At 41.3% G+C, this 57198-nt stretch overlaps 4 protein-coding genes and 1 non-coding gene across 6 annotated transcripts; all 5 read right to left on the bottom strand.

The window, feature by feature from the left end:
• Window positions 1-207: 207 nt before the first annotated feature.
• Window positions 208-2491, bottom strand: LOC115588389 (CAVP-target protein). The gene is made up of 5 exons (XM_030429001.1): window positions 2192-2491; window positions 1742-1848; window positions 821-1128; window positions 517-658; window positions 208-431 (listed from the first exon to the last, which is right to left on the bottom strand). Exons 2-5 carry the CDS (start codon window positions 1846-1848, stop codon window positions 293-295), a joined length of 696 nt encoding a protein of 231 aa, XP_030284861.1. The 5' UTR covers window positions 2192-2491; the 3' UTR covers window positions 208-292.
• Window positions 2492-5923: 3432 nt separating this feature from the next.
• On the bottom strand, window positions 5924-43602 carry spegb (striated muscle enriched protein kinase b). Of its 2 annotated transcripts, none has more exons than XM_030428477.1 (41): window positions 43185-43602; window positions 33300-33386; window positions 32616-32682; window positions 30948-32500; window positions 30622-30765; window positions 30337-30519; window positions 29512-29678; window positions 29176-29264; window positions 27685-27860; window positions 26019-26279; window positions 25756-25914; window positions 25445-25634; window positions 25124-25353; window positions 24621-24740; window positions 24110-24214; window positions 23806-24012; window positions 23594-23717; window positions 22913-23085; window positions 22716-22828; window positions 22439-22607; window positions 22221-22317; window positions 21869-22069; window positions 21598-21655; window positions 21396-21473; window positions 21067-21239; window positions 20958-20984; window positions 20651-20803; window positions 18564-18606; window positions 18382-18450; window positions 15512-18257; window positions 15242-15391; window positions 14511-14627; window positions 14014-14181; window positions 13709-13831; window positions 12363-12527; window positions 11366-12170; window positions 10875-11114; window positions 10554-10777; window positions 9234-9309; window positions 8794-8943; window positions 5924-8431 (listed from the first exon to the last, which is right to left on the bottom strand). In XM_030428477.1, exons 1-41 carry the CDS (start codon window positions 43600-43602, stop codon window positions 8176-8178), a joined length of 10854 nt encoding a protein of 3617 aa, XP_030284337.1. In that variant the 3' UTR covers window positions 5924-8175. The 2 variants fall into 2 exon arrangements, with proteins under 2 accessions (XP_030284337.1, XP_030284338.1); XM_030428478.1 differs by lacking the exon at window positions 43185-43602 and adding an exon at window positions 36338-37042.
• A 2683-nt stretch (window positions 43603-46285) lies between these two features.
• LOC115588102 (C-X-C chemokine receptor type 2-like) lies at window positions 46286-49756 on the bottom strand. Its single transcript, XM_030428479.1, has 2 exons — window positions 49658-49756; window positions 46286-48428 (listed from the first exon to the last, which is right to left on the bottom strand). The coding sequence occupies exons 1-2, from the start codon at window positions 49662-49664 to the stop codon at window positions 47347-47349; spliced, it is 1089 nt and encodes a 362-aa protein (XP_030284339.1). The 5' UTR covers window positions 49665-49756; the 3' UTR covers window positions 46286-47346.
• Window positions 49757-51758: 2002 nt separating this feature from the next.
• On the bottom strand, window positions 51759-55986 carry nabp1a (nucleic acid binding protein 1a). Its single transcript, XM_030428359.1, has 6 exons — window positions 54828-55986; window positions 54514-54652; window positions 54347-54418; window positions 53674-53758; window positions 53343-53412; window positions 51759-52793 (listed from the first exon to the last, which is right to left on the bottom strand). The coding sequence occupies exons 1-6, from the start codon at window positions 54976-54978 to the stop codon at window positions 52582-52584; spliced, it is 729 nt and encodes a 242-aa protein (XP_030284219.1). The 5' UTR covers window positions 54979-55986; the 3' UTR covers window positions 51759-52581.
• Window positions 55987-56558: 572 nt separating this feature from the next.
• On the bottom strand, window positions 56559-56640 carry trnas-cga (transfer RNA serine (anticodon CGA)). The gene has a single exon. It is a non-coding gene; the product is annotated as a tRNA-Ser (tRNA).
• Between the last annotated feature and the right edge of the window lie 558 nt (window positions 56641-57198).

The following is a 57198-nucleotide window of genomic DNA, read 5'->3' as shown; positions in this document are numbered from 1 at the left end:
TTAGCTGACTCTAGCTAGACAAGTGAGATCGAACAATAAGAAACAAGAGTATATTATGTTAACGCATCTCTCACATGCACCTTTTAGAAATAAACCTCTCATCCAAATGTTAAATGTAAAGATGGTTGATATCACAATATACAATGGTTTCCTCATCAACCGTTGTGACTAAAAAAGACACAAAGCACTTAAAAAAGGTGCCAGAAAAAAAGTCTACTTTTTATTATGAGCTTGATTAAAGTTATATACAGGTTGGCACACAGCATTAATACAGAGTATTGTCAGCTGGACTTCAGAGGATGTCGACCCGAGCGAAGGACTGATCCGTGCCCAGGTTGTTCTCCACAAACACCTCGTACTTCCCGGCGTCGGACAGCTTTGCATTTTTGATGGTCAGGATCGTGTTGGTGTCGCCGATATCGAAGAATACCCTGAAAGAAATTTGTAGCACCTTCATCAGCACAATTTATTACAAATGTTTTTTTCTTAGAACTATTAAGTAAAACAGCATTCCACCTGTCGTCTTCCTCAATGTCGTCTCCATCTTTGAGCCAGGCGACGTCAGGAGGAGGCTCCCCGCTGATTTCAGCCTTCAGCACCGCCGTTGTTCCTCTCTTGGCCTTGAGGTTGTCTGGGCCTTTGGAAACCTTAGCAGGGACTGTGAGAACATGATGCAAACACTCCATCAACCTGTCAAGCAATACTGGATATTGGCTCAAAGATAGAGATCTATGAGACAGACACTTAAAACCAGAGCAGACATTAGTGTGAAGTCATTTCTAGTGTCCACAGGTGAAGTATAGAAACAAGAGCTGCACACCTTCCACTAGAATACAAGCAGATCCTCGCGTTTCTCCAAATGGGTTTTTAATGGTAACGCTGTATTTTCCCAGATCGGCCAGAACCCCGTCTCGAACCACAAGCGCCACGAAATCTGGGTCCTCGAACACGTAGCGGTACTTGGGGCCGTCCTTCAGCTCTTTGCCGTCCTTGTACCAGACGATGAAAGGGTCGGGGAAGGCGCTGACTCTGCACTCCAGCTTTGCGGCGCTGCCCTCGACGAGAACCACGTCTTTGAGATCCTGCAGGATCTTCGGAGGGCCTTTCTCCCTCAGCTCTGTTCGCGACCTAAATGAGAAACACAAGAGTGTATGAACTCACTAGATAGGCATTTTATACAGAAACACACTCAGAATGCTTCAAATAATCAAGATTATCAAAAGTCAAAACAAATATAATTCAGAAGGTGATTCAGAAGGCTACCAAGGCAGTGATGGCCTTTCAGAATTTGTTTGAAACTACTGGAGGTTTTTGATGAGTTTCCATGGCACTTTGTAACACCTGCAGATATTTTCAGTTTTGCTACAGGACAATTTCCAGCTGTGTTTGTGATGACAAAAAGGTTCAGCATGTCCGTGACACGCTGGACCAGAGACACACATTGACAACATTTATTGTGCCGACTGGGTTGGTTTAAAAGCCTTCTGTCATCAAGAGGGATGAAGTTTTGTTTTAGTTTAGAGATTCTAATGCAGAAAAATATGCTCAGATTAATTTATAATCATCAAATTTCCAGCGAACTTTACTGTTTTAGTGCACTGATGTCACTTTTGAAATATTCTGCCTGCGTTTCATTAACTGCATTAGAGGGACTCTTGCAGGGTTATGCTGGAAGTTATTATTCCCTCTACTCCTCTCAAAAGGCAACTGAATCATAAGAACACGCTGGACATTTTGGTACCTGTGGCCTCGATATGATGCTTGGATTCGGATGGCAGCCTCTTGGACCTGAGGATCACTGATGTTCAGAGAGCACCCAGGAGGGGGTGCAGCCTTCGCTTTGGACATCTGCAGTGGTCAGAACAGTTTAGTTAAAGAAGGAACCTGGAAATAAGCTAAAATGCTAAATGTTAGCTAAATGTTTTTTTAATGTCCAGAAGGCCCTTTTCACCGCAGACACTTTGACTTGCAATAGAAGGAAAAGCACAGGTGTTGCTTGCTCTATTCTAACGCCCCAATAAGACGTGACAGTGTGAAAGTGAGACAGCATGAATGGTACCAGGACCCTGAAATGGAATCAGTAACATAAAATCTAGTAATTGAATTAGTAATTGTCACCTGTACTTTTTCTACTGTGAAATGTAAACATTTCCCCGGTGGAAAAAGTCCATATTAATGTTTTATTTCTTACCTCGGAGATCCTCTTGAAGCTGCACCCTTCAGATCCACTCCAGAGTCAGCAAATGTTAAAGAGTTCATGCTTTATATGTGGAGGTCAGGAGGAGTCTTGTAGGTCCTCCGGGATCAGGGTGGAAAAACCAGACATTCCCTTCCCATTTTGGATATTAGGAAACATCCAACATGACAAGACTGATTGAAGATGTGCAACAAATGTTACAGAGATCCTCTCCGTCCTTATAAAGCCTTCGCATCAAATACTCCTGTGATCTCTCGGAGCAGTTAATAGTCGTGTTCGTGGTTGAAATGTGAGTCATCCCCGGTGAAAATACACGCATAATTATTGGTCGTAGGGGACATTTGGAAGGGAGTGGCCTCAGACTGAACTCAGAACTGTCTCTGTGTGTGTGTTTACATTTGATCTAGTGTCTCATCAAGTCTAATCTTTTGTGTTAATCCGCTTCCAGCGCCTGAGTGAAATTAATCACTTTTAAAACACTGCAAATTCAGAGCAATGTTATAAAAAAGTACACAGAAGTAATTTTGCAATATATAAGAATCAACCACTTGGAAAATTCATGCTCCCAACAAATAGGGGCACAGAAAATCACCAGATAAACCGCTAATTGTAGCAGCTGTTAGCCAGTTAGCTCAGTTAGTAGTGCAGCTAGCTGTCTGGATTAGGAGTTAGGAGCACTCGGGGAGTGTTGGCCTTGTTTACACTTGCTGGTTAGCATGCTAACAACATCAAAACGGTTTCTGTTACTACTAATAACTGCTAATAACTAACAACTACTGCTATTACACTTAAAGTAATACATTTTATATATTTCCCCTTTAAGTATCAGACATTAAAATATAAAAAGTAAGCATCAAAAGTGCATTTAAATGTAAACTCTAAAATGTAAAAATATATGTAAATTCAATATTCACATGAATGCATAAACATTTGTATGATTATTTGAATCACTGTTTAATTAATTTGATTCCTGATAAAAATAAATATATTTTTAAACAGCATCATGTTGGCTCTGATGCAACAGAAATTTGACCTTTATTATTTATTTGGCAACTTTAGTTACTAGTTACTTTAAAGTTACTAGTAACTAAAGTTGCCAAATAAATATAGCGGAGTAAAAAAGAACAAGATTGCTTCCAAAATGTGGAAAATGCACTGTGATGGGGCCAAAATTTAAAATGTTTCCACCAGAAAGTGTTAATGAGCCATTTCAAGTTGATTGGTAAGTGTCAGTGCCAAAACTGTTCCTCCAGAAAAGGTTTAGGAGCAATTCCTTCACAGGTGAGCTCATCATTGTCTTTCCATCTTCAACTTCGTGTCTTATTCTATCTCTGGTACAAATTAAGTTACATTTTACTGCAGCAATGTGGAGAAATCTCACCTCAAAATCAACTCCAAAGTGAGTAAACTCTATTATTCTGGACTTTGACAAAGTGTCAGGGCCAAAATTGTTACTCCAGAAAATGTTTAGGAGCATGTTTCGGAGTGAATGGGATGGATCAGAGGTAGAATTTGAAAGTGCCAGGGCCAAAATTGATACTGATACCTCAAAATGTACAGAACTTGAGTAAATATACTTAGTTACATTCCATCACTGGTTATGTAACTAACAATACGTAACCCTGGCAACAAGTTTTCATCCACTGTAAAAACAAACTGCTTCACTGCGTTCATATCTTTGTCATATTTCCTTTATTTGTTCATAGCCTTAACAGCTGTCATGCCTTTTTCCATGCCAGATTCAGAAATTTCACAAAATTAAAAAGCAGAAGCTATAACAAATACAGTCACTCAATAAATAAACATTTTTTTTGCGCAAACACACACACACACACACACACACGAAGCCGTCACATTCATATAATCAAAATAAAGAAGCTTGTCATTTCGTTGAACAAACTTTTTTCTCTGCGTGTCTAATATCCATCACGAGGCACTGCAACACATGCCACAAAATACGGCGTAGGATTTTTTTTTTTTAATACAAAATGCGGAGCGTTCAACCTCTTCTTCAAAACCCTGTTTGTTTTTCATCTCGTACGACTAAAGAACAAAAATATATTGCACAGACGTTGTAGAATTGAATGTTGCATTCTCATGCTGATCTTGCATGTTTTTCATTCAGATTTTTAAAAAAAACAGCTCCCTTCTGTGATCGACTCTGTAAGGAAACTGAGTGAGTCAGAGACGCAGAGCTGCAGGAGAGGGCAGTATTTTAATCTAGCAGTAGCATTAGAATATATAGAAGTAGTAAAATAATTTCATAGAATTACCGACAATCTCTGTCAGTCAATGCACAGGTTGATTTGATGATGATCTTTCTGAGTATCATCTCATCAGCGTCTGATAATGACCTCTTGATGCTTTCTTTTAAAAAATAAATCAGAAACGACACTCGATGTGTGTTAAGTGTGAAAATCCGTACTCGGTATCAACACACGTGACAGTAAAAATGATCAAAACCTGATCAAAAATAATCTGACATTTGTGCAAATGTTTCACATGCTGGTCTTAAAAGTGAAAGAAACAAAGAAGTACAAACTTTTATCTACTGTAAAATAAAGAGGAGAGATCAAACCATCGATGTTAAAGCAAATGTACCAGGAGTGACTCTGAGGATAAACTTCTATATATATCTCATATATAATAAATATATCTGGAAACAGACTAAACTAAATAGTTCTTTATTCATTGTATTAATCTTTTGCATATGAGACCGTGAATAACTTTTCAACACCGTTAAGCCGCTGAGTCGTGTTCTACTTTCAACCAAGGGACAATTTTCAGTATGTGTCCAACCGCAGTCTTCAATCGTGTCATCTAAAAGGAAAGTTAAGAGTTTTATGGGACTTAAAGGAGAACTTCGGTCGATTTAAACATGCAGCTTCATTGCTCAAGCTACCCTTGATTTGCCAGTACCGAAGACGCGAACAAATTTGGTCCAACCATTACAGAGCTCCGTGAACGCAGATTTAGCATTGAACGCTAAAAGCATGGGGTCAGAACTTTACACTGTGTTTTAAGCATCTTAACATGCTCCACATCTCACACCAAAAGTTATGCAACATCAGCAGACACCTTAGCACACAGCACTGTAGCGTCTATGACACAAACTGAATAAAAAAGTAGTTAAAACAGTGTGTTTGTGCAAGGAGCTACTTCCCTGTTTGTTGACATCGGCGTCTTCCGGTAGCTAGACCAAACTAGTCAATCCGTCGTGTGTGTACTTACTCCCTCACTGGCGGAGACGGAAACGTAATCCAGCATTTTCGTGTTTATGTTCATAATGTACATGTCCATGTTACAGCCTGTCATGAGCCATGAGCCTTACAATAGCCTGTTAAGCCTGTTAAGTGCACACTCGATGGATATGCTAGTTTGGTCTAGCTACCGGAACACACGGATGTCAACAAACAGGTAAGTAGCTGCTTGCACAAACACACTGTTTTAACTACTTTTTTATTCATTTTGAGTCATACACGCTACAGTGCTGTGTGCTAAGGTGTCTGCTGATGTTGCATAACTTTTGGTGTGAGATGTGGAGCATGTTAAGACGCTTAAAACACAGTGTAAAGTTCTGACCCCATGCTGTTAGCGTTCAATGCTAAATCTGCGTTCACGGAGCTCTGTAATGGCTGGACCAAATTTGTTCGCGTCTTCGGTACTGGCAAGTCAAGGGTAGCTTGAGCAATGAAGCTGCATGTTTAAATCGACCGAAGTTCTCCTTTAAACCAGAGAGATGATGAACAAATACCTATTTTAATTTCAGTTATTTTATCGATTGATTAAAACCCTGTTTGGACAGGACTGGTATTACCAGGCAGACAAAATGATCACCTCACGTTTGTGTTTTGTGAGAAGCATTTACTCTGATTTACTGACATTATCTCCTGGATATGATGTCGAGGCTTCTTACACTGAAGTGTTTGTTCCTTAGCAACCACATTATAAACACGGTTAAGAGTTGATTTGCCAATTTTCTGCATGTGTTTGAAGCACAAATACACATTTGCAGCTCATTTAAATCAAGCAAAAGATGCTTTATAGCTGTGCTCTTCCTCCAAGCCTTCTCTGCCACGCATTTTAAATGTCAATATTGCCAATTTCACAGTGCGGCTGTTTACTGCTGCTCATATATTACGAGCTGAGATCAAATTTCTTACTTCAGATGTTTTAAAAATACAACCCTTAATCACAGAGATGCCGATTAATAGAGGCTAACATGACTTTGGTGTTTGGTGAAATGTGGTATTACCGACATGGCAGATTTACAAGGGATTAAGATCACAGATTTAATCACAGATTAAGATTAAGACGTCTGCAATTATTTAAAAATGACCAGAGCTCCCCAGGTAATACGAGTCCTGTGTGAACAGGGCTCGAGAGGTACAAACCTAAATTTGTCTCATCTCATACAGAAAATGGAGTTTGAGCGTCTCTTATTTACAAATTAAGATTTTAACATTCATGATTTAATGTTCTGTACAGTCTGCAGGGGCAACAATCTTGCATATATATTAATTTCTGTGAACAGTTTCCTGTGAGCTTCCTGTGATGCTAATTTTAACCATTTTAAATCTTACTTCACTTTGTTTATAAAAAAAGTTCTGCAATTTAATCATTTATATAAACCAAATGAAGCAAAACCTTTTCTTCAGAGCTGTTAGCAAGTGAAAATTACAGCTAAAATAAGAACTAACACACTCAGTAACGTCTCAATAAACATCCTTTTATCAATGAATTAAAGAGGCTGTTTTTTTTTTTTTAATGCTGACTACTGCTGACTGGTTAAGGGCACTTGGGGGCACCCCGGGATCACCAGTGGGTTTCTAAAGGGATTCATTTCACCACTGACCCCCCTGGATAATCTAACATTTAATGACCGACTGACTCAGCACACTTGTAAATCTCATTTTCATAACATCTAACAGGCTAATCACGCTGGATCCTTTACACCGGGCTGAGCGGAGGAGTTTCGTTTACCTGGAAGCCAATGTGTTGGTTTGTTAGCTTATTTGTGCTGAAGGAACTAGCGCCCGCCAAGCAGCTATCACGGAGCCAGTTGTGCTGTCAACATCGTTTCTTGGAGCAGAAACGACGGCCTAAAAAACAATCAATTCCCCTTCTGAGAATGAGAGAATCATTACTATCCTATTCAGTAACGCTAGGGAAGAAATTTGCGCTGATTGTAAGAGTGCTTTTTCTAGTAGCCCTTGTAGAGAATCCTCCGATGTTTCCCCTGAACTCAAAAAAACTCAAAACAAAGAAAGGAACGGGAACTGCTACAATCCTGACAATCACTGAGATGCTACAGCAGTATAAAAACTCAGGTACTGTAGCACGACTAACTGCTTTAACTCTTACGTTTACGGAGAGAAATACGTAGCATTCAAGGCTGGCCTTCGTCAAGGACACAGAACTAGACATCATCGAATGTAAATCTGGTCCAGGAACAGGTGACTGTGATTGTATAGACTGATTTAGTAGAGGTGTAGCAATCGGTTAAAAGCACTCTTTGTTTTGAAAATGTGCTAAATATTCATTATCTTGGAACCTTGTTGACAACTTGGATGAAACAGTAATTTTTAGGCCTTTCATGGTATTCACTTGTGTCCCCTCTCATGACTGAAGAGGTGACGGTAAGAAAGGAAGTCATTTATCCAAAACGTATGCAAAGTTACAAACCTTGAGGTACTAACTAGAAGACAACATCCCGCCTCGTATGAACAAAGGTCCACCGTATAAAAAAAAAATGCACTCAGGCTCTTGTAAGTAAGAGTTCCCTTCGGTGTGAAAGAATTCTTTTTTCGATTCTCTTTCAGAACCAGAAAAGAAAAAGACGTCTCTGTAGATCACAGCCGCTGCTGGTTTCTTGAGTTTCTCTTTTTCTTCCGACCAAGTTCAACAACTCAAACCTGAAGGGACCACCTCAACGTCTCGTCCTACAGTCCCGCCAACCGACGTGTGGAAGCCTGTGTTCACTGGGTGACAGGTGTGGTGGGTGAAGTGGGCACATTCGGCGTGGCGGGGCTGGTGGGCGTTTGCGGCGAGCTCTGGTAGGACCGCAGGAGAACTTTGTGCTTGGTGGCCACCACCTCCCGCCTGCGCTGCTGTTCGGCCAAGAAATCCTTGAGACGCGTGGTTGTAAAGGTGAGAGTCTGCCTACGGAGGCGCATCAGGTAGGCATCTTGAAGCCAGGAGTTATTGAAGCAGTCCTTAATGGAGGGACGGGCCCTGTTGAAGACCAGACAAGGAGGATTTTAGAGAAATGTAGATGTTGTGGTAATGGGACGGTGCTGTGGTCGTGTTTTGCTTGAACTACTGGCCACGCTGCCCTCCACGACGGGGTAATACTATCGGATCAATACTTCTGTAAGTACAAAGTGGTATTATGACAGGACAGGCTAGCTGGTTAGCATGCTAACTTCAGTGGATATCTCAGCAACACGATACACAGATGTCTTGAAATCACGTCAAAACTTTCTCTTCACATTTCTTTACATTCTGTTGATGATATTATATATACATAGTCTTTTTTTATGTTTCAAAATAACATGAGAAATTCTAACTGAACAGGATCAATGTTACCATCTTACCATGGGTAGCTACAGAGGATCTTTTTAAGAAACAGAGAGGCACTTTGGGACACATTCTGGTAGAGTTTAGAGAGGTCAAACTTTGCCGCCTGGATCCTGGCTTCAGTCTCCTGAGGATCAATTTCAATGAAAGGCGACCTGCCGCTCAACCTGGAGAGACCCGGGAGAAGATTTGAAACTCACAAAAGATCCCTCAAAACATCAATGCACGATAATATCTGGGAAGGTTTGTTAGGTTAGTCGTGAATTCATTCAATATTACAAGAGCAGCGGGATGTCTATGACATGTAAAATCACAGCATAAGGAAAATACCTGAAATCTGAAATGCAAATGCAGCAGACAAATTGCTCAATCATAAGCGTCATTTCACATAACGAACACTGTTACGTTGCCATTTAAAGAGGGCTTGCTGGGTGGAAGCTGTGAAGGCAGAACTCACATGATGAAAGTTAGTACGCCCACGCTCCAGATGTCAGCTGGAGGGCCAACAACGTCCCCTTTCAACATCTCCGGAGCTGCAAGGAGAAGAAAGGAAAAAAAATGCACAGCCTTCATTGTTTCATACGGAACTCTGAAAATGCTCTTTGTAACAACATAAACAACAGTTTATTATTAATTATCTGTGAGGGTACGTGTGTGTTTTTTGTTTTTTTTTAATGTGTGAATGCCTAGTTTTAGTTTGATTGTAACTCTCCTGTGTTTCAGTTGCTGGTGGACGCCCACAAAGAGAACAGTTACATAAACCATCGATATCAGCAAATAATATGAGAAGATCTGTATCAATACAGTAAATCAACAAGGACTAAGATCTTCCGGTTGCGCTCCATAAAGTGTGCTTTGTTTCATTTTCTTTGTAATGTAATAGCAAAGTAAAGACCACTGGAATGGAGCGTAGCATAAACTAAAATTACAGGCTGTGATTTCTCTGAGGGACTTTAATTTGTCTTTAATATTTCTTATAACACTTGTGATTGTTTAAAGAAATATGTGAGAATTGGCCACCTGTCAGGTTCAAAGTCTGTTAACTGTAGATGCCTAATAGTGCTCCTATTATCTGACTGCGTGTTGGTGTTCTACTATTGGACTATGCGTTAAACTAAAAATCGTACCTTTTGCTCCTTTAATTTAGTGTCTGAGTCACAATTAAGCTTGTCTTAATCTTGTGTGTGTTTCATCGGGTCCTTGTAAAATAGCTCTTGGCGTTAATAAGACTTGCTGAGTAAATAAAGTTTAGGTAACTCACTGACTGAACTAAATAGGGGAATGATAGCAACTTGATTTTCTTGTCACAGCTTGTTGTCTGAATTGCCATTGTGAGGCTAATATGGCTAATGTGTGATTTTACATCTAGCAGATACTGATGCTGTCGTGTTTCCATCCACCCGGTCAATATCAGTGCCGTAAATCGCTCTCCTTTCAGCTCTGTTTTGGTCTCTAAACCAACTCTAAAAGGAAATATCAGGCTCTTAAGATGCTAAATGCTCACATTTGGTGCAGGGCGGGTAGCTTACAGTCGGCTCATTAGGGATTATTCTGTGTGATCAGAAACACCACTGATGAGAGCCCTGAACTGATTAAAATCTATAAAGCTGCAGGCCATAAAACTACAATAATGAGCTGAAAGACAGCAAAAAGCTGCAGTCGGGTGATCATTTTTACATCACACGCAGTGATTCGATCAGTTGTTCGCATAAAAAAAATTGATTAGAGCAGCTTTCATTTTGAATTCCCAGCAGTTTGTGGAGAACAGGACTCTTACACATGTACTCCAGTGTTCCAATAGGGGGGCTGAACTGCTTGAGGAAGAGTGGGTTGTAGGTCTGAGCGCTGCCAAAATCAATGATCTTGATGACGTTCATGTAGGTGACGATGACGTTCTCTGGCTTGATGTCCAGGTGGAGGATGCGCCGGGTATGGAGGTAATCCAGACCCTGGAGGATCTGCACAATGTAGGTCACCACGTCATCCTCGGAGTAACGGAACCTGAAACGCACCAGGAAATGAATTCAGCTCGAGGAGGAATATTTTAAGGCTGTGTTGACAGGAAACCGAGCAATGATTTTGACCACCCGGGCTTCACCTGTCTATGAGGCTGAAGAGCAGCTCCTTCCCGCTGCAGTACTCGGAGATGAGCACCAGGTAGCGCGGCGTGACGTACGCTTCGTGCAGAGCCATGATCCTTTCATGATGAAGAGACTTGAGGATGTCGTACTCCTGAAGCACATCCTGTTTGCTGTCTGCCTCATACGGGACAATCTTGGCCATGAAGAGGTTGCCCGTGGCGTTCTCTCGGCACTCGCGGATCACACCGAACCGACCCCTGTGTGTGATGAAGAAGAAGTCAATACTTCCTTTGCAAATGCTTAATGTCCATTGAGTTTAATAGTTTTAAAATGTCTTCATTAGAGAGCTATAAACCAGTTAACTGCTCCTGTTAGTTTCTGCTCCTGCTCTCTGACTATCTTATCTTATTTTACACAGATATGGTCATAATAATGGTCGTAAAAAGGATGTGAAATTGCCTATTTTTTCTTTAAAAACATACAGTTTTGTGGGTAATTTAATCGTTACCTTGCTTTCTCATCCATGAAGGTGTAAGGCTTCTGTGGAACTCCCTGGCGCAGAGATCCCTCTCCAGGCTTTCCCAGCGGCGTCCTGCGTCCTGAAGGTGTAACTCGTCCTGACGGTGTGATCCGCCCAGATGGGGTACTCCGGCTGTCCCCTCCCTGCAGCACAGGGGTCAAGCTCTGCACCACCACCACGGGCTGTGTGATGGTCACGGGAGTGACGGGAGGGGTGGTGGTTGTTGGAGTGGAACTGGGTTGGGAAGGTGGAGTAACACGAGAGGTCGTAGTTGGCTTGTACATGGGAACGGATGAAATAGGCTTCCCGATGACAGGTGCCGTTGGCGATACAGGAGAAGGAGGTTTGGTGATTATAGTGGGGAGTGGGATTATTGGACTGTGAGGTTTGGGTGGCACGACAGGTGGAGGCGCCAATTTGGTCTGAGGTTTGCTCATACTGATGCTTAGAGTGGTCTTGGCTTTGGCTGGCGGGGCTTGGACAGCGGGGGTGGTCTGAGCAGGAGCTTGTTCTGGGGCGGGGGCTGAAGTAACGGGCGGGGTAACAGCAGGGCGGGTAGCGTCAACTGGCACTGTGGGTTTGATGGTTACCGGAGACGCAGATTTAGTCACAGATGGAGCAGGAGCAGGAGCAGGAGCAGGAGCTGCGGGAGGAGCAGGCGTTGCTGTAGTGGATTTACTAGGAGCTGGTTTAATGGGAGGCACTTTCATGGATGACATCATCACCACAGGGGCAGGAGGAGTGGTTGCTGGGGCAGTCTTGACCACCACAGGAGCGCTGGATTTAGCTGGTTCTGGAGAGTAAGAACATACCTTAAACACTCGATGTACTGTAAATTTGTGGGGCAAAACAAATACAACAAAAACTACATAATTTGAATCCTTTCTTTCACGTTAGTACATAAAAATCAAATCAATGTACAGTATTTTGTACAGCTTTATCTAAAGGTAACACACAATTATCCAAGAATTTCGTTTATACATACCTGCAGCCTCCAAGCTTATGACCTCTGAGAGGTTGCTGTAGGGGCCCTGGCCAGCTTTGTTGACACAAGCCACCCTAAACCTGAAGGCGCCCCCTGCTGGTAAGTCAACCACATTGTAATAACAGTCTGCCACCCCTGTAGCCACGATCAACCAGTTGGTCTCACCTGGGAAGAAAAAAACATCATCGGTATGTTATTTCAAAGGACAGTTTATAGTATAATGATATCACACTTGCCATATTATACATCAAATACACAAACACACAATTTTTCTAATCCTCAGTCTTATTTTTCACATTTATGGACGTATCAATACTATAAAATAAACATTTTAATTTGGTTGAATGTCGGTTCTACAGTAAGCTGTTGAGGGTTATATAATGTATTTATGTCTGAGGCTGGCAGATCTCATCTTCCGTATATATATCACTACTTCATCTTCACCTGTAGGCCGTGGCCCACATGTTGCCATAGAAACCTTAAGATCTTGTTGCATTATTGATGTGCTCTTGTTGATGATGTGAAGGGATGTGCTGCACAGTGAAACATATGCATACCTACAGTGTATTTCATATATATAGCCTAATCGTGTGTGTGTGTGTGTGTGTGTGTGTGTGTGTGTGTGTGTGTGTGTAGGCACAACGGATTTGGAAGTGATAAATCCTCCCAACGCTTGAAGTAATACCAAAATGCTCAGGGCAACACACAATGTATGGTTTGGACAACCATTATGTGTGGGTCTATGTAACACATTCAGTCAGCGGGGTTCGATCTGAAAAGCATTTTTGGACATCTGATCTATCTCATCTCTTTGAAGCTGGGGATACGCTGTACAATTTGAGTCTGTTTCTGACCTCATTTTTGAGTGGCATGACTCTTTTTTCTTTTGCATCGCCAGGCATTGTTTGCCATGTTGTATACAAAGGGAAGTGAGGGCCAACCAGTCGCTCTGCTCAAGAATTGCCATCGGACGCATTTCTAAGGTGTCAGAAATTTGTGGTCAGCAACAGATTGACCTTTTTTTTCTCACTGCGCCTGCCTAAAGCAGCGAAGACAGTGCCATGGCGACAGGTTGGTCCAGTTATGGTCCTCAGCAAATGCTTCTCTGTAATGTATCTGCCTCCAATAACGACTGATATGAGCACAGACTCAGTTTAAAGGACAACAGCTTCTTTCCCTTTTTTACATGCAGTGTCAGCGCATAAATCATGAGCTTTGGCTTTGTATCGCAGACGATGTAATCGTATAGTATGAGATAGAATTAAACAACAATTCTATAATCGTGCAGTGTATGCCAAGCTTATAAACCTGAATACAACTTTAAATCATTGTTAGTAAACACTGACCCTCTGCTCTCCTCTCCAGAGAGTATGTGCATGGAGCCATTGTGTCTGAAGGCCTCCACAGTACCAAGGCTGTGTTGTTGTACTTCTGAGGTATTTCAGGGGTCCCAGGACGATTGGGAAGACCTGCAAACACAAAATATATCAGTATGACATTCACATCATCCGCCCTTGGGCTCTGGCATGCCCAACAGTTTCTTCCTGGCCAAGACTAGAACATTATTTATTACTCTATTTATTTATAATATATACTGCATATTGCTTCACTGCTTCTCACAGACTGGCATAAAAGTTATATCAGGTCTTACGAGCAAGAGATATTGTGCAGGAGCTGGACACGGTGGCCAGGGGGTTTGTAGCAACACATTCATAGACCCCTGCATCCTTTTTGGTGGTCTGCATGATCATCAGTAGCTGCCGGCCATCGGGGCAGGCGATCATGTTCATCCTGGCGTCAATCTCCAATGGCTTCTTATCTGAGGAAACACACATGCATAAATATCGTCAAAATGATGAATAGGTTTTGATGAATTAGGTTTACAAAGCTTATTATAAATGATGAGGATGAAAAGAAAGTTCTGTCAAGATTACAAATTATTCTGTCCTTTCTTTATACACTTTATGCAACATCTGTTGTCCTGGCACCATATGTTAGTATACAGCGAGATACAATGTAAGCCATCATTATGTGTCCCGAGAATAATTATGTAAATTACTGTAATTAGCAAGTGAAGTAAGTCTGATCATCCATCTGTACGATAATATATGTAATACTGCCTTATTTACATCATTACATCATCCGTACCTTTCATCCAGGTGATGTGTGGGTGGGGACTGCCTGCTGGCAAACAGCTGAGTGTGACTGGATCCCCCTCCAGGAGGACATGATCTCTCAGCTTGATGTGGAATACTGGAGGGAAATCTGGGAGAAAAAGACATTACACCACTTATATCATGTCCACATTATATATTGATGGTTAGAATATAGACTGGAAACAGCAAGCCAGGCCCTGTTTGAATGTAACTTATAGCAGATGTATTAAGGAGAGCTGGATATAGTGTTGAAGCCCTTTTTCATTCTTATGGAAGTTGATCAGTTGCACATGAAGCCAAAAAAATGAAACACTTCCCGTGGTAAAGAAATTACGGGACAAAGACTTGGATGATGTAATTACGGGGTTTGTCTACTATGTCAAATTCGCTTCAAGGCCTTGTGCACTTTCTTGGGGTTTGGGGTTATGTTCCAGACTATTTCTTGAGTAGGAGCAACCACTTCCCGAAGTATAAGCTGGTTAGCTGGCAACCTTATGGTGATGAAGGAAGCAAGCCCTGCTAGCCGTGTCTGCTCCTTCTGCTAAGCTAAGCTAACCGGCTGCTGGCTTTTGCCTCAAATCTAACGGACTAATATGAATCTGGTCTTCTTATCTAACTCTCGATGAAAGACAATTCATCATAACTCCAAAAATCTTGTAACCGTGCCATTGACAATGTGCAATCACAGCTTCTTCATATACTGTACGCTCTGGCGTGACTTACCAGAAGCCAGTTTGGAGTACTGGCGTGAACGTAGGGAACTACTGTCTCGAGAGATTGCTGTTGGTATGTCAGGCTGTGATACTGTCTTGTCTCGTCTCCCTCTGGTCAGACCCCATCGATCCCAGCGGGATCTGCGCTCAGCCTCCACACCTTTGTAAGCGAGAAAATCAACCAATCCACAAATCAATAATCATGCATTTAATATTGATAGTTTTTTATAGTCAAATGTGGAGTCAAATTCAACAAGATGTGCAATCAATTTCTTCATACCCTTTGATGTGTCGGACTTGAGGCTGGACATAGAGTCTAGAGACTCTGTTGAGGCACCATTGCTAGCCTGAGATGCTAGCTGGTTCTGAGGAACACTGGGAACCTTTGGACCACGGTTCTCGGATGCAGAACGGCGAAGCATGGAAAGAATGGGTGTCCTCTTTGTGTCTTTGTCCTGTGATGCTTTCCTTTCCTCTGAGAAGCTGCGAATTCTTGTGGAGATACCAGCCACTGTTGATTCAATCTTTCTGCGCATTGCAAAGACTGGCGACTCATTAGGTTTCTTGAGCTCCTTTTCATCTTGTTCCACCACTGCATCGCCGCCACCATCCATGCGGTTCATCTCCACTTCCTTCTTTTCCTGTGAACCTCTTTGGCCGAGGGTCCATGAAAGCCTACGTCTCGAAGCAAATGAATCATCATCTTTGGTCGTGTCCTCCTTGCGCTCAGCAGATGGAGTTCTCTTCAGGCGCAAAGAGAGCCTTCTCATAAAACCTTGGTCCTTTTGAGCTTCACGAAGGTCCTGGACAGACTTTGATTTCTCTTCAAGTCTCCTCTGTGATAATTCCAATGGTGCACCAATTGGCCCAGGTCTGTATATCTCCTCACCTGACTCTGTAGAGTCTGCTGGTGCTTTTTCCTCATTCTTTGACCGTGACAGAAATTTCAGACTTCTTGTGAGGGAAGACTCACGTTTTTTGAAGCGAGCCTCAAAGACTTCTTCAGAGCTAATGTCATCAAGGTCCATTCCTGGTGGGAGCTCTTGTTGGGATGCTGAACGTGGGATAGTCCTTGGTGGACTCGGTTCCTTTGTGATCATTTCAGGCGATGCTACCCTGGAGTACACAGCAGGGTGCTCAGTGGTTGATATGATAACTGGCTTTGATGGACCATGTAAGCCAGAGGGCAAGCTGGCAGGTGAGGATGTTGGTAAAACTGTTTCAGTTGATACTGAAGATGCTGAAATGGCTGGAAGCACAACAGGTGTAGAGGGGCCTAAAGATTCTTCACTGACAGGCTGAAGTGAAGGGACCATGATGGTCTGCATAATACTGGCATATGCTGAAGTCCTTCCATCTGGAAGAACAACTCGAGAAGGAAGCGAGGGTGGCACATAAGTTGACACAACATTTTCTGGGGTATGAGAATATTCCTGTGTTGGTTTGACCATAACAGAGCTTGTGGTTATCGTAAAGTCAGAAGACTTAGCAGGCTTATTTACTTCTTCTTCAATCTTTTCCTCAGAAACCCTTTCATTTTCTTTAGCATTTAATTGAGCAACACTGACAAGTCTTTCCCCTTCTTCTTTCATAATCTCTTCCTTTACTTCTTCCTCTTTTTCTCTTTCTTCTTCCTCCATTTTTTCTTCTAGTTTAGAGCTCTGAACTTCAAGAGGAGGTGTAGGAATTCTCTGGCCCATGTACTCTGATTCAATCATTGGTTCTTCTGATATGCTCATATCCTTCTCTGAGAAACCACTTGTGCTCGATCTCTCATCAAAATTACTATCAGTTGTCAGCCCATCCATCTTTTCATTCATAGTCTCATCAGACTTTGTCTCTTTCTCCATAAATGATTCCTCGCTTTCTGTTTTAGTTGGACTTTCCTGCATGATGGAGTCTGGTGTTGGTGGTTTTGGTGAAGGTTCCCTGGGAGTCACTGGACGAGAGTCTAGCTTGGTTTGCTCAGTGAGAGATGACATGGATATAGCCTCCTTGAGTCTTCTCTCTTCTACCTGTGCCAAGGGAATCTCCAATGGAGCTCCCAACCGGCGGTGTAAAGGTATGGGTTCTGAATCACCCTGACTGAATGATGCAGTTTTACGCAAAACTTTGGGTTTTGGAACTTCGTCCCTTGCTGAATCACTTGATGCGGCTCTGGTAAGTGGTGGTGGGCCCAAACGAGCAGTACGAGAGTAGCGATCTGAGGATATCGCACGATTTTCGTCTCCCATTCCTAATGTTTCCAACAGGGGTCCTCTCAGTCCACTCATCTTCTTGTCCGCAGAGCCACCACGGAGTAGTCGCTGCCTCATCAGCTCCAGTTTCAGAGCATAGTCTTCTTGACTCATCTTGGCAGTTCCTGGGCTGGTGCTCCTCCTCGGTAGTTCCATAGAGACAGCTTTCTTGAGAACTCTCCTGCCATCCTCTTGGTTTCCTTCTTCAGGGCCCTCCTCAGGTGTAATCCGGAGTAGCAATGCACTGTCCGCTGAGCCACCACGTCTTAGCTCTCCTCTTCGCCGTCCACCCTCTGGTTTGTCTGACTCCATGCTTGAACCCCTTCTCAGGGGTTTTCTAGTCATCTCTGACTTTTGCGGTAATTCACCAGGTGATTCTTCATCTGAGGAACCCTTGTCATTGTCCTGTGATGACCTTTTCCGCACACGGCTTTTACCTGTTAATTCAACCCCCTCTTTTTCTGTTTGTTTTGGATCACAATCCATCGCCTCCTGGACTTGAACAGGAGATCCAGACCATTTACTTGTTCCATCCTGCTTTCCTGTTTCTTGCTCACTTGTCTGGATGTCATTCAGCGACTTCCTTGATCCAGAGAATTCCATGTTAAGCGGCATTGGAATAAATGGCAATTCATCAATGTCTTCATCAGAATCAGAGGATGATGATGGCAAAGGTGAACCTTCTTTGAGGTGCCTGGGAACCGCAATGGAGATATGGCTGGACGAATCGTTAAGCAACTCAGGTATGGACCTCATGACCATCTTTGATTTGTAGCTGATCAGTGAACGCTGTGAAAAATGGGACATTAAATACCATTAAAAAGTGGAAAAACATGGCCATTTCAGAATCTGCAGGCATTAAGGAATAATGCTTTGTAGAAAGACCCCAAATAGTAAATATAACATCCCTTACCTGCCATTTTCTGCGAGATACAAACTTCTTCAAGGCCTCTGTATTTATGGCCTTCCCCTTGCTAAGTGTCTGTAAAGAAATAAAGAATGGGCCCTTGCTCAGTATTGTAAGTGGAAATGAATACAGAAAGAGGTTATTAATGGTTATCAGTGTAGCGTGAAGTGCCACTGGCCTCATCTTACCTTGAACCAAGGGTGTCGGAGACAGTCCTGAGTATCAGGTCTCCTAGAGAGACATTACGAAATATTTCAGTTTGGCAGGTTCATAAACATTTGTTACAATATATGGCTTAATAAACTACACTGTCTTAACAAACTCTAAATGAAAAGCACCAGAGGAAGACAGTATGTGAGTTGCAGACAGGGACTAGAAAATGATATAAACACCAGATGTCCATTTGATAAGCATCTAATATTCAGACAAAATAATGAACAGGAGCGACTTTGTCTTTTGACATGCTTGTTCAGGATTCTCACCTCTATGCAGTTAGAACATTTTATGTAAAGTTTACGGAAATGTGTTAAAATAAGACACTGTTATCCATCAAATTAAGAATCGCGTCAAATATCATTGACTGAAAATATTTCCCCTGTGTATTATTCAGCATATTTATAACTAAATTCCTTAACCCATTTGTGCCCAGATTTTTTCCAGATTTATAAGGCATATCATTTTATCAGTTGAGTCCCTCTGAATCATGTTATGTATTTATTTTTTCCATTTTGTACTTAGTTTTGAAGAAAATAGCATTTTTATGACTGGCAACAATTGTTGCCAGTGGGCACACAGCTTGTCACTAGGTCAAATGTCACGTAATAATAACATAGAAATAATAATAATAATAATAATAATAATGATAATAATAATAATAATAATAATAATAATAATAATAATAATAATAATAATAATAATATAGTAATAACAGAATAATAATATAGTCATAATGAATAATAACAAAAAGATGGAGGGGGTGGGGGGTGTAAAACTAAAAATATATATATAAAACTGTACATGGATACCAATGGATATTACCATCCCAGGAAGGTAGCTAATGATCATGGTTCAAACCTTGGTTCCCCCTGTATAAAATTCAAAACAAACAATTTGAACTAGTTTCTTTATTTAAAATAACCTTTTTATCAGATATACATCTCAGCAGTGGCGTGCACAGACTTTTCAAAGGGCAGGGGCGAAAATACAGCGCGTTCTCGCCACTGAAGAGGGCACTTTAGCGTGCGTTTTGGCTCCCAAGAGGGCACTTTTGCCCGCATTCTTGCCACCCAAGAGGGCAGTTTATCACGTTTTAACCAGCCAAGGGGGCAGTTTATTGTGTTTTGCCAAGCAAGAGGACACTTTAGCATGCGTTTTGGCTCCCAAGAGGACACTTTAGTGCTTGTTTTTGCTCCCAAGAGGGCAGTTTAGCGCACATTTTTGCCACCTAAGAGGGCAGTTTATCATGTTTAAACCAGCCAAGGTGGCAGTTTAGTGTGTTTTGCCAAGCAAGAGGGCACTTTAGCATGCGTTTTGGCTCCCAAAAGGGCACTTTAGCACGCGTTTTTCAACAATTGGGCCACAAGGGGGTGGCGACCGCCTAAAAATCCTATAGACACAGGCCTTGAATACCTGTGAATTTATTTAGCTAGGAAGAGTATTCCAAGAGGACTAAAATGAGCCGTTGTACATCATTCTTCAATTTGAAATAAGTTAATTATGAGCAATCCTACAGACAGTGTTTTCCTTTAGTTAGCGACAAGCTATGTGCCCACTGGCAACTTTTGTTGCCACTCACAGAAATAAGCCCATGAACAAAAAAATATTCATCCCAGGTAAAATTTTTTGGGGGAGGGTTACTCTAGAGGCTTAAATGATTAAATAATTATAAACATGTTTGGGGGGAAAATCATAAGAAATTTATGAAAATTGCCTCTTTCCAGGAGGATTTGCATCAACCATGTCTTCAGTCAGAAGTAGCAGGAAGCAGATGATGTCATGTGATAGGAAGCACTTGGAAACAATTTTTTATAAAACAAAACTTTTGTCTAAGTTGTCTACTAGCATATAAGTGGAAAAAGTTGCATAAGTACCTTTGAGATTTTTTATTATGAGTGGAAAATGACAGTGATACACTTCGGCAACAATTGTTGCCAGTGGGGCAAAACGGGTTAATGTACTGTTCGAAATATTAATCATATATCTCTTTCTGTATTTCACACAATAATCAGATTAAACAGACCCTTAAAAGAAAAAAAACATCCAGCAGTATACTCACAGTCTGTCTGCGACCAGCAGCTTTATGATGAACCCTTTGGCTTCTCGGCAAAGCTCAGCAAACATGCTCTCCTCGAAGGCCACATTATAGTTCCTGATGTTCAGTACGGAGCTGCGGTCGTTCTCTCCAGCAAATGGAGAAACTCCTATCAGACTGATAACATAAGGAAATACTTATATTTAGTAGCAAGCTTGGGAATTCTGCCTGAATGGGCAAACATGTCATGAACTGACATTGATTTCAGCATCCTGGGATACGTTTGATCATGAAGAAAATCAATTATTATAATGAGAATGATTTTGCTCACCACAGATATGCAATAACTCCAACTGGCCTGGGAAAACAAAGAAGATGATTAGAAAAAGGTAGTGGGTTAAGACAAAACAAACAAACTCTAATTTCAAGAGGTGCTCTACCAGATGTCTGATGCTTTTGACACAGGGGTCTGATTGACAATTTCTGGCGCAACAAATTCTGGTGTGCCATATTTGCAATACTGAGCCTCGTCGGGTGTGAACACCACTGCATTGCCGAAGTCACAGATTCGGATCTGATCACTGTGGGGGTCCGCAATGAGGATGTTATCAGGCTTAGGAGAGAATAAGAATAATATATTTTGTTATTCTTTCTGCCATCAGAAAAACAGTGAAAAACAGTACCAGTGCACATTTTTGAAGATTCCTTTTTTTAATATAAAGTCTTTACATGAAACAACGACAGTGAGTGTGGATCTATGAGAACCTACCTTAATGTCCAGGTGTATGATGCTGAGATGATGAAGGTAATCCAGTCCCTCAAGCAGTTGTCTTATACATGAACGTACCTGGTGATCCCAGAACACAAATGTGCCAGTATAGCTGTTATTTATTAGCGCTTTTAAAATGACATACATCTGATTACTAGATCTTAGTTTAAGATTTGCTGTTCAGTCAAGAAAAAGGACTTACGTCAGACTCCATTATTGTAGATTTCTTTGTAAATCTGTCAAGCAGCTCCTCGTGGCATCTTTAAAGATGAATTAAGGCTTAACAGTATGTATGCATGGTTATTCCACTTTTAACAAGAGAGTATATTTTAATGAAAAGCTTTTCAGAACAACACAGGGCGAGAGGTGACACTAAAAAAACATTTTAATTGAGATCAATTCACTTACTTTCAAAGGCTAATTGTGCACTCTGCAGCACAGTACTCTTTGTTCTAACTGCATAATAAGGATACAATTCAGTGATGATAATGACTGCGTTCTTTTTCTCAAAGGCGTCATGGAAGTAAAGGACTCTCTCGTGGTCCAGCTTGGAAAGCAGGTTCATCTCTCTCAGAGCAGATGCCTTCTTCTTGGCCCGTGTGGTTATAAACTTTGCGGCATAGTCCATTTTGCCCACCTTCTGCGTCACACGTTTTATATAGGAAAACGCACCTCTGGAGGAGAAAGAAAACTTCATTTTTACCTTGGCTTAACTTGACTAAAGACTTAAATCTGAAATAATTTTCCATCTTTACAGAATAGCAAGATGAGAAATTTCTAGTGCATCAAAATACGGGACGAAATGTGGGCTTAAAAATCGCTCACCTTTTAATTTCTTTGTGGATGTCATAGTGGTCAGTCAGTCTGCGCATTTTCCTTAGAATAGTCTGCTCATCTTCCATTGGATCCTCTTTAACTTTAGCTGCAGTAATGAGTTTTTTAATTGGATACAGGGAAATGCACATCTAATCACACAAAAGAGTTATTGTTCCTTCACTTCAAGAGATTGTTATACTTTGTAGCTTTTTTTGTTGACCTCTTACCTTCATGAACGGTGAGTTCAGCTTTACAGGACACAGATCCTGCCAAGTTCCTAGCAGTGCAGGTGTAAACACCGGAGTCTTCCGGACGAGCGTTTAGGACCACCAGGGAGCATTCATTATCATCATACACAAACGTGTAATGGCTGCTCTCCGACAGCAGGATGTCATTCTGAAAGCAAACGCTGTAAGTTTCAGCAACGGCTCTTTGAAAATGTATAACAAAAAATGATCTACGTGGCTACGTTTCGATTTGAAAAGGTTAAAAATGGATAAAAACCTTAAACCACAGTATGTCGGGAACGGGTTTGCCCTCCACAACCACAGCAAAGCGAGGGGTCTCCCCAGTACAGACATCCAAGTCCTCCATGATAGTTTCAAACGTTGGTGGAGCTGTGAACGAATTTGCAAAGGTAAAATACCAAATTTCATCATGTTTGGATGGATAAACAATTAATAAATGAATCTACTGCCTACCTGCTATCTCCACATTGAAGGTGCAGCTGTCACTGCCATACTTGTTGGAGGCCAGAAACATCATCTCGCCGATGTCAGCACTCTTCACTTTGAGCAGCTTGAGCGTGTGCTGGTCGTCATCTGGCATTGTCATCTCGTACAGGCCTGGCTTGCTGGACAGAACGGTTCCCCTCCTGCGGAAAAGTATTTATATTGTAAACAAGGATAAATAAACTGTCGATAGGAGAGCAGTGGAGGTTTGGCTCTTGCTCGAGTGTTGAGTGGGGGTACAATGATAGACCTTGTGTCACTATCCTGGAATCTATGATAATCTTTGATAATCGCTTGGGATTAAACAGCTGCCTGTTTGCACTGTCATACTGTATTTATGCCTTGTTGGTCATTCACCCTGACCGTCCTGTAATACCCTTGATCCACTAGGTGGTGACCTCATCACCATTTGACTTAATTATGATAGCTGTGATAACATGTGATAGCAGCATGGATGTTAAAGTTCACAACTGCAACTGCAGTATAAACAGATCATTAAACCAACAACGACTGTGTAGAAATATATACTGCATATGTTGGAGAAATTATGCAAGTAAGCAGTTGATTTCTTTTTCTTTTTAACTCATAACTCAACACAAATTAACGAAAAAGACACACTAATAAGAGGCTTGACAGCAGAGACACACATACCTCTTCCAGATGACTGCGGCGTTGACATGATTGAGTGTGACAGTGATGGCGACTGACTGGTTTTCCATCACATACACAATGTCTGGCTTATCAACAATCACCGGAGCCTCCTGAAGATAGGCACCTGGCAGACAATGTACGCACGGATAATACTTAATAAACAGGTCATACATATTTAAAGATGGATGGATGCTCTATGAATCTGAATGTACCTCTGTCCAGGAGCTGCACTGGGTCCGTGGCAGGCGAGGGCTTGCTGAAGGCTTTGGAGGTGATGGTCAGGATCCTGAAAGCGTAACGCACACTTTTGGAGAGGGTGGTGATGGTGTAGGTGGTCTCCTTCAGGCCAGAAGCTATGATGGTCCACTGGATGGAGCCCAGGGCTTGCTGTTGGATGGCGTACATCAGGGAGCTGGGGTCTAAAAGAAAAAGGGGTTTAATGCAAAATTCTTCAGCACAATGTTGAAACTACTACGATCTTAAAATTAGATCCTTTTAAATATCAATCTTGCGTACCAATGGAAGGGTCCAGCCTCCTTGGTTTCTTCCAGCTTAAGGTGATGGTTTTACCGGTGATGGATTCTATCACTGGAGTCCCATCAGGAGGGTCAGGGAGGATATCTAAAAAGTCATCACAATGGAATAAGTGGTCCATAAATGATTCTGATCTGCCTTTGCCTGTAAATTTGTCAGAAATTGCTCGTTTCAGCCTGATGAATGCCATCTGTTGAGCAGGAGTTGTGGATTTGTAAGATTTCCTCCACTGTTCTGCTCCATTTTTGAACAAATTTCATTCAGAAAAATATTACATAAATAAAGAATAAAGAAAGAACACTTTCAAGTCCTGCTGTCAGAAATGATTTCATCTAGTCCCATTTATAGACCGCTTTGTTGTTGAGAATATTCTAAAAAGAGACAAGAAATAACTAATAGTACAGCTGCCTCTGAAGTAGCATCAGATCTGAATCTTGCACGAGGCCCCTTGTGTTTCTGTTGAGCTGCAAGCCGAAAAATGAATGAAAGTCACCTGTGACATAGAGGTGAGCATAGCAGGTGGCCTTGCCAACTTTGTTAGAGATGACGCTCTTGTAGACGCCACCGTGTGCATGACACACAGAGCGGATGACCAGGCTGTGGACGTCACGGACTGCAGGAGGAAGCAGAGAACAGTGTATCTTTTCATTTAGGTATACAGAGTTCAGAACAACAAAACATTTCTTATAAATTCACAAGTAGAATATATACCGCACAAATAATGTGGTGGTTAATTAAACTTTTGGCTTGCCTATTATGCCTGAGATCATTTGCTCAGGTTTTTGTCTTCATGCAAAGTCATAGTCACTTAAGTTTTGAGTTTTCTTTCCTACATTCAATTGATTCATTTCTTGCTTCATTTTCATTTTCATTAATATATTAATTTTCCTTTTAACTTCCAATAAATATGCTAAATAAGAGCCGTCTGGAACAAACAGCCCAGAGTTTAATAGCTTTGTGAATGCCTGAACATTGATTGAATATTAATCCACTTACACTGTGTCATCTTTCTGTCCTCGGTGCTCTCAATCCGCTTGCCGTTGTGGAACCAGACGATGGTGGGGTAAGGCAAACCAGCCACTTTACATTTTAGCACGGCCTCCTTTCCCTCGATCACGTCCAGGTCGTAAAGCGGTTTGATGAAGTCGGGCATGGTGAAACGTTCCACCTCATTCTCTGGGACCTCCGGCTCTTCTGGGATCGATGGCATCTTCTCCAGTTTAGCCCTGAAGGGAAGAGAAGAAATGTCAGTTCCTGCACAGAAATGACATTTTTCAACCCATAAGCAGCAACAGTGAAAGATTAACACCCTCCTACATCTGCGAGGAGATGGCCGGCCGCGGTTCTTGTATGTAAAGTTCGGCGGAGCTCTCTGCCTCGCCGTGATTGTTACGAGCCGTGACCGTGAAAAACCCCTCATCCTCGCTGGTCACATGAGCAATGATGAGAGAGTGGCGGCCACCCTCCTGAAGAATACGAATGTCCTCACTCTCTTTTAGTAGATGGTCTATACAGAAAAGAGAGGGTAAGAAATAAAATAAAGAAAGAAAAAGGTGAAACAGCAATTTCACAAAGGGCATGGAGTTTAAACCTTACAGTGATAATAATAGTATCTATTTTCCCCCTACCGAAATGGCTCCAGATGACCTTAGGAGGCGGCGTCCCACTGACTTTACAGTCAAATCGAGCGTTTCGTCCCTCAATGACTTCTAGAACATCCAGCTTACGGGTGAAGAGAGGTTCAATTGAAGGGATGACTTTGAGTTTTCCACATGATGTCACTTCCTCTGAAGAGTAAACATTTTAATTCATAAGTAGCAGAAGAGGCAGACAGAGCAATAAGTACATTAATTTGACACCACACATAGTGATATTTAATCTCGAGTCGTACCCTTAGCCGTGCTGAGCTTGCACATGTATGTCCCGCTGTCGTCCTCGTGGACGGAGTTGAGCAGCAGGCGGCACTTTCTTCCGTCGAAGTGCATCTTACAGTTGAGCAATGCCGGCTGGATCAGTTTCCCATCTGCCAGCCAGTCCACATCGGTGTCCTTCGGTCCGATTACATGACACTCAAACAAAACTGTCTCTCCAGCCTTGGCCGTGATGTCCCTGACCGGGCGGATGACTGCCAGACCGGGCTCAACTGGTGGTGCTGGGTGGACATAAAAGACATATTCTAAAGAGTGCTGTTAAGCGATACCAGTCAGTGTATCTGATATCGCCGTGTTTGTGTTGTTTCGACAGCATGATAATTCGTGTTGTTCCAGGACCATTCACAACCTTTGTGTCTTGTTTAAGTATTGTTGCAGGACCAAAGCTTCAAATTCAGAGAAAGCGACAAAACTCACATCTGGAACATGCTGCTGTGGCTGAGTGGGCACAGCAAAGAGCTCTCACTCAGGAGACAGGGGTTTGTATCCCATGTAGATACTGTTTAATTATTGTAAACCATGATCTCTTGTTATTTTGCATTTTATTAAGTAATTTTTTTTTTGCCTTTATGGCTTTATTGATAGTACAGCTGAAGAAGGTGACAGGAAACAGGGTGAGAGAGAGGGGGAGTGACACGCAGCAAATGGTCCCCAGGCCGGGAGTCGAACCCGGGTCCACTGCAGAGAGGACAAAGCCTCTGCACATGGGACGCCTGCTCTACCAACTGAGCTAAACGGCACCCCATTTTTGCATTTTTTTTAACTTTTTTTTCATTTAACTTTTTAACAGTGATTAGCACTGTTGCCTCACTAGAAGAATATGTACGATACGATATGATACCATTCCTTACGTTACGTTACGTTACGTTACGTTACGTTACGATACAATTACATTATGATACGTTATGATACGTCCAGGGTTCAAATCACGCTGGGGCATGGCCTTTCTGTGCAGACTTTGCAAGTTCTCCTCATGCTTGCGTGGGTTTCCTCCAGGTATTCCGGCTTCTCCCCAGCATCAAAATATGCACACTAGGTTAATTCTCCAGTCTGTGCCCTAGATGAAGGCAATGGCTCAGATCTGGAGTTGGTCCCCAGGCACAACCGCTGCCCACTGCTCCCTCATGATGGGTTAAATGCAGGTAACCAGTTTCACTAGATAGTACATAGTTGTATTACATGTGATCAAAGAAAGTCGTGAAGCTATGACATTACAAAAAACTTTGTTTGGTCCAATGAGCAACATTAATTATGATATTCCAGAAACAACACCAACACGGTGATATCAAATCATGCAATAGACAAATGTGTAATTTACTTATTTTACTTATGGCATCAGTGTAGTGTGTCAAGAGTATTTTTTGGCAAATAGTCTCCATGACAGTGTAACAAAAAATAGATTCAATATCCACTGGAAGAAGTTGACATATTGTATGATTTGTAGATTCTTAAAGGGACAGTTCACCCGGCAATCAAGTTTTTCAGATTAACGTTTCGTCACTTTGGGCACCACAAGTCATCTAGTTTCATTTGAGAGAAGGCCGGCATCTCCATGGACAATATATTCTAAATCTAAAATCTGTATTTCAGAACAGCAAACACCTGTAGATTCAAAGAGAAGCGTACCTTTTACTTCCAGCTTTCCTTCACACTGCTTTGTGCCGTACTCATTAATGATCTTACAGGTGTAAATCCCAGAGTCTGATCTCACTGCGGACTTGACGGTCATTTGGAAAGTGCCATCTTCTGTCTCACGCACAATGTGACGTGGGCCTGTTTTCACCGTGACTCTGTCCCTCAGCCTACAATGGAGCAGAAATAATGGAACAATTGTTGCCATGTTATAAAAAACAAGAGATGAATCACTCATACGCCACTCAGTTTAATATATGCGATGAAGGATGACCAAGCACACACTCCTTCGACTGCAAGCTCTATTCTGGGTGGTATAAAAGTGGGTGTGGGGTTGGATACGTTATTATTACCAGGACTGGCAGTATTATGTTTAGCACTTTCTTTTCTGCTATTGTCTCTCGAGAGTCATGACTAACTGCGATGACAGAACCTGCCAGAGTGATTCAGCCTATTCTTGTCTCCCATGAAAAGACCAAAACCTGCAATGTGTTAGTCCATCTGTCAACACATTTCATCTGTAACTTTTTATTTGAAATTTGAGCTTCCATTAGGAAAAATGCAAATGTTGATCTATTTGTTTGAATTCAAAACACTCTATAGGCTATATGCAAAGCAGATCCTGCCTTGTGCCTCGTGCACATCTCATCTGGCCCGCAGCATGCCCTGTCTCCTTATCAGTAAAATGGGCTAGTGCTAACGCAAAACGGAGAAAACTAGCGAGTCGTGCTGAATAATCATAACCATCACCATCCTTTCTCACACTATTGAGAGGTGTGAGAAAGTATTTTTAATTTGACACCATAGATGGTGCATTTGTGAGTATTTACAGCAGCAGGATGGTGCATGTGGGACTGACTCAAAATCAAACACAGTGCCAATGCTCACTGTACTGAAGGAGCAGTTAACAGTTAAGTGATTTAGTAGTTCCCCAACAACAACGGAGCTCGATTGCACAGAGGAATAACACATATCCGGCTTCGGTCTTTTTATTGGATAAGAAAAATATGGAACATATCTACAGCCTCATTCTTTGGAGCTGCTGCAGCAGCTAACAAGAGCGATAAAGAACCACTGGCCGATATGAGGAAGGGCTCTATAAACAGAAAAGGATCTGACCATGGTGAAGAAAGAGTGCAATCAGGTCTGTCTCCTTTTTTAGATGCCTTCACCACTGTATGGGAATTCCAGATTGTTGTCGAAGGGCTCATTAGTTCAGCAAGACATTTGTGTTTCTGGGCACTGAGCTGCTCCATGGTAATTGGGGGAAGTGTGTTATTCATCCCCTTTCCCTATTAAGACTCTTTCTGTCAGCCTTGAGATTGGTAGGCAGTAAACATTAAGCTTCCACTTCCTTTAACAGATGCAATAAAGCAGCATGCTCCTGAGCAAATGTGTGCAGTCAGGCACAGATACAGAGAAAGTCTTTTCCATGTCCCATGCATGCAATGAGTTTGAGCAGTTTGATGAAGTGAGGGGACCTACCAATAGAGCATGGGTTTGGGTTGTCCACTTATTCGGACAGACATGGTGACTTCCTGTCCTTCAATGACAGCTTGATCACTCATTGTTACCTGTTTGAGATGTAATGTAAGTTAGAAGCCGAGAGATGCATCTTACCTGCAAGTTTTAATCGACAGATGTGCTGATGGGGTGATTTATTATAGACAGAATCAAGGACATCCTGTACATAGAACATTTTCATGCAATACTCTGCAACCAACCAGTCAGAAGTGCAGTTGGGTGAGTGTCAATGCTAAAAATAGATATGCCATACTCTAAAAGGGGAAGACAATTAGGCCTAGCTCTGTAAGGTCTCACCAGGAATGCAGGGGGTTTCCTGAATCGCGAGTCAATGCTTCGCCTCGGCTCCGGCCCTCCAAAATCCATGCTTTCCTCCAGGGGACTGAGATACTCCTCATCAGATGTAATAGGGCTGCTGATATCCATAGGCACACCAAGGTTTCCCCTCGGCTCTTGCGCAGTCTCTGTAAACACGACAGGGTTACGTTATATTTTCATTTTGTAGTTTTTGTGCAATCCAGCTCACTCTGTAAACTTTTTTTGTTCCGACTGACGGCATGGGTTGATGGGAAAACAGGAGATCAAGGGTTTCATGCATAAAAAAAAGAAAAGAAAAGACATAAACAAAGCAACCCCTTAGAATATAATTAGAATCTGAGATGTCAAATATGTTATCTAAACAATAGTGGATTCACAGTGGGTGGAGTCAGGGAGCCTCAGTGGGCAAATTATAGGTTCAGTTTTGCCTCTGAGTTGCTATGGTAACTATAAGTGAGGTTGTTCAGCTGGAATATATGGCACAGACATTTTGCTCTGAGAGATAATGACAAAGGAGCAAGAGAGAGAAATCAGCTGTAACACAACACACAACAATTCTCTGTTTTACGATGACACATAACTTCATCCAGGTTAAATGGGCAACTCAAAAAACACAATTAAAACCTGAACTACAGATGAAAAAATGTTTTACTTACCAATAAATTAATAGCACTTCCTTTGAATAACAATGCTAATCAAATAAGTTAAGATGAGGTTTCAAGTTTCAAAGAGTCAAAAGTATGAAAAAGAACAATACATCTCCATAAATCAGTTCTGTATATAGTCACAAAAGTAAAAACTTACCTGCTTTAATTATAAGGGTAGCACTGCTGGACGCTTTGCCCATCTGATTAACGGCAGTCACACAGTATTTTCCTCCATCACTCATTCTAGCTGATTTGATGAGCAGACTATGTCGTTCACCCTCCACTTTGACTGTGTAATGTGCAAAGCTGGTGATTTCAGCGTTGTCACTCCTCCAGGTAACTTTAACAAAGATGGCAGAGAAGTGAAATGATTGCTAAATTATACAATTCAAATTCACCCCTTGAGATTTTTGTTGTTACAACACAAAGTACATCATGTCACCTTCAGGAGTCGGGGTGCCGGCAATGATACATTTTAGTAGCACATCTGCACCAGCAGATGCTACGGCGTCCTGGAGGGGAAACTCAAATACAGGGGCCTCCATTGGGTCTTCTCCAGCAGACACATAAGAATCATCTGATGAATCTGCACAGTTTAACAAAACACAAGCCTGAAGTCATGTTGAGTTTTTTTTTTTGTGATCAAATTAGAAGAAAGTCCCCTCGAGTAAGGAATGAGTAATTGCTTAATTAAAATAAAAAACAAGCAGAATCGAACTTTACAAAAGGCTTAAGGAAGCGAAGTGAAAGAAGCAAAACAAATCTAACCTAACTCTGGAGACAGGGGTCGAGTGCGACGTTTCTTTCCTTTGGTCTTCGGTTGTTGTCCCTCTTTGGCACCCGTACTAATCTGCTGAGGCTCACTCGTCTTTACAGGAACATCCTCCTCCATTTTTTCATCTTCAACAATGATAGCAGGGATTCTTATCTTTAGGGCGGGTTTAGAAAGCTCCACCTCCATTTTCTCCTCCGTTGGAGTTACCGGTGACATCCTTGAGGCTTTAGAAGGAGGTTGAGGAGGAAGATCTTGCACAATGACTGGCCTTTTTTGTACCAGTGGACTTTCAGGTCTGTTTTCAATTTTTCTTAATACGATTTCTATTGGCGTCTTTCTCCCCGAAGTCTCATCCCTCTGCGATGTTTGTGCAAGAGCGTCTTGGAGGTGCTGAGATTCTTGCATTCGAGATACCCTTTGCACGAGCGGACTTGGAGGCCTTCGTTCAACCTTGCGTAATGTCATCTCAGCAACATTTCTGCTTGGCGACTCTGCCCTTTGTTGATAATATAACGCTGGTGATGAAGACCTCTGAATGATTTCTGTAACTGGACTGACTCTACTTAACTCCCTCACTGATCGTTGCCCTGGTAGATCAGATAACTGCATGGACTCCGGAGTGCCTGCAACCTCTCCAAATCTACTGACGGTTACAGTTGTTGACCCAGTACTTGCTGTCTTTAAGGGTTGGGATCTATGCTGGTCTTGCGGTATTTGCTGTTGTTGCTGCATTGGTTGCTGACTTAGTTCCTTTTCTCTCTGTTCCTTTTCCCACTGGGCACGTTCCCGTTCTTGGAGCTTTTGAAGGACTTGTGGAGGAATAGGTTCAATTTTCCTGAGAGGCTGGCGCTGCTTGGCCTTCAGAGTGAGCTGTTCAGTTGAAAAAGACTTCTTCATATGAGGTTTGCCTACAAGTTTCTTAATGCGCTGCAGCTCCTCAGTGAACTTATTCTCAATGTCCTGGACTTTTTGGGAGACGCGAGGTTTCTCCTCCAGCGAAGCAGCTCTCTGTCTGAACATAGATCTTCGTTCAGCAGCATCCTCTTTCAAAGCTTCCCTAAGATCTTCCCTTGAGCTTTCCCTAGAGATGCCTAACCGGCTGCCTCCGTCATCTGAATCCACAGATCCAGCACGATTGAACCCTGCCCAGGATCTTCCCGAGGTGGAACCTTCCGGAATATCAAGGCTTCGTCTCCGCTCTTCTAAGCCACGGACCTTTTCAAAAACCTTGGAGCTTGCCCTGGTTAGCTTCGGGGATGGTCTGGGAGTAAATTCTTTCCGTGAGTAGTCGCTCACTGGAGTCTGTGGTCTGGAGTCCTGGGTGTTACCTTGGGAAAGAGATTTTGGCTGCTTAACCTTTTCTTCAAACTCCCCAGGCACTGTGTCTTGGTACTCAGTTGGCAACACAGTCTTCTTCCGTAAGTTGATAGGTGTAGTTGAACCAGAGCGACTTGGCATGGGAGAGGTCGAGGGACGTTTGACAAGTCTTGGGGATGGCGGTGGGAGGACTTGTGGTGGAGATTCTCTTGAAAAATCTGACTGGTTCCTTAAATATAGGATTAAAGGAAAAATCTTTTGGAATCAGTAGGTACCTACTAATTCACAGTCAGCTAAGTATTGTATTTAGGGATGGAATTTAGTATGGCCTATTTCTTTCTCACCTGGATGTATTAGAGCTATCCTCGTGTCCATATGTTCTTTTGTCATCTTCTGCATATTTGTCCATCACTGCATCACATGTACAGAGGAGGTATGACATATTGTACAGGTAAGCAATCAGGTACCATTGATTATGAAACGAGACAAATGTAAGGATGGACTGATCCAAAATATTGGATCCAAATGAGAAATTGTAAAGGGGTCACGCTACTGCCGAACAAATGGAACTAACAATCAATCCGTTTTTCGCAGTTCCCTTCAGCTCTACAGAGCATTTTAGTGCCTTTGAGCACATTGTTTTGGTTTTCCGGCATAAACGTTGCTCTGTGTATGCTAAATGTTTACATTCCAGTCATAGAGGTCATGGTAATTCTAAGTGCTATACCATAGGTAACTGGACCTGATTCAGTTTCTTGTAGATGTTTCAGCTCTCATCCAAGAAGGTCCTTCAGTTCAAACTATATAAAGTTGCAACTCCTCTCCAGCTTCTCGGGTGAGGGGTGAAACGTCTTCAAGAAAGTGAAAGTCCAATTGCCAACAATATACCACTTGGATGGAGAGCAACAGCTTCTTTTAAAACATATTAGAATCTAAGTATCTAGAAAGTTGTAGAAACCAGTAAAACAAAACATAAATAAAAAACATTATTAAAAGGAGTAGGCGCAAGCTGGAACCATGTTGGATACCTGTAGGCACAGCCTGGTCCTCAACATCCCCTCCATCTTCTTTGGTCTCAAATTGGTCTCCACCTTCATCCTCTGTTGTTTCGGAATCTGAGAAATAAATATAAAAATAAAATAAAACAATGGAAAAATAAAGTACAGGAACAATCAGTGACCAATCAAAACCATTTACGAAGTTGAAGTCATACAATTTTTTATCTTTCGGCAGTGGAAAACAATGTTTACAAATAAAGAAGCAGAGAGAGCCCACTGTTACCATGGGAACTACCAAACTACATTATTCCGTTCAGTTTAGTCCTCAATAGTGTTTGGTGAAAGGCGACTGAAACTTCCCAGTTATGCTGAAGGTGACACATTTCAATCATGCATTTTTTAAATGATAAAATCACAGGTGTGAAGACAAAAGTGGCCCGTTGGTTTTAAATATTAAAATTAGTATTTCCTAATCTCCACATCCAAGATTAAATGGAGTCTATTCATTGCATTGGACGCTATTTAATAACAATTATGTGACTTTTAAAGTTGCCACCCTGAGGGTCTCATTAGCACAGCTAAGCTAATTGTACCAAATTTGCTGCAGCTGAATTGTTGCTGAGTCTTTATCCTTCATAACGATCTCATCAGCATCTGTGTTAAATAGAGGTGTTTCAGTAATTTCTGGAGAAAATCAGCTCCTTTCTTCTTTGCTTCAGCTTCACCTTCTGTAAGATTTGACTATATTCCTTTTGCTGAGAAAAAAAACAAAACAGTCATTGGTAGAACTCAAAATAGAAGCACTATTGAGTCATTGGCATCCCAGCAGCTCTCATGAGGTGTTTGCTTCACAGTAGGTGGAATTACTTATAAAAAAATCAGAGGCTCTCTGTTGTTCCCTCGCAGTAAAGGAAAACAATAGGGTGGTATTGGCAATATTAACATGATAAAGAACTTCTTAAAATGTTTGTTTGAATTTGGAAGACACAAAAACTTTACACCTAAACCTATTCCCAAATGTCGGCAAGTTGTTTTTAATTGAAAAAGCAAAATATTGCAGTTTTTGAGTGGTTTACGTTAAGGATCTTTCAAACTCTTGATGTTATTCAAAGCTTTTAAATATACATTCAAAGAACGATGCACATTAATGTGATATTTATGTCATATTCCTACAGTGCAGTTTTCAAAAATAAAACTTCCTTGGATGTTCACAATGCAATCCTTTTCTCAGAATAGCACATACGCTAATAAAGCAGTTACAAATGGAGATGCTCCCAAAAGCAATTTTAAGCAAACAGATTTTGTACAGATCTCAAATACTGAAACCAAATGTTCGCCAACCAAGAAAATGAGACCAACACAAGTCACTCCTCAAACCCAAAAAGTAATAAAATATCAACTGAGGAAACCGTTTTTTCTTACAGCTAATCCAAATGATTTGTGCAAATTGAAATTGGAAAGCCATATCAAGCTGTCTGTCTCTACTCTGCCTTGATTAAATAAGAAAATAAGATTAAAAAAGAGTCACATATGATGTAGGTTTGGATGGTTTTAGGATAAAAAGAATAGGTGACTAATGAGGAGATTAAATATGACAAAGAGAGCGCAAGAAATCTGAAACACCAACAAGTAAAATATGTTTCTGCATCATCTACTTAACGGCTTAATTTTGGCCAGCACTGTACATGCCGCATTAAAGTCTGGGTATGCACAAGAGCACTTAATTATAGCTACGCTAGTATTAGCCATGTTAGTATTTGGCTTGAAGGTTGGCAATGTCAGACAGTCCACCACTTTGGTCCAGACATAAATATCTCAACATCTATTGGATTAACTGCCGTAGATTTTATACAGACATTCACGGTCCCAAGAGGATGAATCTTTCTGATGTTGGTGATTCCCAGACTCTTCAGTTAACACTACCAGCAGGCCAAAGCTTGTAAATTATCTCATGAAATGTCACAAGATGGAATGAAATAAAACTTTGAGAAGGTATATTGAGTTCCAAAATCCTAACTTCAAAAGCGGTATATCATCTAACTGAATATGTAATATAGTATGCTACAAGCTGCAATATTGAAGTGGGACACAGCTTTAGACTTGTTGACCACTAATAGCATTATTGAGCATGTTTTTTAAAGAGCAGGCCGTAATCATTTAACAAAACTCCACTGATTGAAAGTTGATTCCGGGAACGTACCAAAATAAATAAATAAAAAAAATAGCAATGCACAGGAAACAGCAAGGAAGAAGAAGATTCAATGCTAGCAAACATAAATGTAAACAAAGAAGGTTTCATAATATTTAAAAGTGGCTTCTAATTTAGTGAATGAGGATGAAAATGTAACTTTGAATTGCTTTACAGGAAGGATTTGAATTGAAAACACACCTTTAATAGCAAGCAAGTTCTAGAAAAACCAATTAGATGTCACAACTTTAATTAGTTTCTGTTATGGTGGCGGTGAGTTACTGGATGGGGCATCACTCTACATATCTCACCACAGCCAAAGTGTGGTTCATTAACCTGCCACTGCAACCTCCCTCAAGTTACATCTTCCAAAATGAGATTTGGATTTTGCAGAGTACTACCTCAAGATAAAATAAATTGGTTTTGTCTTTAAACGATCTTCTTGATTCTATTTTCTATTTCTGCTGATTTGAGATTCACAGTGAATGTTTAGAGAATGTCTCTGGTGTAGGAAGTCCCCCCACCCTCAAACCTAACGAGCAACATCTGAGAAACATTCCAATATATCAGCATTTTGGTGAAACTCTGAAAGTCTCCTGCAATTCTTTGAAGTTTATTCAAAGTGACAGCGATGCCTCGAGTTTGGTCTCTGTTGGAAGCGGTGACTATTTTCCATAACAATACTGTTCTGATGTTGTTTTCTGCCTGATTAAAGATGTCACTGGTCATTGCATCTTGCAGTGTCAGGTGAGAAAAACACTCGTAGCTAGTCGTTCACATGGAACATTTTACAATCTTCTATGTTAAGCACACAATAAAATAGTTGAATCAGTATTGAAGGAAAAGATATTTGATAGAGATAACATGAAACAGCACTTGCCTGATTCTCTCTTTGGTCTGGATTTTTTTCATGGCCACTGTTGGTATGTCCTCGACAGGTATTTTTTGTCTTGGCTTACATTCAGCAGCAGGGTATTCCCCGAGATACACTGGGGGTTCCGAGCCATTACTACACGCCTAAATCAGGTCGTTTCCTACAAAGATCGGCACCGGCGAGTAATATCTCACTCGGATGTGCAAAGATCCAACTTGTTATTTACTGTAAGTCTGCTGACATGCAAGTAAAAGCTTCTCAATCAAACGCAAAAAGAGAAAGAAGGCACTTTGGTCCATTACATAACAAGTTGCACCTCAGAGTGTCTGCACTTCCTCTGAGAGAATCCGTTTCTGTAGAAGCACAGAGCATAAACCTCCGTCCGCAGGTGCGAATGTCTGTTGAATGCATATCATCCACTCTGAGGGAGCCCCTCTGTTCGCACAATAGCCAGCGACAGTGTGAGCATCTTCCCCCGCTGTGTTCCACCCTACAGGCAGTGCACACCGATAGGCAGAAAAACCAGTGGGAGTGATCCAGCCCTCTCGAGATCAGTGCTCCACAGCATTGGATGACATTTTTCATTTTTCCCTTCCTCCCCATGTGTCTGTGTCTTATTCTTCAACTGGTGTAATGAGCCGACCGTTGTGTTGTCGGCAGAGAACGGGAGAGAATCGCTGCAACAGCTACAGGGACCTCCTCACTCCTCTGCATTGCCTGAGCGCTGTTAGCTCTCGCAGCCAAAAAAAAAAAAAAAACGTGTAACTGCCTGCTTAGACTGACAACACAAAGCAATCCTGCTTCCAGGGGGATGTGATGGATTTGATTGCCGCTCTCACTGCTGCACTCTTAAAAAGAAAATGTAGCTATTGTACGTGACAATTTCAGCTGCTTTCTAAATCTTTTGATGCATTCGGTGATTTAACTGTCGAGTATTCCACAAACGTGGGAACATTTTGAATGACTCAGTATGTAAGACTTCTTTCGCCCGAGGCAAAAAGAGAAAAAAAAGAAGGTATTACTGCTTACACATTTCATTTCACCACCTAGTATGAATCGGTACTCAGAAATAGATGCGCTTAGGAATGACATTTCAATTCACATAGCATCACACTGTGCTCAGGACCGAATAACACCGTGTGCATGTTGGGAGCTCGCTCACACACCTCAGTAAATAGGTATAAATAAACCTATTCCAAAAAAAGGCACCATGTTACTCACAGCGTTATACACGAAGCTACATCAATAATGATTCATTCTCAACATCTAATCACTGCAGCTGCAACTGTGTATTGTGCATAAAATGCGTAAATACCTACAGGTTTAATTACACGCTCTGTTGGTTATGTAATCTCAGGTCACAGAGAGTGCCTCTTTGTTTCCTTGGCAGCTGCACTTAGTGTGGACCTTTTCTGTTTATTTTTTTAATATGTGACTTCAACAAAGGGGATATCCGTCATGATTCTCAGTCGTTATGACAAAAATAATGCAATGTTTTAGCTGCAGCAAGCTTTGGCAACGACTGTGAGCTGGAATAATAACCTGTTTCAGAATAATAACGTGTGTGTTGTGGTGATATTTCACAAGGTGTAATCTTCAACACTGCTGGTGGAACACGATGAACGCAGAGGCTGACGGTCCATTCAGCTTTTCTTCCAATTTTATGGTCGGTTAGAATAACTTCTTGATGCTAAAATGCTAAATATGGCACTTTTAACCCTTTATTAGCACCCTACGCTAATCAAAACTGTATGTTAAAGTTCCTGACAGCTGTAGGAAGATTTATAGCCTCAGTGAGCTTGTTGGATTGAGCTTTGTTTTGATTTTACAGCCCGTGGATTAATTTCACATGAAAAGTGTGTATGGCGTGCCGTTATGACTTTAGAAGGTGGTAATGTGTAAACTGTACGTGTTTATTAGCACGCTGTGGAGTTCCTCTACCCCCAAGTGGCCAAAAAAGTACATAAAAAAAATAAATATTGCAGCTTAAAACACAGTGGTTACACTACTAAAAGGAAAATCTACTTGTTAAAAGTTGCATTAATTGATTCTGGAGATGTAATAGTCTGTAATCTAAGCCAGATTGATTTGTTCTTTTCATCTATGTTTTGTATTTGTTTGCCTTGTTTCAATATTCTTGTCTTTGCACAAGTCCAGAAAAATAAACCATAAGTGAAATTACCTCACCAGCGCTGGCAGAATCCTGACTTTGTGGAAGACAATGAAGTGTTAATTAACATTTATGCTCATCTTGGAAATGCGCCGGGGACATTTTTGTTGCTGGGTAGCGGATTTTTGATTACAGCAGCCAAAACTGTACAATTATGTGGTTCCACATTGAATCGAGTTAAAAAATCTTTGCCTTACTGTATATTATTACAATAGTTTTTCTCTACTGAAGAAGTATGCTTTACACTTTACAGTAAATAAAATTGCAAATTCAAACCAGAAAAGCTGCAAACAGGAGACTTTTTGTGTAGCTGAACTGATGTTCTGCAATTTGCTGCAATGAGGTTTTGCTGTTGTTCACTTTCATATGTAAGATAACATTATTTTCTATGTAGCAGAACTACATAGGCTGCAGAGATTTGACATAATGCAACATGACAAAAGGGCCAGATTTTTCCAACATAATGGTGATCAGTTTCATTTTCCTCCACACTGTGCAAGACGGTTACTTTTCCGTGAGACGCTTAATAATTTAAGACTTTGGACAGATTTCAGGATTTCGAGACATTTCACTCATCGCTATGTCCTCATTTCTTTCATGAGCTGTTACACCTTTTATATTATATTCTACTGAATGTGAACATAGGAACTAGAAAGCCCTCATACGCTGAAAAACCAAGTGGTTCTGACGAAACAGTCTGCTATTCAAGGTCATTTCACAGCTCTAATAAACCCCATAATTACCCTTCAGGACGTCTAATCCGTTAAACAACATTGATTTGTTGACGTACTATTAAAGCTATTTATTAGAGCGACATGGCGGAGTAGGGGATTTCCACAGTGTAACTGCAGCTCCACCTGTTCACTCACATTCATGGACCAGGAGGAAGACAACATGGAGCACAAGGAAACTATCCAAACACCCTGGAGAGAGGCCACCGTCACGCTCAGAAGTGACAAGTCTAAAGTTCCCAATATTATGTCTCTCCAAACAGTATAATTACTCTGCAAGCTTTAAACAGTCAGTATATCTTTTTAAATGGAATAACTGTCAGCTACTAGATCGTTACTTATCAGCCGTATCTGCAGCTCCATTAGCTGCAGCTTTTTAGCATTTTTAAAGTAACTGTTTCGTTTTTTACAGCCTCCAGCTTTCTGTTCGGTTCGGCCTCACCAACACTTCAACCTCCAGAAACCTCCAGACATAACTTCCCATTATAGTCAGTGTTGCTCTGCACCAGCTGCTGACACATTAGCTTTATCTACTAAAAATGTGATAATATCTCAGTCTTGTCTATATAGCTTGATTGCACTTCCCGAAGTAGCCAAAAATGGTTAGTTAGAGCTGGTTTAAAGCTGATATAATCAATATTTCTATATGAATAACAGGTCGATAACCAAGGCTGCAGCAATCACCTATTTTCATGAGAAGAAAATCAGGTAAGCACGCCGTCCGCTACCTTACAAGCAACAAACAGCCGACAGACAAATTTAGCTACTAGCAGGTTAGCATAGTGGAGCATTCATGAGTTGGTGGAGACTAAAACAGAGCTAAAAAAAAAAAAAATAGGCAAACACTTGTTGGTCTGTGTCTGCTGAGATGCCTGAACAGGAAGTAGCAGCTATTGGCTAATAAGCTACACAACTTCATACAATGGTCATACTTCAACGTTGTGTAATGGACTGACCACACACTCGAGCGCAGGACTCAGAAGAGGACAAAGACTCTACTGGGTAACAAAGATATGGATCGTGACATCACAACATGCTGCAAAACATCCTTAATTACTAGATATTCTGGATATTAAAATTTGGCCCTTTGCCTGATCAGTTGAGGGGAAAAAAAAAGTCATACAGGGCCAGGCTAAAATTAGCAGTGATGTCTTCCTATGTAACAGGAGAGACGCTGGCCTGCTAACATCACAAAAATCTAAGGCCTGGCACATTCCACTGTATAAATAACTAGGCAGAGTCGGTGGACGAGGGGGGCGGTCCAGAGAGACATTTTCAAAGAGGGAGAGAGGTAGAGAGAGAGAGAGAGAGAGAGAGAGAGAGAGAGAGAGAGAGAGAGAGAGAGAAAGGGTTCGGGCAGTATCATTGAGTGATAGGACAGCTGGAGACTACGCACATGGTAAAGCAGTCGAGAGCTGAATCAAACTGAAGGTTAAAATGGAGAGTCAGAGGAAAAACTTCTGAGCTAAGAGCTGGTTCAAAACCCTGAAGGAAGCTGGAGGATTTTGTCGGGTTGGCACTGCATGACCTATATGTTGCGCAGAAGTAAAACGTAGAAATTTGCCACAACACAAAACAGAGGATCCAGGATCGTATATATATCTCTGCCTTTATAATCCTCGCCGACTGCTCTTGTCCAGCTGAAAGTGACAAACCTCCTGTGGTTTGATCTTACATGAAACAGAACTGTGAGAAGCTAGATGACTTCTTGTGTCGCCTGTTCACACGCAACCACCTTCTTTTTTTTTGCAATATCCTCAGTGCAGCATCTTTACTGCTATACTGTATCTCAGGGCTGTGGTGAAATGCCCCTTTCCAGGCTACTTCCCTATTGTACTGCTGTGTTTCCACATCTCGTGCCTCCCCTGATGTGAAGAGTGCAAAACATTACAGAGGTGACGCAGTGATAAATCTGTGGAAACTGGAAAGGACAGATGACGGCCTCTTATCTTCACTCTCTAATCTGTTCATTGATGACAAAGTTAGTCCACATGATTCATAGTAAATTAGAAAAAAATCACATTTTAAAAGAAAAGCTCAATCTCAGAGTTCCTTTTCAGAGAATCACACTAATGCGGAGGCTCGAGCATGTTTTGTTGTCAGCATCTAGTCAGATGGGTTTGTGCCGCTGCATCTTTTATGTGGACTCTGTCCAAACATCCACTATTTATTCAGCAAAAGCAAATGTAATTCACTGTGAAATCTTGCTGCCTACACTAAAAGGAACCCTTGTCATCGCGCTGTCCAGTCTGCAGACATCACCATTCTTTCAGTACCCAAATTTAAGCGAGCACAGTGAAATAAGCAGGTTATGTAAGCGCCCCTGTGCTTTATTCTGCGTCATCACAAAATGCTATCGCTTGCCAGACCTTTACTAATGCTCAACTGATTGAAGGGTATTCAGCGGCGATAAGTCTTGACATCTTGGCGCATGCAAATCCATGCTTACAAATCCTCTCTCAGCAGGAAAAAAGGCAGCAACAAATTGAAGAATGAGTCTCCAGCACACTGTCGTGCCGAGCACTGCAGAACAATGACAAAGTGCTCGAGCTGATATACGAAGGGCATATTTGTAAAGCTGGTAATGTCATTTATCAAAGCAGCCGAGGTGGTCAAAGCACTCAGGTGAGCTGAATTCAGATCAGTGCTGGAGGTCGCTAGATGCATCCAAAGAGCTTTGTTGGATTTCACAGAGAAAAGCTACTTCTGAGCATCCTCAGTCAAGAAACTCAAGAAAAAGAACAATTTGTTTTCAGCGGTTCTGCGCACACGGCAGGAATCAATTCAACTCTCTCTTCATATGCTAATCCCAAAACAGTGATACCCACAACAAACACAAAAATACCTTTTTTCAAATTTGAAGAGCACAACACATGGAAAACATTCAGCTAATGGGCTGAGGGACTTTCAAGAGCATCAGTGTCTTTGTTTGCTAAACATCCTGGGCCTCCTCTGCGCTCCCTCACCTCGCTTCAGAAAAACTTCTTTCAGAAATGATGCACCTTTTTATCCTTTTGCACAAAAGAGATGATGAATTCAATCCAAGTGAATGCCATTTTGGATAAATATCCAAAACGATGACACGAGTTACCAAAAATAGTTCTTAATGACACTGATGTCTTTCTACAGCACCAGCTGATGCTCATCCTTGTTGTCTTCGTGACTCGTTACAGCTGCCTTGGGAAGCAGTTGTTGGAAAACGAAGTCCAAATGAGGCTTTAGCAATAAGGAATCTCTATCTTTATGTGCTATGGTGAAATTAATCAACTTCATGTAATATTTAGCAACACTTTAAATAATTCTAGTTTATTCTAATTGTATGTAGCAAAGAAAAATTTGAATGGCATTGAATGTATTTAAAGGGAAAAAGGACAAAAGAGAATATTTGGCTTTGGATGTAAAAACAACACTGTTCATTGGTGTAAATATGGTATTTTCTCTCTTTTCTTTTCTTTTTTTGGGGGCTGTGACAAGTAATTAAACAACAACTGGGGAAGTAAAAAAAAAAAAAATCTAAATATAATCAGTGCCAAACAAAGACAATAACAATTTAGCCCTATAACCACCTGAATGAAATGATAGAATGATTGTATTTTTTGTCCTGGTTAAGATTTCAGTTTGCTCACTGTGTGTTGAATTAAAAGAAACAGGAAGTAAAACCGGCTCATATTTCTAGGTATTCTTGCTAGTCAGGCGGTTGGGCCTCTTGAATGACTTTGGCTTGCTGGGTAATTTCCAAGGAAGTTAAAACCTCATAATAACAGTCAGCATGACAATAGCATGACAATGATTTCACTGCTATTTTTAAAAAGTTCAAGTAGTTCAGGTTTATGAATAGTTTGATTTAAATCTCACGCTTTAGTTGTTCCTTATATTATTTGTTTATATGCCACATGAATGCTGAGAAATAAACTTGTAAGTGTGATGTTTTATATGTATTCATGAGTTTTACCTTCACCAAGATCCAACACAGCCAGAACAGCGCTGCTCCGGGCCTCTCCCAGGTGGTTGTTGGCGATGCAGGTGTAGAGGCCAGCATCACTGGGTTTGCAATCCCTAATCCAGAGTCCTCCGTACTCCTGGTTCTCCATGTTGAGGAGGTCATCATTGTGGTACCAGTATAAAGAAGGCTGGGGATCTCCTGCCACAGTTACTTTGAGACGGATGTCACAGCCGGTCCCCACAGCAGCGTTCCTCATTTTGCGGATAAATACAGGTGGTGTTTGGGTGGGGTAACCGGGTCCTCGAGGGTCCGGGACGGCTTGCTCAGGGCTCGCTTTGGACCGCTTTGGGGGGATGATGGGGCTCGGGGGTGCCATTGCTTCATCTGCCCCTTTTTTAAGAGTCATTTGCACCTCGGCCTTTCTCATGATTGAGCTGATCTGGTAGATACTTCAATGGATTCTGTAACTGTGTAAGTGGATTGTAGCTATAACTAACTAACTAACTAACTAACTAACTAACTAACTAATTAACTAACACTAGGCCCTTTCTAGATCAAAATCCAGCAGGGGCATTAAGAGTTTAATGTCAAGAAGATTCTCACATTTTGAATTTAACATAGTCTACAACTTTAATTCATTTGGAAGTTCAAATGAAAATACTTTTCTGCCATGGGTTCATTCTCCTCAAAGTGCTGTTCTCTGATCTTAGTTGTTGTCCAAAGAAGAAAAGAAGAAATAGTTGATTACCAGGTAATTATGCAGATAGAGATAGCTGCCACCCTCCTGCCCAGAGGTATTTTTAGGGCAAGACCCACTGGATCATGTTGCATTAACAGCTCCCTTGACTTGTCTCTTGGAAGTGACGGCCTTGCTTTTCCTCCTCCTTTTTCCTGATGACTTTTTCAGCCTCTTGTAACCATTTCCCCAATAGCTCGCAACTTCTCCGCAGAACAAGGTGTGTACGTCTTCAGTGAGTTTTCCTCTTTATTCCCAGCGGCCTCGAGATCAGTCTTGGCTTTTCTTTTTGAATGCAAGCATCCAGTCCTGTCCAGCAAGTTGCACAGTGTCCCCCCCCCTCCCACTCTTGTCCCATGAGCTAAATCACCCCACTCATGATTCTCCCCCTACCTCTGCCAGTCAGTCCGGAGGGGGAAATGGCAGTCAGAGACCAGAAAGTCCTACAATGACAGCTGCATGGTGATCCATCTGCCCACTTACCACCAGGCTCCCGCCCCCCTCGTCATTTTTAGCCAACCTGAGGTCAGTAGCACATGTGAGATGGTGCAACACTTGGCACTGAGGAGGGCGTGGTCTGTATGGGACAGATATTCAATTTGTAGGTCAAATGTAGCGGCTGACGTGGGTTTCCCAGTTGTGTTGAGGTGGTCAAATATCATGAAAAGATAATACTATCATTGCATTAACATTGCGAACTAGCAGCTGTGGCCCCATAAAGGATATTTTAAGTGTTTGCTATATTTACCGACAAAGTTGAGGCGATCTCGTAGATGGCATACAGGATGTATGATGAAGTACATTCACTGGAAATCGGTGATTAAGTGATAAAACACCTGAAAAAGGAAAGGAAAAAAGTTACAATGAGGTATGCTATCCTACTATCAGTGCCTTAATAAATGGTAAGAAATGTATATAATTCTAGCATATTGGCACAAATATGACAACACCATTAATTCAAATCACCTGTCATAGCTCAACAATTTAAAGTGCAACTACAGCTAAATGGCTGCTTACTATATACGCCACAGATTCTCAACAAATGATTTAAGTGCCTAACATGAGCTAACCTTACTTGAAACGAGTAAAACAAGTCCAACATTTGGTAACTGATTTAATGTTGTGAATATAAACTCTTGCTACACACACAGTGCTTATATGTTGCTAACAGTTAAGCTAGCTGTAGCAACACATTCTCTACAAATTAGCTAGCTTGGTGTCTACTGTTAGCTGAAGCTGCTTTAAGAAGTGTTAAGTTAAACATGCAGGACTTGAATGATGGGGTTTAACGTTGTGAAATAATGCTTGAAAGAAGAGCACATAACTTCTCAAGAAATGCAATGTTGTAAGAAACAATTTACAGGGTAAAAACTAAGCAGCTGGGTATTTGAAAAGGATTTTGTAGTCTACTAACATGAGCTAACTTATCAGAAGCAAAAAACTCAAACTCAAAGCTCAAACACAACTTTATAATATCATAATGTGAACTTTCTGTGTTGCTACACACAACTTGCATGTTGTTTCTTATAGTTAACGCAAGCTGTAACATACGATTATAACGTCCTTAGTTACAACACATTCTCAACAAATTAGCTAGCTGCCTATCGTTAGACACGCTGGCCTGAAACAATAGTAAGTCCAACTCGTGGGACCTGAATGATGTAGTTTAATGCTTTAAATAAGACTTACCTTTGAAGAAAAGCGCATAAGTTATAAGTCTACTAGCTATCTGCCATTAGCAGATCCAAGGAAGTGACAAACACAATATCCAGTTGTCAGATCCAGTAGCCTACTTTGAGCTAACGTTAGCCTCTACAGTAAATATCAATGTTACCGCAAAGTTGTTTTATTTAATCCTCTAAACTATTTAAATGTAATGGTGAGTTGATTACCTAAGAGCACAAAAGTCTTTTCATCGTAAGCACCATTAATCTGACATGACAACATGTGTTAGCTCTTGTTTTGTGTGACGCATTAAAACCTCAATCAACCATGAAAACACTGATTTAATGTTGCAATCTAATCTTTCGCTAACATTTTCGTCTTCTGCTTTTAACATAGGCAGCTGTGTCTGTCAGCCGCACTTCCCAGAAATCAATTTACAACACTTTTTTAAAGCCTTTTTCTTTCTTAACAGTGGCAGAAAACCTCCTGACCTCCAATGATTTCTGTATTGTTGCTTCTGCACTCATAACTTCTATTTCAAGCTGCTGTGGATGTAAAAAAAAAAAAAAAGAAAAGAAAAAGAAAACCCTTGCTGGATGAGTCAGAGGGAAGTCCTGTCCTCTATCAGCTGTTTATGGTAAATTTAGAAGCATTGGTGACATATTAAGTTACTCAGCTGGGTTTTATTGATCGGAGACAAAGGGCAGTGTATGTCTAAATAAAACTTTATTGACAATTGAAACTTTACACAATGCAAACTGTTTGGACCGTGGATATCATCCTGCTGTCTTTAGCTAAATACACATACAACTCAAACAAACAGTCTTATAGATATTACAGTACATAAAACACAAAAATAACACTGAGTTAAACGGTTCTGCACAGGTAACTTCTTTACATTTGCCAGATATTTTACCATCAAATGCTGAATTGTCTCAACTCAAAGTCCAGTTGTTGCATTCACACCAAGGTGTTCATCAGCGGATGTTTTGTCTTGGTGTTGTGACACAGTACTGATGTGTTGAAATACAGGGGTGTAGCAAGCTTTTCAAAAGTGCAGGGGATGGATGTGGGGGGGGGGTTTACATGTCAGGATTTGGTTATTATAGACAGATTCAATATTTATCTGTCATTTATCCTCACAGTAACAGCTTTACATACATTGGCAGCTGTAAACACATAAAAACATTATAATAATCCATCCTGTGGTTTGGTGCTGACCTGTATACTAATCATATAAGGAGTAGTTAACGTTTATAAAACTGTGCAAAACTGCGGAAAAACTGCAGAAAAAGTGTGGGTGTTGAACCCTCCCACCAGGAAAAGTGTGGGTGTTTTAACACCCACACTTTTCCTGGGTGCGACGCCCCTGCTGAAATACACACACACATGACCTTGAAACTTGGCAAACATGTTTTTCTCAGTTTCCCATCAAAACTTCACTTCTGAAGAAAGAGGGGGGACTTAAGGGGAATGACTAAAGATGTTTACAGCTTATTTAAAAAAGCAGCATGACCTCGATGTACACTGGATCCAAAACAAAGATAAATAATAAGAAAAAAATAGACAAAGGCAGGAAAACTTATTTACAGAAGTAGCAAAAATAAATTGTTTTTTATTTGTTGAGTTAAAAAAAAAGTTTTAAAAAAAAGAAAAAATACAAGCTGTTATAACAAAAAAAGTATCAAAACTACTCATTTATATGCCAACACTTGAGCTCATGGAGTAAATACACTGATGTGATGGATTCAGAGTGTCTCTTCGGCGTCCTCACATAAATGTGGAAGTGATTTCTGACGACAGCGAAGACCTGCTGCTCCTCGACACCGATGTTCTCTCCATGACGCCCATCTTCCACAAAAACTGGAACAGCCTCCTTCTGAACTTCTCCCCTACGAAAGCGTACAGCACCGGGTTGACGCAGCTGTGCAGCAGGCCCAGACTCTGGGTGGCAAACATGGCCCGGTCCACCGCCATCCTCGCCGGGCACTGATACGGCACTATCTTTGACCTGAAAAATGTGTCTGTCATCACTGCGATGTGGTATGGCGTCCAGCAAAGCAGGAAGGCGACAACAACGAACACAATCACCCTCATGGCTCGTTGCCGCTGAAACCCCCCGCGGATACGAAGCAGCCGCCGGATGGTTACTCCATAGCAGGGCAGCATGATGGCCAAGGGGATAAGAAAACCCAAACTGTGGCGAAGAATCCTGGTGGCCAGCCGCCATTCGTCGGCCTCGCTGGGATCGTACTGTTCGTCGCACACCAACTGGCTGGTGGTTTGAGAAGGTTGTGAGGAATTAAAAAACCCCGGCAGAGACAGAAGTGCTCCAACAACCCAGACGCCGGAGCAAACTCCCCAGCTGACCGCCTGTCGGTTAGCCTTACGTGCCTCCATAGCTCTCACAATCACCATGTAGCGATCCATACTGATGCAAGTCAGGAAGAGGATGCTGGAGTAGAAGCTCAGCTCTTGGAGGATGGTGACAATTTTGCACATGGCGTCTCCGAACACCCAGCCCTTCGTAACGGAGGTGGCCCAGAACGGGAGGGTGACGGCCAGCAGGAGGTCCGCGACTGCCAGGTTGAGGAGGTAGAGGTCGGAGGGAGTCAGCGCCTGCTTGCTGAGGCCAATCACCAGCCCAACTATGAGATTTCCAGGAATCGCCAACAGAAAGATGAGGACGTAAAAGATGCAGACAACGATCATCACTGCGTCTGGGATGTCGAAGGGGCTGCAGGGCTGCGTGGCCGGGTTGACGATGAAGTCGGAGTCATTGTAATTATAAGACAAGTTTAGCTCGTCGTAGATGGAGCCGAAGTCTAAGGCAAGAGCAGATGAGTTTGGATCTGAGGACCGCAAGTGAAACAACATTTTAATCATACAAAACACAACTAACATAAACCTGTTAACATAGCAGGGTGTCTGCAGGTCTCAGAAGCTTAGATTTAATGCTTTTTATTGCCTTTTTTGGTTCAGTCCTCTTTTTCTCATGCAGGTACTGACAGCACAGCCCGGCTCAGCAGTTTGTCTGTGAAACTAAATTATATAATCAACTCGAAATTTGTGCAGAGATTACTGACGGACCTGTGGCACACTACTTTCAAGCAGCTCATAACAAAAGCATGCTCAGACTTGCCAGCAGCGTCTCTTGTGACCCCTCAGTCGTTTTAAACCGGCGATCGGCAATTCAGAGCTCGTTTCAACATTTCAACATCCTGAAGGATAATTTTATACCCTACTTGACTGTTGCTGAACCAAAATCAGTGTGCTGCTAGATCTGGATCCGGGGATATTATGTGATATGTACGTCTATGAATATGTGTCACATGTGTAGCTGTATGTCTAACCTGCGTGTGAACTTCTTAAATGTAACTGCCTGAGGATGTCAAATGAAGTTCAGTATAAAGTGATAAAAGAGTGTTTCGTATATAATATCAGCTTGTATCATGTGGAGGTGTGAAGACAAGTAGTAAACTGTAAATGTAGGATTTATGTAGGTGTATAGTTCTTAGATTTGATTAATCCACATTTTGTATTTAGTACAAAAGTATGTCAGCGAGCAAAAAATGCAGTGTGAGGTTCAGGCTAAGATCTGTAAAATCAGAAATATGGACTTAGAAGAGCTTAAATGATAGATAGATGAAATTAGATTTAATTTCAGACCTCACAAATTAAAATGTAAGACTGTTTAAGACATATAACGTTGAATTTAATAACTTTTAAGACTATTCAAGGACCTGCAGACACCCTGTTAACAGATGAATACAGCAGGCTTCACATACAAAGGTTGTCACAGCATGTCTGTCAACATCTTTATAGAAAAGCACAAACTAACGTGATGCACAGTGTTGTCAACATATTCTGGAATAAATAACATGAAACAAAAGAACTCTTTTTTTTTTGTTTTGACTGTGTTTTAACTAACCGGAGCTAAAATAAAAAATACATTTTACATATACTTTCCATCAGAAATTTTAAATCTGTCTCATTCATTGTTTATATGTACTGATTAAATGTCAATCAATATAAATAATTTTCTAATCCAACTTATTCTTCTAAGGATGAAAGTACTCACCGGTCATTGTGGTCTCTTCTCTGCAGGAGGCAATGAGTATGTCACAGACTGACAAGGAGGCATCTATGTATCTGTCTTCACCCCTCCCATCACCCTGACAGCAGCGCCCACCTTCCTGTTTGCCGTCATGGACACATACTTTGATTTGCTCTCCAAATTAAAAAAAGGGAAGATATGCTTTCAAACACAATTAAATATATATCACACCTTTAAAAAAAAAGTGCTTCAGCTCATCAGTTTCATGTTTCTGTGGATGTTGTACACTCAAATCTGATTCAGTTTACTGAGAGATATGTTGAATTATTGTATTCTTTGTTTTCTTTTTCTTCATCTACGCTCTTCGCCACGTTTAGATGAATGCGCCTTTTCGGTAAAATGTTTCGAAAAGCTTCTCTTTAGACGTTTGACGTTTTTTTAACTTGCAGCATTTCTTTTCTATTTATGTCGCAGGGTTTGTTGATATATCAGAGTATTTTTCAGAAGTCACTGTGTTGTTATTCCTACACCATGTGGCTTCCCCATCAACAAACCCATGTCACATCGTCTGAATCATTGGTGTCATGAGATATGCTGTCACACTGTGTGCAAGAGAAAGAAAGAGAAACTAGTTCCTTTGAGGTTTCTGTTTTCAAATTAAACACGGGATAAATACTCACGATATTCTACACGCATCTTGTTTATTTGATGCCCTTGTTTATGCTGTAAGACATTTATATTTCACGAAATGTACAATATGTAAGAAAAAATTGGGTTATTTGTTAATTTAAGGAACAGAAACCACAACAACTGATGGTGCTATAGTTATAGACACTCATACATCTGGGCTGATATCAACCTGCAGAGAAATTAAAAAAATGCCCTCAGCCACATGATGCGACTGGGGCTGCTGTTTGACCGCTGCTGAGAGGAAGTTCTCAGCTCATGACATGCATCTGTGTTGACACATGAGCGACTAGCATCACATTTCCTGCCGCACTTCTCATGTGTTTCAACTTCCAGTGTCACAAGTGCTGCAATTTTTTTTTTTTTTTATCATGAGTGGAATTACAACAACATGTTTTGTACATACAGGTTTAAGCCCGTGGGAGTTGGAGAAAAAAAAAAAAAAAGAGAAAAATAGACATGAGTTTTTGTAAGATCCGGACAGAGACTCAGCTCAAGTTTTACATTTCATGTAGCTCGAGGGCAGATAAAACCTAACAGATGGCTCAGTTTCTAGTCCACCATCTTGGCCACTTTCATCTCTCCTTGGAGAAGAAAAAAAGTGACACTTACATGCGCAAACAACAGAGAGTTGTTATTTCGTCCAACAGATTCCTTTGTATAACGTAAAATGTGGACTTGTGGATTAATCTCTTAGAATGCATCAAAAGTGAAATGGTTAACGTGAACATCCGGAGACCACTTGTGTTCAGGTGCTTGGTGCAACAAAGGATGTTAGGAAACATGGGGGTTGTTGTATGCAATGCATTGCTTCAAAATGGAATACTTCATGTGAGGGCTTTCAGTTTATAACAGAATAAACATCTTCATTACACTGAGAGGAAGGAAGTTAAATCGTTAAAAAAAAAAGTTCCCCCAGCTCTGCTTAACTGTGATTTCACCACAACCTGCTTTAGAAACAAAAGGGGTCAAAAAGACAAGCTACTCAAATGTATCACATGTTGGAGTATTTTCTACAGTATCAAATGTAGTTTATGCTTGTAGGCACTAGATGGTGCTGTAGAATTCAAACGTGAGGTTCTGAGTGAAGCTTATTTTATATCTATTAGTGAAAACATGGAGCTCTTGCTAAATGGCAGGTTTAGTGGTCATTTGGAGGGTTTCCAGAAGCCTTTATACAGTTCTTGTGTAGGGGTATTGACTATGATACTGGTGAAAAACCATGTGAGTCAACAGAAAATATTTGAATTCCGCCCCAGTGCCCAAACAAACTCTTCTTTCAGGAACCTTGCACATTAGCAGTAAATGTATCTACTGTCGTCATATCGCTTTGAAAGGGAGTTTTAAACCGCTTAACGGGCAGTATGAGCAACTCAACATATTTTAGTGATATTGAACTTGTGTTCAACTGTCAAACAGACTACAGAAAAACAAAAGGTGGCAGCAGAATTACTGTAAAATTTATTCGGTGAACCGTTCTGTCAGTATTTAAGTGGTCCCACCTCGATCAAGGTACAATTGATGGCAAACAAGAAAAGGAAAAAAAAAAAAAAAAACATGTATGAAAAAAACAGTTTAATATCAACCTACCTACCATTAAAAATTCAAAACTAACACCTTTCCTGTCACAGAGTCACTTCGGATACAGTTTGGTTAGGAGGGAGAATGCCCCTCATGAAGAATGTCGCTTTGTGCATTCAGTCCAAGAAGTCATTTACACCAACTTAAGGCCTTTTCCACTAAAAAGAGCAGAAACTGATTTCCTGATTTAAATGACAGGCAACCTTGCCCAGACATAAATTAAGAGAAGAAAGTGCATCAAGTGTTCAAGTAGGGTGTATAGTCTGAAAGAACAAAATAGGAGAAGGGGGGGGTTGGGACAGTGTGTCAGGGGAGGTAACACTGGCACAGGACTGGCAATTTGCAGTGAGATTTCCAGGACAAGGGTGTGGACTGAGAAGGCGGACCACGACTCCAGGCTCGACTGTATAAGAAGTCCCGCTAGTGCATCGAGTGGTAGATCACAATCACACTGTGCTGCTTACTGAAAGCGCTACTACCCATGACAAACGACACATTTCACAATGTTAGCCTGTATAAAAAAAGATGCAAGTAGTCCCTAACTGAATTAATTATTTTGAGAACTGATAGAGGCTGTGATGCGGAAGGGGGCAAAATGTTTGTCTTTTTAAAAAAGGAGGCGGGGGGGAAAAGTGGGGAGGTCCATCGTCTTCCCACATGATCCCCTGGAACCCCCAATTTCATCTTTTGGCACGCCGTGGGTCCCTGCCGTTGCTAATGGTAACTGAAGACTTTGCGGTCGTTGGGGGTCCTGCAACAGCAGCTTGAGACGCTCCATTTCCAGGTGTCCGACCGTTGGGTCGCCCCATGCCCCCGAACGAAGCGTCGCGGGCTGCACCAGGTGGCGGGTTGTTGTTGTTATTGTTGGCAAATGGCGGCATGGAACCATTACCTGTTGGTTGAAGAATACAAGTCAATCTTCAGAGATAAACAAAGGCACCTTAAAGACATGTAATCCCATAAGGCACATAAGGCACTTTGACATGTCAGAGTATGAAATGGTAACGGTGAATAATAAAATTAATACATTTTGTTTCAGGGTCCTGGCATTGTGCACGCTGGCTCCCTGTCATGACTTACCAGGGCACTTTAAAAGAACAGAACCACTGTTAATGTTATTGATTTTCCCACTATGGCAAGTTAATATGTCTGCTGTGAGAAAGGCTTATTGAGCATCCTACTCAACACACACACACACACACACATTAAGAATAAACATTGAAAAATAACTGAATAGAAGAAGGCACAATACTACCTTTGTCATATTCTCAAATCAGATTTATAGAGTAAACAATGATTTTTACTGGTTAATTTTTCATTATTTTACTACTTTTCACTGTAGTACTTACAACAATCTGGCCATTCTGTACTGACAACATCAATGTGTACCACTCTACAGAACATACACATTTCTGACTGGATAAAAGGAATTTATACTGACCTGGTGGGGCAGATGTACCTGAATTCTGATTGGGTGGAGAGTTTCCCCTCTGATTCTGGTCTGGTTTGCCCTGTTATGGGAAGAGAATGTCATCTTTAACACCCAAAAACCACTTTTGTTTGGCTGGACTGACTCTGGATATAAATATGTTAAATTATTAAGTTACAATTCTTATACAGGCCATCAAACAGAGGTATGTTTTTCAAAAAAAGGTTTGGAAAGGTTATTATTTAGACTTATTTTTGAGAATATTCTGATCCCAGTGTTATTTTGCATTTGCAAAACACTCCCATTACTATATAAAGTTGGGAGTGGGTGTATGGACACTCACAGACTTGTTTTGCTGGTTCCCTTGGTTTAGCAGCTCTGGGTTTGGTTCACTGAAGTTGGGCACTTCTGAATACACCATGCAGAACCTGCGGAGGGGAAAATGTTGACATAACATTTAAACCTCAGAAATGATGTGTTTGGTCAGGACAGTTTCAAACATGGAGGCTTCTGTTTCTCTTGTTAAAGAATTGGAATTAAAGGTGCCCTTTTCCATGACTAAATAAACAAACTGACCAAAAAAGTACAACACAGATTCATATGTTGTACATTGATTATATTTGGCAGACCCTGAGACCTTTCTAGCTTCAAACAGTGTTCTGGGGCTTATTTTCCTCTGACACAATTTGTTTAATCAGTTATGGAAAGAGTTTAAATACTTCAATTTAAGACTACATAGTGCCCCTTTAAAGATTATATATGCCAAGGTATTTAGGGAAAATATAAACAGCTCATAATTTGATTGCTTTTGAGTTATAAAACATTCACAATGTGCTCATGATATAATAAAGTTGTGCATGAGGGTTCTTCAACTAGATTTTTTTTCCCCCAGCAGACCTGTTGCTCAAATCTATACAAAAATCTTGTATGGTTACACATGAAAAGGGGAACTGACAGATTTCTATAGAGGGAAAGGACTTCCCAAAGCGTAAATATATTTGTGTCTGGCCACTCACTCTCCAATCTTCTGCAAGTCTCCTCCTCTTCCAGTGTATAAGGTCAGGCAGCCTTTCCATATGGATGCATACCTAAAAAATAAAATAGGCAAAAGAGGCATATGTTTAAAAAAAAAAATTTAAGTGAGCACATTCTGTTGGTGTCATCAGTTTCCAGGCAGTCCTACCCTCTGGTCAGCTTGATGATGTCCCCTGGCTGGATGAGGCTGCCCAGCTCGTCCCAAACAGAGATGGCAATGCTCCCGCTCTTGTCTGCCACCTTGCATGAGCGGACCTCATGACCGTCTTTCGTTTTGGTTACTCGACCTAATTGAGGAAGAGCAAATATAAGTTACACATAAAAAAGGGTCGACGTGGTCAAATCAAAGCGGCATTTGTCGGTAAATGTTACTGTCATTATGCTCCGTTTTCTGCTGGCCCCTTTAAGACAAACAGACACGAGTTGATGGTGTGGAGACAGAGTCACAGGCTAACTACTTACCTATTTCCAAAACGATGAATACAATATTCAAATTTTTCGAGCCAGGCTTCACATCCTTTAGCAAGAACAAGGCCTCGTTTGTGGGGTTTGCCATTGTTTGTCGCGATGAGGAATACCCACTGGACGCCACTTTCCTGTCACCCACACTCATTAGAAGGCTGTGCGGGCTTGTCGATACTTTCTAATGGGGGGGCTACGACGTTAGCCTTAGCTTAGCTAACTAGCTAGCCTGTTAGCCGAATGCTAATTAAACCCCACGTCCAAACACTGTAACGTTAACGTTATAATAACCGTTTATAGACGAAAGGCTCAGCTCCTTAGTGACAACCACCAAGTCATATTCCACAAACACGGTGACACAGAATACACAGTTGGGAAAAGAACGGTTAACGTCTCTCCTCAAAGCAGCAAACACATTAGCAGTGTGGCTAAATGTGCTAGCACGATAGGTTAGCTTTGCCCAGCGTTAGCTAGCTCGTACTATAAGCTAGCTACCTTCTTTCAATTTCAGGATAAGAGTCTCTGTGCATCTTTCTTTTTCACGATTGTCACCATAATGGCAGCCTCAGTCTTCACATAACGTAGTGTGGCATACTAATGGTTAGCATGTAACGTAGCCACTGAACGATGTAGCTCTGCGGATAGGCAAAATATCCAGATCAGATAAAATAGTATTAATAGGCTGACAGATCCAGAATCGCGAGTCAAATCTGAGATGGGTTGTTTTTTTTTGTTTTAGCAGGGACCGCTCCACTGGCTGCAAGTTACACCAGAGCTGGAGCAATTATCTGTGATGCGAACTAGTTTAACAGTTAGCTTATCTCACACGACCATTAAACGTCAGACAACTCCTTTTCACCTTAATATTTTCAAATCCCGCATTTCCTTTGTATGTCTCGTTTTGACTAAAAATGAACTGTTAGCTTTGCTAGCGCGCAGTCTGGTCAGATGCTTTGTTGGAGGTCTAGTGTGTCTATTATCCAACTATGGCCCCTGAAACGTTGCAGTTGTTCGAAAAGCCTTGTGTTAAGTGTCCTGGTTGTTTATGCCTAAACAATACTAAAGCCCAAAAACGCTATTTAAAATCTGCACCAAGCTGTTGACTACACGGTTCCCCCCTGCTTCAACAATGCCCCAAAAACTACGTCAGCTAGTACTGCCGGTCGTATTTATCTAACTCGGTCAGTTCCATTATTCTAAACAGAGAAGGGGTCACACATTGCTAGCAACTTCTTTTTGTGTGTTCTTTTACAATCGAGTCGACAGATACTGACAATTAGCAGGCTTCTGTTTCTACATACGGTGCAGTAACACATGTAAGTTCACAACGTGATGACCTGTTAACAGAGAAAGAAGAAAGAAATAGTTGGTTTGTACCAACCAACCGACTTCCATTCACAAACAACGCGAGAATAAGACGACATATGAGAGAGTATAGCGTGTGAAAGATGAAACTATAAGGCGAGGGTTGTTTTTTTTTTTGCACATTAATTCTCGTTATTCATTAATTTAATGTCATCGCGGCTAATTGTTACTTTAATTATTAAACATAATGTGTGACTGTGTTGACTAAAGATGAGTTTGAGATCAAAATGCGTCCAAATAGTAAGTGCACAGAAGTTACTCGGCGTTGTAAAACATGTCACAGCGATATATTAACGTTAGCTGTGAGACCACTGGCTTCTGGTTAGCTGTGGTTGCTAATGCATGTGTGGGAAATAAATGGAAAAACGTCACGAACAGGATTCGAACCTGTGCGGGGAAACCCCATTGGATTTCGAGTCCAACGCCTTAACCTCTCGGCCACCGTGACGATACCTACCTGATAGCTACCCAGGAGCCATTTTGTTAACGACAACAATATGGTTACATGACACTTGTGCAGACAGCAATTTTCGAGAATGATACAAACATGTTATTTGGCTCACTAATTTTAGCTGACTGTGCCATCGATAATGGCGGTTAGTGATGCACGCCGGAAGAAGCACAGGGTGTTGGCGCGAGTCTGGACATTGGAGGGAGACAAACTCCGTCTAAACATCCCGGCTCACCCACGGAAGTTGGGAGGAAAATCCCTCATCGGAGCTGACAGGTTACTTTCGTCTATTACGTTAACTTCTCTGGTAACTTGAGAAATGGAACATGTACGTTACTAGAAAATCGTCGACACAGTTTCATGATGTTACCTCATCGTTTCACGGTGACTGGATGTGGAACAAATTTACTTGGTTTGCTCTTGTAACGTGACGTGGTTTGACACGACGGTTCCTGCTCATCTGGTTAACCCGACTGTATTCTCCCTCTTGAGGACATTTTCTTGTGTTGTTGTCTTTTCAAATTTCTATTGGTTCAATTTGATGTGATTTGTGGT

This window comes from Sparus aurata, chromosome 9, assembly GCF_900880675.1.
Source record: "Sparus aurata chromosome 9, fSpaAur1.1, whole genome shotgun sequence".
NCBI lineage: Eukaryota > Metazoa > Chordata > Actinopteri > Spariformes > Sparidae > Sparus > Sparus aurata.
This window is presented reverse-complemented; position numbering and strand designations above follow the sequence as displayed.

Excerpts from the sequence above, each read along its gene's own strand:
- LOC115588389 (XM_030429001.1), bottom strand. The coding sequence starts at position 1,848 with ATGTCCAAAGCGAAGGCTGCACCCCCTCCTGGGTGCTCTCTGAACATC. Across the intron at positions 1,129-1,741 it reads GCATCATATCGAGGCCACAG|GTCGCGAACAGAGCTGAGGG; the intron begins GTACCAAAATGT and ends TTTCTCATTTAG. Across the intron at positions 659-820 it reads TGCTTGTATTCTAGTGGAAG|TCCCTGCTAAGGTTTCCAAA; the intron begins GTGTGCAGCTCT and ends ATGTTCTCACAG.
- spegb (XM_030428477.1), bottom strand. The coding sequence starts at position 43,602 with ATGAGAAAGGCCGAGGTGCAAATGACTCTTAAAAAAGGGGCAGATGAA. Across the intron at positions 32,501-32,615 it reads GATAGCTCTAATACATCCAG|GAACCAGTCAGATTTTTCAA; the intron begins GTGAGAAAGAAA and ends CCTATATTTAAG. Across the intron at positions 24,741-25,123 it reads GGACAGAAAGATGACACAGT|TCCGTGACGTCCACAGCCTG; the intron begins GTAAGTGGATTA and ends TTCCTCCTGCAG.
- nabp1a (XM_030428359.1), bottom strand. The coding sequence starts at position 54,978 with ATGAGTGTGGGTGACAGGAAAGTGGCGTCCAGTGGGTATTCCTCATCG. Across the intron at positions 53,413-53,673 it reads GGAACCAGCAAAACAAGTCT|GGCAAACCAGACCAGAATCA; the intron begins GTGAGTGTCCAT and ends TTCCCATAACAG. Across the intron at positions 52,794-53,342 it reads AGGTACATCTGCCCCACCAG|GTAATGGTTCCATGCCGCCA; the intron begins GTCAGTATAAAT and ends TTCAACCAACAG.